At 42.5% G+C, this 72,089-nt stretch overlaps 1 long non-coding RNA gene and 1 pseudogene across 2 annotated transcripts; both read left to right on the forward strand.

Annotated features, from left to right (window-relative positions):
- The first annotated feature begins 4,861 nt into the window (after positions 1-4,861).
- On the forward strand, positions 4,862-27,720 carry LOC135319030 (trafficking protein particle complex subunit 9-like; annotated as a pseudogene).
- Positions 27,721-30,299: 2,579 nt separating this feature from the next.
- Positions 30,300-39,886, forward strand: LOC135319031 (uncharacterized). 2 transcript variants are annotated; one of them, XR_010377601.1, is made up of 6 exons: positions 30,300-30,312; positions 33,349-33,520; positions 35,516-35,699; positions 36,455-36,654; positions 36,957-37,080; positions 38,892-39,886. It is a non-coding gene; the product is annotated as an uncharacterized LOC135319031 (long non-coding RNA). The 2 variants fall into 2 exon arrangements; XR_010377600.1 differs by lacking the exon at positions 30,300-30,312 and having other exon boundaries at positions 33,322-33,520.
- The last annotated feature ends 32,203 nt before the right edge of the window (positions 39,887-72,089 follow it).

Consider the following 72,089-nt stretch of genomic DNA (forward strand, 5'->3'; position numbering starts at 1 on the left):
ACAGAATGGTACAGAGGCAGGACTGCTGCCTCCTTCGGGGTGCCCCAGAAGTAAAGCTTTTTCTTTACATCTCCGCTACTCCCCTCCCCTCTCCAGATCCCTACCTACTCTCTGCTCCTCCTGTCCATCTGTCTCCCTCCACTTTTCCCCTCCTCTCCTCCTCCCCCATCTTCACCCTCCCTCGATGCCCCAGCCTCTATCACAGAACCTAGAGGATCTTTGGCCCTCCTGCGCATGCGCAGTCGGTGCCAGCTGGACCGCGGGTTGAAAGCTCCAGCTCCGAGCTGGGAATCGGCCACAAAGTCTTCTCAGCTCTGTCGCTCGGTAGGCCTTTGGCTCCTGCCCGAGGCCGGGGCCTCTGGCTGTGGAAATGCAAGGTGGGGGCTCCCGGGAAAGGGCTCAGGCGGCTGCGGGAAGGCGGTCCTCGTGTCAAAGCCCGCGAGGGAGCGAGTCAGCGTGTGTTCAGCTGAATTGCTCGGGCCAGACCCCTCTGCCCGCGCCACCTACCCCGGCGCCCCGGCCACAGCTGTCCAGGGCCAGGTGTGCATCTGCCGCTTCTCGCCCCAGCCAGGCTCCCCTCAGTCCGCGGCTGGCGACACCTTCCCCTCTCCCGCCCACGAGTCCTATCCTCCCGGGCTTCCTCTCCTTGGCCGCCGGCTTGTCCCTGCCCCTGTGAGGGCTGTGTCCCGGGTGGGCGGGTCCTGCGGACCCGATCTGGGGGGCGGGCGGCTGGGGCTCGGGCTGGCCTCCGAGCAGGGCTGCAGCCCGCGCCCCCCCACGCTTTCCCCGCCCTGTGACCACGGGGCTGCCCTCCTCTCCCTTTCCAGCTCCCTGAGGACAAGCTCAGCGGCATGCGCGCTGCACCCCGGGCTTAGAGCCTCCGGCTGTAAAGCCCAGTTTCTCCTGGTGGAGTCTGGAAAAGGGAGCGCCAGTGCTGAGGGAGTTTCCGTCTCCCCCCTCAGTGTTTCTGCCCCAGGTAAGTACCTTGAAAAATTTCAGGTGTTATGATGGCGGTGCTTGTTGATGTCACGTGTTTTTATAGTGCCAGGAATTACAGTGTTGAAAGCAGGGCTTGGTTCAGTTAAAAATGAGCTGAAGGCATGAGGCTGTGTCATGCTCCTTCCTTCCCTTTCCCAGGGTGAAACGTGTGACAGTCGATTTTAAAAACATAGTTACAGTCCCTAACTAGCCCAGCCCAACTACTGTGTTTTAACAGGAACAGCACCACCAGAGGCGTTGGAGACCCAGGGACATTGCAGTCCTAAAAAGCTCCTGGCACAGTTTAGTTTGTTTTGGTTTTTTGTTTTTATTAAATTGTGGGGTAGACTAGTTGTATAGAGGGAAAAATAATTGTCAAGGTATATTTTTTCATATAACAGCTTTATTGTGATATTGTTCACACACCATGAAGTCCACCCATTTAAATGGTACAATTCAGCAGCTTTTAGCATATTCACAGTGGTGCAACCATTATTATTCCAGAACGTTTTCATCACTTCAGAAAGAACAGTGGAAATGAATGACCTATCCACCCCTCCCCAGTGGTGGTTCTAAAGAAGTTTCTTGGCTGTTCCTGACCATAAATTAACTTGTTACATTCCATGAAAAGCCTGGTAGGAATTCTAATCAGAATTGCATTGAATCTGTCTATCAAAACAGGAAGAATAAATGTCTTTATGGCATAAACTTCTTCTACCTATGAATATATCTGGGACCCTATCTTTTCATCTCTCCAGATCCTGGCCCATGGGAAGTCCTCACTAATTGTTGGGCTTGTGAATGATGAGATTCTATACATCATTAGTTGCCACTGTAGCCTTTCACAGAAGAGAAAAGTAACCTCAGTGAAGCCAAGTGACTGTCTGATGGTCAGAAAGAGTGACAGTCAGTGCTGGAGTGATCCAGTGGACTTGGTGCTTGTAACCAGAATTCTCCACCACCTACAGCTAAGGGGATAAGAGTGTTCTTTTATTTTATCTTAATGGCGTTGATTTTATTTATACTTATTTTTTAAAATTATTTTTATTGAATAGTCAATTTACAATGTTAGTTTCAGGTGTACAGCAGAGATTCAGTTATAAACATATGCATATGTATATACATATGTTTTAGATTGTTTTTAGCACAACTCATTACAAGAAATTGAATATAGTTCCCTGTGCTATATAGTAGGTCCTTGTCATTTATTTTATATTTATTAATGTGTATCTGTTAATCCCCCCTTTCCTGCCTGCTAACCACAGTTGGCTTTCTATGCCCATGAGTCCATTTCTAGCAGCATCGTTTTTCCTAGTAACATACGCTGGTTGACTGCTTTCAGCTTCAGTAATTCCATCTTATCTGTGGGCACTTTTCTTCTGGTGGGGCTTTATGTGGTTTGCACACATGATAATAGAGATTTGTACTTGGGAGAACTCTAGGCCTCGTGTAGTTCCTGGAACAGAGTGCCCACTGAGTTGATGCTTGAACTGGGAAAAAAGCAGAGTAAGTGTTGGAATTTGCACAATGGTTGAGACTTCCAGGTTTCTATAACCTGTTTAGCCCACATTAATATTGGCTGCACCCATACTGGGTAATTTGGTGGAACTTCATGTTATGGTGGTGTAGAGACAGGGCCTTGTATGCTTCTTCTCTTTCCTTTTTCTAACACTCATTCTCCTGGGTCTCCCAGATCCTCCCCCAGCAGTGCCCAGGGCTGGCTTGATGCTGCGCTGAAGCAATAATTGTTAATAAGGCCCTTTCCTCATCTCTTCTGAACTTCCGTTTCTTTCTCTGCACAATGAGGGCTTAGACTAGATAAGTGCTTTTCAGTTTCTTTTAAAGCCATGTTTCCTTTGAGAAACAGAAAATGCAAATCTCTCCTCCCATCCCAACCCTTTAGATTTTGATATGTCCTCCAGGGAGTGACATAGCTCTTTGTGGAAAATTGAAGTTATTGTGATTCCAGGTGGCACAGAAAAGACTCTTCAGAAATTTATTGCAGGGAGAGGGCAGGAAAGGGGCAGCGTGTCACACTTTCTAGTGTGAGCACTGGAACAGGGGCTTGGGTTTAAATACGGTGTCTGACGTGGCCTCTAATCTTGTACAATATGATAAACTTCTCTACCTCAGTTTCTTAATGTGTCAAGTTGGGGTGATAATATTTTAAGGCTTTTGTGAAACATTATACACATAAGCCATCTGTGTCTCGGTAGAAACAAGACCTGCTAGGGAGTCAGGGGTTTCTTTAAGAAAAAATCTTGTCCATAGCACTCTGTCGGTGTGTATTTTGAATTACCTGGAGGGCGAGGGTTGAGTCTAAAGTCCATCGTGGGGCAGGTGGCCGATAGTTCTCTGTGCCCCAGATTACCCCCTCCTCCCCAGTCCTCTTCCTCAGTCCAGGATGAAGTTCCCTAGTAGATTTACACAGAGGTCTTGTGGAAATGGCTTTTCATTATATTGTTTCACGAAGGAGGGCTGCCATCATGATCTCTGTGGTCAGGTTTTGGTGACCTGAAGGCTATGCAATTGGGGGTTTCTATTAAATAAAAATATATTACAAATAGAAAATTAGAACAAGGGTGGTGACAGGGGCTCTTGGAAGTGGGGACCATTAGCTTTGTTAGCTTCAGGTGCAGTGGCCTTTGGCCACGAGGACCCATCCTCGTGCTCTGAAGTTGGAGGGATTAGTGGGTTCAGTGGGAATTTTAACTGAGTGTATCTCATGGGCTAGGCATTGTCGTACTTGTACTGTGTGTTCCTTATTTGAGATAATGAGCTCATTTAACCTCAATAGCCTCTTTAAAATATTAGACTTTTTATTTTGAGATGTAATGTAGGTTCCCCTGTACTTGTAGGAGATAATATGCGGAGGCCCTATGGACACTTTGCCCAATTTTCCTTAATGGTTCCATCTTGCAAAGTTGGGGTACAATTCATTACTGACTTACTAACCCTTTCAGGTTTGTGTTATTGCCCTCATTTCTATCTATGATTAAACTGGGGCTTAGAGAAGCACACAGGCCTGCCCAGGTCACCCACATGTTTAGTGTGTATTCGGGTGTAACGTGGGCTTGGGATTTCCAGGAAGTACCATTATGATGGTCTGTGGCAGGGAGCAGCATTCACTTTGCTTGTTTATTCATTCATTGAACATTTATTGAGTAACCTCTGTGGGTCAGATGCTTTCACAGGCTTATCTGATTCTTCAGCAGTACTGAGAATCAAGTATTGTTTTGTTTTTTTTAATCTGAGAAAATTAGCTCTGAGAGTTTATAACACCCCTCAAAGGAAATATAGCTCATAAAGTAGGGATAGTAAATTTGTACAGTCCCCCCTCTTTATGCAGGTGGTACCCTAGGCATTTTACATTTGCAAACTTCCGTAATCCAGATATATTCTTGTAAGGCAGGGATTTTTTTTTAATTGAAGTATAGTCGTTTACAATGTTGTGTCAATTGCAAGGTGTTTTTTGAATTTTGAATTAAAAAATATTTTTTGAGAAGGGTAATTAGGTTTATTCATTTGTTTCATTTTTTAAAATGAGGTACAGGGGATTGAACCCAGGACCTCGTACATGCTATGTATGTGCTCTACCACTGAACTGTACCCTCTTCCCCAAGGCAAGTTTTCTTATCCATTATTCTGCAGTTTAGGAGTTCAAATAAATTGGTGTTGAAATCCAGATCTTTTGATCCTACTGCGGTTCTTTTCTTTATAATCTGCTGAAGGGGGGTGGGGAAAGCATTTCCTTTGTTCATTTCTTTATTCAGCAGTGTTGAGCACTGACTTTGCATCAGGGTCTTGCTAGGTGCTTGGAAACAGTAAACAAGAGATGACCCTTCTGTGGAGGGGCAGGAAGCCTAGACCAAAAGCTGGGTAATGTGATTCGAGCTACGGTATCCATGTACAGACTCTGAGGACAAACTGTACCCCCGGCTTTGCTTGTGCTTCCCTTTCCTTCTGGCTGGTACACACCAGGTCACCGCAACCCAGAGGCGCCCGCAGCCCACAGCACAGTATTTACCTCGATCTCCTCTCCCCTCTCTGCAGGGCCTGCAACATGAGCATCCCTGACTACGTGCAGTGTGCTGAGGAATACGAGACTCTCCCCGTGGTCTTCCAACCCGTGGGGATCATTTCAGAGGACAATTTCTTTTGCATCTATAAACGAATCTCCTTGGTGAGCCAGATCAGCCCGTGCGGCTCCCAGTGGGCACTCTGTATCCACTACAGGCACCACTATGCGTTCGAGAATGCGTGGAGTGACTTCCAGACCCACCGCACGGTCGTGGGCCTTGTCACCATTACCGACTGCCTCTCGGCCAAGGCCTTCGAGAAGCTCCATGTGCAGAGGAGCTGTATGGCACCACGCTTAATGACTCTCATTCTTTGTCTTTGTGCTGCATGGGGAGGTAGCCGAGCAGCCGCGCACCGACGTGGCCTTCAAACTACGAGGACTGCAGGGTGGTGGAGAAGAGGATCGAGGAATTCACTGAGTCACTCTTCATCTTGCTCAAGTCCAAGTGGCTGGATGGGACCCCAACAAGTCTGGGGAAAGGATCCCCCTCCTCTGCACCTTGTTTGAGAAGGAGGACTTGATGGGACTGGACACAGACAGCAGGTAAGTCTACCTGGAGGCCCGGCCACCCTGGCTGTGTGCCGGGTTCCTTCCCTACATCCAGGAAGGGATCAGCAAGGAAGAGGGCTGTCTTGTACCCAAGGGCGGAGGGAGGTGCAGCCCGACGGTTTACAGACATTTAAAAGTGAATCTGCCTTTGTTTCAGAGAGATCCTTTTAGGGTCAGTGTGGAGACTTCCTCCAGCTTTTCAGCCAGGACCCCTGGTGGGACCCCTGGAGTTGCTGTCCAATAGAGTAGCCACAGCCACTGATGCTATGAGCGCTGGGGAAGAGGCTGGTCTGAGCTGAGATGTGCTGTAGGTCAAATGCACATCAGACGCTGAGACTTGTCTAGTAAAAAGTATGTAAACTATCTTGTTACTTTCATATATTGATTACATGTCAAAATGATACTATTTTACATACAGCAGATTAAGTAAGATCTGTTCTTAAAATCAGTTTCTAGTATCTGTTTTTTGTTTGTTTGATTGGTTCTTTGTTTACCGTTTTAAATGTGGCAACTGAAGCTTTCTTTACATGGCTCTCATTTCAATTTTGTTAGGCAGCCTGTCCTGGGACATTCTCATCCCTTTGCTTATAGATGAGATGCTGAATCCCGAGAGGCCGAACGAGTCACTGGTTGTGCTGGGTCTGGAGCCGGTGTCTCCTGCCTCCCAGGCCCAGCACCTGCTGGGTTCAGGCCCTCTCTTCCTCCCCGACAGCCAGCATGCCAAGTTAGGACATCAGAAACACCTCCAGGGAATTCTGGATGAACTCCTTATGCAGGGAAAGGCGTATCACGGAGTATGAGACAAAGCAGGGAAAGATTCATCCTCACTTTGTCCCTGTGATTAAGTCAACGGCCCCACTTTTGCCTTGGAAGTGCAGAGGAGCTCTCCTGGGCTTACTACCCCCCACCTTCTGCTCTGTTTCCCCGTGTATCTATCATGCTTTCCCTCGGTCAGAAGAGGTGAGATGCCTTTGCCCAGAAGTCGTCCCCCTTTGCTGGGGAGATTGAGGGAAGCTGTGCCCCCACGGCCAACGGCCTCGGGCCTTGAGTCTGGAGGGCACTCATGGCGGTACCACAGGTGACGGTCGGAGGACCTGGCACGAGCTGCCGGGCCCACTGTGGAGGCAGTGCTCTGTGATTCTTGAACTTACCTAAGATCAAATCCTACTTTCTGGTTGTTGGTAAGTTGGAGGAGAAAATGCCAGAGAATTGATAAAAAGAAAGTCCAGACCAGCCCTGTGAGTGAGAGGCACACGGGGCCCGAGTCCCACTTGCGTGTGGTGCCTGGCGGGCTCTGGATGAATTTTCTGTTCCTCCCGGACATACCTCTATGACTTTAGTAAGGGGTGAGACATGTAGTGCCATGATCTGTATTTGTCCTCGCAGGGCCCTGTGATCTACACGCCCGCACCCCCTTCTGCTCCTTGGGGATGAGGTGGCAGGTTTAGGTGCTTGGGCACTGCTATGGGCACAGCTGCCAGCATAGGGCTACACCGAGGCTGGCTCCGTTCACCTCAATGTCACCTCCTGCTGAGCCCCCAGGCGTTAGTCAAGGTAGCTGCATCAGTGCAACGTAAGCAGGGACCATGTTCTCCCCCTGGACAGACTGGTGGGTGAGCAGTGGAAGCCTGGAGTCCTGCCCAAGCCCCATGGCTAGTGCCTCCTCTTTGTCATAGGAGGCACTGGTGACATTTTTGCTCAGCAACTGTTTGGTTCTGAGTCTCCAGACCCACCAGAGAATGCCAGCTTGTTTTTGCCTTTTGAAGTCTGCCCTTGGGATTTGGCGGAGTAGCTGGATGTGTGCTTAGCCCATAGTGTTGACACTGTCACCATTGTTTACCCAGAACCTCGTGTACCAGGCATGGCTCTCGGCATCAAAATACAGCAGCCAATTAAACTCCCTCCTGGTGGATCTGTCTGTTTTGGTACCATAAGGGCTTAGCCAGCATCTGAACGTCAGTGAGATAACGCGGCCAGTGAGCTCGGGTCAAGCACGTTCTCCTCCAGTCACTTTTACTCCATTGTTGCTTTTACTATTCCACAGTCATTAATTTTTAAAACAATGCTTTGGTGCAGGAGCAGAGACTAATTCTCTCCTGCTACTCTCGTTGGGAGTGAGTAAAACTGTCCAGCCTGTAATGCGACCACATTTTGTGGCTTAAAAGCTGCCTAGATGCATGTATGTGGAGTTTTGGTTAGGGGCACTGACGACGTTGGGATCCCCAAGCAGCGTCGCTCCCCTCAGGCCCCTGCCTTCCCTGGAGCAGGAGGTGAGGGTGGGTCTCACCATCCCCGCGTTCCTGGCCTCACACACTCACGTAAATTCGTGTACTTGCTGTCAAAGTCATTCTTGTTCTTGTGTGTTTCTAATTTTCGCTTGTTCCTCTTTTCCTTTTTCTTTATTCCTTTTTCTCTTTTACCGTGCAGTTGCGTCTGAAAAGGTGGCTGTGCATATCCTGCATTGGAAATAGCTAGATCGCCCTCCGTGCTGTCTCCATTGCTTTAAGGAGCAGAAACATTTCAGCTGCATTGATCCATGCATTATCCTAGTCATCTTGTTATTTTCTAATTTTTTGGAATATTGCTTTGTTAGCACATCACCCACTGGTGTTTGATACCTGTTAAAATCTTTGCTTTGAGGAACCTGTTTGGTCCTCCTTATATTTGGTGACAAATGCACCCTTATTCAATTAGTTTGATTGTTTTGAAGAAGTGAGATGCGAATTGATTTAGGCGGCTGTTGAGGGATTCTTTTCATGGAGTATTTAATCTTGTCAAGTCAAAGTCTGCAGCATCTTGCTCGATTCCTGCTTTTACACAAACGTGCTCAGCACGCGGTTCCTGGCTGTCTCTGTGTGACGTGCGTGACGGCGCTTCCTGACCGGCGGTCACTGGTGAGGAAGCGGCAGGCTCGGGGGTGAGCAGCTGCAGGGGACATTGTTGGAGGAATCAGTCACCTTTTGGTTATTTTTTTTTTTTGCATTCAACTTCCCCGTGCCATTTACTTTATTTTTCCTTCATAAAGGGGCAGAAGTGGGTCTAAAATCCATGCCACTCTTTTGTTCCCTTTACGAGGCTGGTTTTTCTGAGTACCAGGACAACATGGCCTTCTTCTAAGTAGCTGGCTCACATGGATCTGGTGGACACAGGGACTATTAAAGGGACCGTAGCTTCCTCTCTGCTCCAGCCAGTGGGCATTCAGAGCCGGGTCTGTGGTTTGCCTCAGCAGCCGTGCAGGCCTCCCTGCACCTGCCTTTACTTTTAACCCATGTTGACATTAAAGAGCTGACTCCATGTTTGTTGCAGCTGACGTCCCCCACTGACGGCCGTGTCGTTAGTTTGCGGTAGTGAGTCTCCAACCCCAAGTCAGCCATGAAGGAAGATGCTTTGGCCAATCTAAGACCTTGGATTCTCACCCCTACCCTTGTTCATCTCACCCAGGGGAAGGGTTTGGCCACCACCATCATGCTGATCATGAGGCCTTGTTTCTCCTTTCATGCTCTAGTCCAAATGTGGACACTTCATCCTTCACTGACTTGGTCTCGCTTGATACAGGCCAGACATTCTGAAAGAGTCCATCACATTCTCGGGGGGAACAGAACAGAAGTAAGTCTCGCAAGTAGAAGGAGTCTAGGCTGTCCGGGTTGGCAAATGCAGGCTGGGATCTGTGATTGGTGGGCTGTGCCCTGGACACAGGCCTTTCCCGTGGCTCACGAGCGCCCAGGGGTCGGAGTGAAGACAGCCTTGCTTGGGCTTCTCCATCCTCATCTGCTCAGTGGCAAGTGTGTCTGCTAATAGGAGCTCCAACAGACCTCGGGACCTTCAAAGCTCAGATCACGGGAGAACTTTGAGTCCCTTCTCCAGGGCCTCCTTTGTGAGAATCAAGTGCCTTCTGAGGTGACCGGTGGCAGGAGATGCCTCCCCCTCCAGGGAGCACCCTTCGGAGGACTGTGACTCAGTGCACCTTGCTGTGAGCTTGTGGGGATCCGGCCGTCGTCCCTGCAGAACCAGTCTTGAGATGGGCTTAGCGACGGAAATGACAGGACTAATATTCCAGGCCAGGGCTGGAGGGAGGGAACAGGGGAAATTGAATGTGACCTCAAACACCTAGGTGAGTGCTGGGTCTGTTACTAAAATGGGGAGCATGGGAGGTACCTTCCATAAATTGAATTCCAGAGTAAATCTTGGACATGAGGCATTTTTAAGATGCCATTTTTCGTCCAAGTTTGGACTTCATAGAGGCACTCGGGTCTATGAGCCTGGGGCTGAGTTGAAGGAGCCGGACTAGAGATACACGTTGGGAGTCGTCATTCTTAGCTGGTGTTCACAGCCGCGCATGTGAATTAGATCATCTTGAGAGCTGCAGACTGAGGCTGAGGGGGGGCAGGGCTGTGCCTGGGTTGGAGGAAAGCCCAGACCATGCAGCTTTCGTGTGTCAGTCAGCGGCGTTTGGGATTTTCAGGGCAATGTCATTTATCCTTAAGGGGCCGGGGGGTGGGCAGGGACAGCCAGGAAGAAATCTGAAGGGAGGGTCGTGGTCACGTGTGTGTCTTGGGAAGTTGCAGAGTCTGCAGGGTCCGGGAGGGTAGACTCCTCAGAAGCTGGAGTTGGATTGGGGCGTGGGTTGAAGGTAGTCACACTAACATATCAGGGAGGGAAGAAGGCCTAGGGAGTCCCTGCTCTTCCTGACTCGCTTTCCAATGAACAGAAGGCAGACAGAGGATCTGAGGTGAGAAGGGATGGCGCTGGGAGAGGAGCCAACCTGGAGAATGGTGCTTGAAAAATTCTGGAATAGTCTCCCTGCAAAATAGAGGTTAAAAAAATCCAGACTCTTAAGAACATTGATAGTGACTGGGGAGGAGGCAGTTGTTTTTCTGGCCTCCTAAGGGTAAGGCATGTATCCAGGGATACACAGAATATTTGGGCAGTCTATTCCGGGCATTTGGTACCGGGTAAACAGCACAAGTTTAAAGGGGGACAAGGGCAGCGGAGGGAAACTAGCCAGGCCCCGTGTCAGGTACCAGTCGGCCGCCCTACTTGCGTGTTGCATTCACATCCATGCCTCCCAGGTGGGCGGTGGCAGCCCCCTTTTGCGGATTGGCAAGCCTTCTCAGAGGGGTTAAGTTATTGGTCCATTTAGAGGGTAGTAAATGCTGTAACAGGATTCAAGCAGGGTCTTGTCAGACTTCAAGGGCGTGTTTTCTCTACTAATTCCGGTACCTCACTGTTGTACGTGAAATGGTGAAGTGGGTCAGTTTTGGGGCCTTTCAGAAAAAGTACGATTTAAATGCCTCAGGACTGATTCACAAAGCTCTGTGTTCTTTGATTGTTCTGAAGCACCGCAGTGCTTTACGCCCCACAGAGGTAAGGTCTTACTCCTTTGACGATGAAGTGGTTGCAAATGATGTACAGGTGCAAAACCAGACTTAGCAGCTTCTGAAGGGAAACTTTCCAATTCTCCCTTGATAGACTTTCTTCTACGGGATGTAGCTGTGCTGCAGCATAGGCCTGAGCTGTCCATATGGATTGTGGGTTTGATATCCAAATTTAGCATAAAACAGTCAGATGAAGAAAATCAACGTTCACAATTTATTTTTGGGTTTCATTAGACAAGATATACTATCAGGTAATGGCCCATATAGCTAATGAAATTGAGTACAGAACATTGAATTTCTTACTTCTTATTTAGAGTTTTCTTACTGCATAAGTTTGCCTGCTTTGGAACATCAGCTCCTCCACAAGGGCGCTTGTCAGTTTGTTGGTGTGATTGCATTTACACAGTGAATGTAATCTGGGCTTCCTCAGCCCAAACTCTCCAGTGCAGAATCACGGGCTGTAGCCATCTCTTAGTCATGCAAAAACTTCTAAAATTATATGATGCCAGAAAAGAAAGAAGAGAGAGAGAGAGAGATTGCCTTTATCAAAATTCCTTTCAATTCTGACTGCAAACTGTTGTTGAGCAGCTCTGGTTTCCTTTGGATATGAATATATACATTTCTTTGCATGTAACCTGGGTTTTGGACTAGAACACCAAGTCCTTGCTTTCCGCAAGCCACAAAAATAGTAGCCAAATTGCACACATGTGAAATATTTTATTCTTTTTCTGAGAAAGAATCCTTGAATTTGGGACTTCAGGTGTTATTTTTGCTTTTTGCTTCTCCCACCCCTCTTGTAATATCTCACTCCTTCCCAAGTGGCCCCCAATAGGTCGTGGTCCCAAAGGAGCAAGCAAACACCCAGTTGGTCCCCATGCAGTGCTGCTATAGAGGGAGCCCTGCCAAGACCTAAAGGATATTATCAGAGAGGGCTTCCTGGAAGAAATGGGCTCTACATTCAGTTGTGAAGACAGAGTAAGGGTCAGCCAGTAGAAAGCATGAAGACTGTGGCTCATGTGGCAGAGCAGCCCGGGTAGAGGCCTGGAGGCTTGTGCGGTGGGGACTCGGGGAGAGTGCCATGTGTGGTCCAGGGTTGTGGGTGCCCCTGCTGGGGAGGACACTGGTGAGGGCCTGGGGTGGAGGGCTTTCGAAGAGCTTGGGTTTTACTAGAACTTTGGTTTTACTAGACAGAGGAGGCAGTGAAGGGTGTCAGCAGGAAGTGACCCTCAGGAAAGGTACTTCTGGATTTGCTTCTGATATTCTACAGTAAGAAAGTTCGGGGCAGACGAGAGCAGGTCTGGCTGTCCCTTTGAGACCCACCCCATCATTCATTTATTCATAACATGCACACTTCTGAGTGTCTAGGGGAGAGAGGTTGGACCCACATTAGTAAGCAAAATATTCCTTGGGAGCTTAGCAGTGTCAGAGGTTGACTTAGCCTAGAATGTTCTAGGAACAGAGGAACAAATTGCAGAGTTTGGAGGGAGGGAAGGCTTCCTTGAGAAACAGTCAAAATGAGCCTGGAGGCAAGTGGGAAGTAGGAGCAGATCAGGGGGCCACTGAGGTCACTGGGGACCTGGGTACTGAGGTGAGCATGGGCGAGCAGGTTCGGGGGTGGGGCTAGAACTCTACCAGGGAGCCGCTGAAGGGTTTGAAGTGGGGTGATGTAATCAAATTTATGCTTTGGGAAGGCTGCCTTGGCTCCGCGTGTGTGTGTGTGTGTGTGTGTGTGTGTGTGTGTGTGTGTGTGTAGCGGGGAAGGGGGGGTTGCCACCAACTGGGGAGTGACATTAGAAGACCATTCACAGGCTGGGAGGCCACAAGTGGGAGAGGGTCGTTGGGGCTGCTTGGGGACGGCAGGGGCCGTGTGGATGCCGGATTTCCTTATGGGGAGGGCTTGTTAGCTGGGCCGCCCTTGCGGCGCCTTTTGGCTTGAAGAAAACAGATGGAGGCCGCCAGGTGGACTTTCCTCTTCTCTCCTTCCTTGCCTTGTGTGATGATCTTAGCTCAGCCAACATTTGGAAGAGAAGAGCTAAGTTCCAGGGTAGCCCAGGACTTTGTTGAGCTCGTCCGAGTGAGATCTGATAGGATTTATGTTTGTGTTCAGATCTGCATGTTCACTTAGCTAGAAACGTCCTATCTTTTGAATTTCCATAGGGGTTTTTACTCTTGATAAAGATTGCTTTCTTGGTGAGAGGAAATTTAATACAGCTGTTGTCTTTCTCAAAAAAATCATATCTTTTAAGAAATTTAATATTCAAAAAATAGGAATATTTAAAAATGATAAAGTAAGGCTTTGGTGTAGTTTCTTTGGTTTCCTAGTTAATGTGGACTTAGAGCCTTTGCATTACTTAATAGCACATCCTTGTCAGTATTTAAAGGGCTGTTAGCGCCCCAGGCCCCACCTCTCAAAACATCATTAAAGTTTGCTCTGAAATAGTGAGGTCATAAAAGTTTTGTTTGCAGAAGCCAAACACTTGGTTTATAATATGAAGCATAGCTCCATTTTTAAAATAATAATAGGTTCAAAATTAAGAAAGTGGAAGATAATTGAGTTTTTTAAAAGCTGAAACATAATCTTTCTTGTGCTAATGTTGAACTGGAAATTTCGAAAATAAAAATCCTACTGTAATAACATCTACGTGGAATACATATAAGCTTTCCCGTTTGAAAAATAAGTGCGCAGTGGTTTTTGAAGTCAGGAGCATTCCAGCTCAGATACTGGCATTGATGGTTGCTGGTTTTCAATGGCAGAGCCTAAATTTGCCTTCTTAGCTTTTTTTTTTTTTTTTTGTAGTGAGAGGGTTGAGTAGTGCTTTGCCAGCATGATTTTGGGGCAATTTGGGGGCAGATGTTGTGAACCAGCAGTGAGATATTTCCATGCATTTTATTTTCTGGACATCACCAAGGCACATGTGGGGTTTGTGCCTGCAGGCTGGGATGCTGTAGGACTCCCTGGTCCATCACAGTTTTGTCCTGGAGCTGCTCCGGTCAGTGAATGATTTTCTGTGGCTTCGAGGTAAGGTGGTCTGATGCACATGGTCAGATGTGTAGTTAAAGTGCTATTACATGAAATAAGAGAAACCTAGAAACATGAGGGAGGAGAATTGGCTGAGCTGATATCGGTGGGGAGTCTTCTTAGGTTACTCCCTCCCCGTGATTCCTGCCAATATCCTCCCCAGCCCTGCACGGTAGTCCTGCCGAAGCAAGCATGCACTTTGCTCAGAAACGGACTGAATTTCCTTGTGCCTCTGTTTGTTGGCTTTTTTTTTTAAAGCACATCTTGCCCTTTGCTTAAATGCCACCCCTGCTAGTCACATCTTACACTCATTCTTCTGGATGTCGTCCATATATAGCTGCTGAATGGATGAACTGAATGTAGTATCTCCATGTAGTGGAACATTATTCATACGTAAGGGTGAATAAAAAGGAAAAAAAAATAAAGGGGAAGATGAAAAAGGCCACCTGTCCTGGGAAGTCCACCCTGACTGCTCAACCCACCCATTTCCCTTTGAATCCCCACCCTTTATGCTCCACTCTAGTCTTTTTGATAGTACTTACCACCTTCTAATAAACTTTAACGTTTTCAAAAAAAAAAAAAGAGAGAGATGCTGATACCTCTTCAACATGGAAAAGCCTTGATAATAGCACGTTAAGTGAAAGGAACCAGACATAAACGGCCACATATTGTTGACTTCAGTGATCTGAAATGCGCAGAATAAGCAAATGCAGAGGCAGAGAGCAGGTGATGGTTGCAAGGGGCTGGGTGGAGGGGGATTAGGGAATGACTGATAGTGACAGGGGGTTTCATCTGGGATGGTGGAGTGTTCTGGAAATAGATGGTGGTGAGGGCTGCACAACCATGAGTGTGCAGAAGACTGCTGAGCGCTGTCTCTGGGAGTGCCTGTGGTTGGGGCGGCTTTATTTTGTTCTCACCCTGCAATGTGAACTGTCATCTTGTGCTGAGGCAGTTCTTCTCCTGTGAGTGGTGAGGCTCACTTTGCAGAGTCATGTTTCTTTTCTCCCCCTTGCTGAGTGTAGGCAAAAAAGGTTTAAGCCTGAGAAAGTGCTCCATCTGCAGAAATATCTTTCAGTTTTGCATGGTGTAAAAATCTTGAGAGCTTTTTAATCGTTGATGACAGTCTGTGAGGGGAAACAGCCCTTGAAGCCTGGGTGTGACCTGGAATAGCCGCGCTTCCCTCCCTGACCTGGGTGGGGATTTCACCGCCGTTCAGGCAGTGAAGGGCCCAGACCCGAGAGCGGAGTTAACAATCGTGAATATTTACTTGTATTCGCTGCTTCATCTTGGATATTAATTTCAAGCTGAGTCAGTTTGTGGCTGCAGCCTCATCCTACATCAGGAATTTATAGTATCTGCTCTTTGAAGTGGAGACCAGACAGACTTTTATTATTTAACAGTCTCCCTTAAATTGATATCTCAGATTCCTTTGTAAAAAGTAAAACAGCAGAAATACACAAGTCCTTTAATGCCAGTCTGACCTGGATCGGGTTTAGTCTCTGTGCCTTAGTGGCCTTAACTGCGGGTGGGGAAGATGATAACAGTGCTTCCCTCAGAGGGCCTGGTGAGGGGGGAGTGAGAGGCACAAATTGAGGACTTACACGAGATGTTCATGAATGTCCGAAGTTAGTGCTCTCAGCCTGGTGAGGCCTCAGGAGCAGAGATGTCAGAACAGAGCATTCCTAGCCGGAGCTCGATCCGTGTTGGCAGCTGTTATGATCACTATCACCACTGTGGGTTATCAGGTAGTTTTAAGACTTGGTAATATGAATTCTTGAATAATGTTAAAAGACTAGACATCTCAGATCCAGTTTACATAGTTTTCAAGATTTCCTCTGAGAAATGGATGTTTTATTCCCCATCAGAAGTCTGAGTTGAGTCTCTAAAAAAATTCTGTATTCCTCCATCTTTTTGCTTTAATTCTCCATTTCTTAAAAAAAAAAGTTTTTAAATGGAGTTACTGGGGACTGAACTTAGGGCCGCATACATGCTAAGCACATACTCTCCCAAATGAGGTATAATCTCCCCCATAATTCTTTCTAAACTTTACTTTCTTAGTATTCAGAAGTTAGAGGCCTCTAATTCTTTTTCTGGAGACTTGTCCATGAACCTGTAAATCTATTATTAATGGACAAATCTTGGTTTATTAAAAAAATCAATAAAATATTCTGCAATCCATCCAAAAGAAAATGCTCATTGATTTAATTGTTTCTCCTTTATGGTGATTTCTACTTTCTGGTCTAGCTTAATTTATTAACAACCATCCTTATCATCATAATGACCAACCTCGCTCTGAGTGGACACCTGCCTAAGGCTAAAATGCTTTCCTCATGTTTTACTTCATAGCAGATGTTTGAGGGTAGGTATCAGTGTCTCATTTTTTGCAGCTGAGGGATTGAGAGATAGAGCAGCTTGTCCCAAATTACACACAGCTGGCAGTGGCTAGTTCAGTGCTGGAACCCTGGCTGCACAGGATGCATTTTTAATTGCTCCTGTAATCAGCCTCCCGTTGAGTGTTTTCCCGAACTCCTGTGACTCCATAAATGGCCAATTTTAGTGATCTCAGCCTGATGAGGACTTCAAAGGAGAGACACCAGTGAGAATGTGAGACAGAGTGGCATAAATTAAAATTGTACATTTTTACAAAAGTTTTATTCTCAGGTAATGACTTAAAAGTTAATTTTTTTTTAATTTTAGTGCTCTGTGAGCACTAAAAACAAAACATTAAAAATAATTATAGTGCAAAAGAGAAGTGGGCTTTGAAAGTCCAATCATTGCTAGTGATGTTACTTGCTTTTCTCTAGTGGCCCTTATTGACAGAAATACTTAGAAAGACTGAATTGGTTTTATGTAGTCTTAGTATGGAAGAAAAGATTGTCAGTGAATATTGTAAGTAAAATCATTACTCTTTCTTTCCTGATGATGAATAGGTAAGTTGTTTTTATGGCTTAAGTACATTTCCTCATTTGTGAAATTTGAGTAATATCGTTTTCCTTGTCTAACTGTGAGAGTTAGACGCCTTGTACACAAAGCACCCAAGGGGTGCTTAATAAAAATGTGCTGTCACAATGACAGGTATTTTAGAAGGATCAACTCTGAATACTAAAGGGGGTGGCTTATTTCTGATGCATATTCAATATGTATATATATGATATATATGAATATGGCTTAAAGTAACAAGGATTCATTTATTTTTTTTAGTGCACTATGAAGTTTTAATGAAATCTTTATCATTCTATTGAGACAGGGACTAGTTAAATTGCCTTAAGCAGACGACCTTGAAGATTATTTACACAGTATGTGTATTGTTACAACTCAGAATTCATGTTGCCGTGTAACATCCACTCAGACAATTAAATTCGTGGATTCTGACCAGATCCATTAAGTTTAGAAAAATCCACATTTATCATTTTCAGGGAATAATCTTCTGTCTTTTGTGATTAAAGAAAATTTTGATTTTTTTTCTGCACTTTTAACAGGTTTAAAATATCAAAACATTGATTTGACATGTAACTTTTTTAATAGAATAAATCTCATGCTGTTTTAATATGTAAATAAATGTTTTTGTATTTCAACAAACTTTTACAATTTCCTGGCTCTTTGAGAAGTATTTTGCAAGATACTTAGATTGCCTACTGTTGGAAAAATGCAGACGTTATTTTATGATTATAGGCCTAGTAAAGATCTGTTGGTTTTTGCTACAGTGCAAGACATGAGGCCTAGGAGAGCTTTGCTGCCGATTGCCAGGAGGACAGATCCCAGGTCTCAGTCTCCCCTTCTGTAAACTGAAGAGGCTGGACTGGTTTCTTTCCTCCTCTAAGATGAGTTTCCATAAGCCTATGTATTTTGTTTATATTCAGGAGTATTAGCAATATCAGATTAAATACTGAATACCCTTCCCTTACCCCAAAACAAAGTGCAGTATGTGCTACAGAAGCTTTTAGTTATCTGATTCTCGTTTCTGATCCTACAGGCAATTTTGTGTTGCATGTTTCCCGGTAACCTGGAAGGTCTTTTTAGCCATAGGTGGCTCTGTTGCACCTTCTTACCTTCTTAATTTTCCTGTTTGTTAAAGAAAGCTTAAACAACGTTATTTTATTTTGATTTCTTTGCTTAATGCTTCAGAATAGCACAGTCTCCATTATGTCTGTCTACCTGGAAAAATTATTCTCCTTATATCTTAGTTTTATTCTGTCATCTCGCTGTGAACATCTAAGACTTGCTGTGCAAACAATGGCAAATTCGGACTTTTCTTCCAGTGCTAGAAACCAGTGAGCCGGGAATTTATAAAACAGCTAGAAGTGGCCTCTGGAGCACCTTAAAGCTGAAAAGTGTACTGGGTTCCCTGAGTATTGACCCCGCCGCTGTGTGTTAATTGGTGGTAGGAGATTTGGTACATATATGAAGGGGTGTAGTTTTTTGACTTGGCTTTGCGTGCACGCGCTGCCACTGAGCCACGTGAGCCTAAGTCAGTTCGTTCTGAGATTTCCCTCGTCTGTGAGATGGGGATGCTCATATCTGCTTTGTAGAATTGTGAGAATTAGTAATTATGTAAACTGTTTACCACAGTGGGTATGTCAAGAGGGCTCGTAAACTTTAGCTACTGTTTTGTGAGAAGCCATCATTTGATAGTCTTTGGCAATTACTAAGAAACAGGAAAATAAGGAAAGCTGGTTTTATGATGAAAGATATTTGAGGAGGTTCCATAGTTCCTATACCCATAATTTAGCATCAGCAAAGTCAGAACTGTTACACAGTCGCCCTGAACCAACGTTAAGCCACAGAATTTTTTGTTACTTCAAATATGTTGGGGCTTAAGGGGATCCAATACTTATACACATGTTGTCTCCAGCAGCCAACTGAGAGATGACAGAAAAGAGTAAGCAGGCGATATATGTCTTCTTTTTTACTGATGAAGCCACGTACTCCATGAACTTCAGGGCTGTGGGAAAATGCGTGTCATTATACTGTGTCCCAGAAGTAGAGACTCACCCTGTCCCAGGTAACTCTGGGCCACAGCGAGCCTTCCCTTGAGAGGACCTGCCCCATCATGCACAGGGCTGTCCTGCCATGGAGCTGAGCATCCCGTGTGCTTCCCAAGTGTGGCCAGCACTGGAAGGAAAGGAACGGTTTCACATACCCTGCTTGTCTCTCCGGACTCACACCTCACCCTGTTAGTGTGACGAGGGCTAGCTGTGAGCCATGGGTCTGTGGTGTGGAGAAGCACTCTCCGTGGCCAAGAGGAGTGGGGAGGAGGTGTCCCCTCCCTCAGTTTAAACAGGTGGTGGTATGGAACAGAAGGGTGCTCCCCAAGAGTTTATAAAAGGAGAAATAAGGATTTTCTTTGGGACTTAGTCTAGCCAGGAAACACAGAAGATGATTAGAAAGGAGACTTGTAAATCACTTTAATATTAAGTTGACATTTGTTGAGCACCAATAATGTGCTACATTCTTTTCTGAGAGTTTTACAGAAATGAATCCTTCAATCTTCTCAACAATGGAGTAAGGAATGTTTGATTTTTATCCCAGGTTTACAGTGTGGAAACTGAGGCACACAGAGGGTAAGTTGGCCAAGGTCACAGAGCTAGTAAGTGGCAGAGCTGGTATTTAAACTCTGGCTGTCTGGTTTTGAGGCTCCCAGGGATGGGCTTTGGGTGTTTAGAGGTATCTGCATCCCTGGATCTCTGTACATCTGTGCATCAGTAAGCCCAGAAAGGACAGAGAAAGGAGATTCACACAGTTGCTCACAGTCGTGTCTCGGCCACTGTCCATGAAGAGTGCACCATGATTAGCGTTGTTTTCCAGGCAGTAGATCTGTTGGTATAACAGAAATTTAGTCCATTGAGTTAATCTAGAAATCCTTACTGCTCTGCTTCTGTCCATGTTTGCCATGTTACTGCCTGCCCGTGGTTAGGCCGTGGAGGAGAAACTGTACTCATGGTTGAACTCTGATATTTCAGTCTGGTTCATAGTTTCACATATTCTGTTACATTAATAAGTTAAATTTCTGGTTTTCTTGCATCAGTGTCTCGTGTGTTTGGTTAATGTGAAACCAGTCCATGGGAGCCCAGGGGTGCTGACAGTATAATTTCTGAGCATGTTGTGGCACTTCTACACGTGCAGTCCTGACTGGAGGATGTCCGCCTTCCTCACTGATTTCTCCCAAGAGCAGGGTCCTATCCCATCCCTGGATGTGACGCTGGGAGCTCTGTGAGTAGGCCAGTCAGCGGCCAATTCCACCAATCAGAAAATAATGAAGTACCCAGAAGTGGGTTTAATAGAAGAAAAGGGCTTCCAGGAAGTCCAATGGGCTGTTCGAGTCCATTTGGTGAAAAGCTGTTCACTGTCTGTGGTTGAACTGATTCTTTGCTGTTGAAAAGTCTGGATTAGATAAAGGGATTTTAAAAAGCAGAAAGGAGTGATTTCAGGTGGTACGTCCACACCGGTGAGAAGTGATGGATGACCGCCTGTGTGAGGCATAGACAGAGTCTTACAAACTTCATAAAACAGCTTTAAAAGCTCTGCCATCTGAGTGCACTTCATAAGGGGTCCAGGCCATCACTGGTAACGCTGAGAGGGCAAATAACTGATGATGGCATAAAGGACACGGAGGCATCAAAAAGGTCTCAGTCATGTTCCCTTTTTAAAGAATGTGGCACAGTGTAATATATTTGAGCTGGTTTTTCACTGAACAATTTTTCGTGTTTTCTAGGTCTCCCAGCTCCTGAAGTTTCCACGCAGCTGCATGTCCCCTCGCTGCAGCTCTGTCAGCACTTGTCCTGGGCTGACGTGTTGTCACGGGGAGCAGGACGGTCAGCGTCCCCGGCTCCTCCGAGCTCCGTCTCCTCATCCCCAGTGCTGGGCTTCTCATCCATGTCTACTTAGAAGGGTTGCTGAGAACCACACGTGATGGTTGTCAGGGGTGATTTGTGGTTGTCCCTGTGTTTGACATATAGTCAGTATTTGATAGAAACACATGTTTTTTATTATAGTTCTGGGTTCTACATTGCAGTGGTTTTTAGTCTGCATTTTTTATAACTTTTTTCTTATTTTTAAATAAGCACTTTTTTGGGGGGGGGAATTACTGGGGATTGAAGCCAGCACATTGTGCATGCTAAGCAGGTGCTCTACAACTGAGTAATACCCACCCTCCTTGTCTGCACTTAAAAATAAATATTGCAATACACAAAATAGCTCTTAAACACCATCATGGGACCTATTTTCTGTATAGACAATTGAATACATATGCTATTTCAATAAGAATAAATGTTGGGACTTACCTTTCTCAATCTGTTTACTTGTTTAAAAACGATCATAGCTAGTGATAAACACGAGTCTTGGATACAGCACTTCTTATGATCTGTTTTGACATCATGGGAAATTACATTCTACAGAGAAGGCAAATTGGGTCTCATTGATATTTGGATGATTTAGCAGATGATCAAGTCTTTCAAACTTGACAGTTTTGTATTTTAAATTAACTGCAAAGTTATTTTCTAGAAGTTGGAATTCCTAAGTTTGTGAAGTGCTCAGTAATTCAGTGTGTATGTGTTTGTGTCTGTGTGAACGTGTTTGTGTGTGATTTCAGGAAGGTAGAAATAAGTTCCATGTAGCCCTCTGATACCTTCCTCCTCCAGTTCAAGATGTAGGCATATATTTACACAAGTAAATTAATATTCTTTAGTCATTTGATATATTGGTGGGAATATGAGGTTCTCACACTTGTTTCAGAAGGGTTGGGGAGCATCAGGTTTGAAAACAGGAGGGGAAAGAGGCAGGGTGGCCCTTCACACTTTGTGCAGGATTTGAGGAACAGTAGCTTTCTTTTTTCTTTTATTCTAAAACAAACTGGCGCTGAATTGTAACATACTATGACTCAGAATTGCTTTTCTGATAAGATACAACTGCCTCAGAGTTTTCAAGGCAACATGAATGATGAAATCCGTTTTAGGAGTTATCTTTAAAGTAGTGTTAATTTTCAAGTAAAAGGCTATAGCCTGTTCTTTCTTCGAAGGGTAAAAGACGTTCTCATTGATCCAAGTGCATGATCAATGTGCTTAGTTTCTTTGGGGTTTTTTTCTTTTTTTTTAAGTGCTTGTTTCATTGTGGTTTGAATGAATGTTTAAAATTTCTGAATTTTGTTCTTTAGAACATGCTGATTTATCAGAACTGTTAAAAACCTGATTGATCTTTCGTCTTTGTTTGGAGGGGCACCCTTTTGATTACTGTTGTCTGTTAAAGAGGGAAATTCTTCCTCTAGCCTGCAGATCATTAAGTGAATGGTTTGCAGTGTGCCTTTAAAATTCTTTGAATGCTTTGAGCATGCTTGTCTGGTGAATTTTGAATTGACTCATAGTAATGACTTTGCTTTGATTCTGTGGCTTTTGCTCCTCTCCACAAGAATTTGAATTCTCTGTTGCATTTTGTATACGTGTTCTTAACAGGGGAATAAATTTTACATTTTTTACAAAGGTGGGTTTTCCTATCCCCTCTGAATGCCTTCTATAATTGATACAACAAAAATCTGTTATTGCAGTGCTTAATTATTTCATAAACTAATTTTTGGCTTAATCAGAAGCAATGAGAAAGAGTGATAATAAAAAATATGAAAACCTTCCTTCCTTTGAAGAATAGAAATCAGGTGGTCAGGCTCACGCATGTTTTGTGCTTGACACACTTACTTTCATTTCATTGTGTATCATGATTCGGAGATGGAGTTGCTTCAGGTTTTATAGATTTTTGTTTTAACATTTTTGTTGAATTCTTTCTCCAGGCTGATATTTCCTGTTGGGTTTGTGGAAAGCGTAGAAGGGAAACAAATTCTTTCTTTTAATTTCAGGAGGCCTGAGTTGCTGATGAGAAAAGAGTTGAGGGTGGGCTGAGGAACAGAGTGACACTCCCTCTCCTCCCGGCTGAAACTGATGAACAATGAAATCAATTAAGTGTATCAGTATTTGACCAATAGAATTCAGCGAGCCCAAACTGGCAAGTTATGCCCAATGGAAAGTACTGAATTCACCTGCAGAATTAGGTACTTTGCCAATTAGAAGCAGCTTAGAGCAATCAGAAAAATTAGTTCATAGGATGAGATATAAAAGAATGTAATATCTTCTATTTCTGAAACTTTTCTTTGTTAAGTTGTGTAGAGCTAAAATTAAGTTTCAAGCGCCAGGAGTTAAGAGTCTGGGTGGTTCTGTGGGATCGTTATTCAGGGATGTGTCTAGATCCTGCTAGAGTGACTGAAGCTGACAGGAAAAGACCCAGAGCTAGGATTTGTTATCCTAGGGTGTCCTCCATAATGGTTCCATAATGGTTACATGTGGGAGCCCAAGATTAGGTTAACAAATTGTAACAGACCCCAGCGGCCTGTCAATGTTCAGAAGAAAAATGTGTGCTTAGTAACTGCTTTGCAAGCAGGAGCATGTGCATCCTCACACTTGTCTCCTTGCCTTTAAAAGCAGAGACAATGCTTTGCTTGCATAGTTGATGCTTTAGATAGCACTCTGCTCATTTCAAAGCAAGGACCCAGGCCCTCAGCTATAAAAGGTGGGCTTGTGTGCTTTTAGATAGTCTATTATCCCCAAAACAAGGACCTGGCTGGTCTCGTGGTCTGCTTTGTAATTCACATATCTAAAGAATTTATCTTATTCCCCTCACCCCATGACTTCCCTAAAGATACACTAAGCCTTTGTACTCGTGGATTCTACAATCTCTGTCTCCTCCCGTTTTTCCTCAAGTTCCTACTTACTATCACACAACTGTTAATGACTTTTTCCTTTCGTTATACACAGTAAATTTAGGAGCATTTGAGAGGCTCGTGGAGTTGGCTCCCTACATCTTCTCTTTTTCTGGACTTTTCCCACAGAGTCTTGAATAATCATTCCGTGTCGGTACGACTTCTGCCAGCCATAACCCACAGTTCCAGGTGAGAATGATGCAGGCTTTATCTCTCCTACCCAAGGTAGAGAGAGAAGAGAATTGAGATCTGCTCCCTTTTGGTCCCTTCCTTCCCCAGGGACACTCCAGTTCACCTGCAGCCTTCTGGCCTCTGCTGTCAGGGCCTCTGTCCCAGGACTGACTGCAGCCATTTTTTCCCTTGCCAACATTTCCTGTGCCTTTTAGAAGTTGGTCTCTTCTCTGCAATTCAACCCTGGCAGATGTGATGGTGGTCAGCGTGCTGGTGGGCAGTCACCTGGGGACTCCCAGGAGCCATGCTGATTCTCCTGAGTCTCTCATTCGGGGTTACAGAACTGTCGAGCACCGGAGGAAGCCCATTCACGTGAGGGCAGCACAGCATTGCATCACTTTCATTTTATTTTTGAAATTTCAGTGGAGAAATTATTTGTAGCAAACTGTTCCAGTTTTTTGGCTGACTGCTTTCCTCACCACCATTTCCTTGTTGGATGTGGTGCTTGTTTTAAGAACCAGGTTTCTTCTCTGGTTATTTCTAGCAGGTGGGCTTGCCGAATCCTTGATCTGCATTTGAAGCAGAATGCTTCATCTTGATGTCAAACTGATTTTCTTCATTCTGAATATTTCGTATACACTCAGCAACTGTTTCAAGTGAACTGCTCTTGTCCAATTTCGGTTAACTCACATTTGCTGATCTCCTGCTTTCATGCTGAGGGCAGTTTCTTCTTCCTGTAATAAAAGTTAGCAATTTGCATCTACTATGGGAAGGTACTGGCCCGAGGTGCTTTTGTTCTTAACAGTTTTAATACAATTCACCCATTAAAATTTACACCGGTTTTTACTCTATGCCAAGAAATGTGCATCCCAGTCAATCTTAGAATATTTTCATCCTCCTAACAGGAAACCCTGTATGTATAAGCACTCATTCCCATCTTCCCCATCCACCCCCACCCCCAGGGAGCCACTCTTCTCTCTCTGTGGATTTGCCTGTGCTGGACATTTCATTTAAATCGAGTCAATTCATGTAAATGGAACCGTCTATTGTGACTGACTTCTTTCACACTGAGTAACGTTTTCAATGTTTGTCCACGTTGTTGCCTGGGTCAGTACTCCATGCTTTGCTATTGCTGAATAATATTCCACTGTATGGCTGGGCCCCTCTGTTTACCCATTCATCAGGTGATAGGCATTTTGGTTGTTTCTTCTTTTTGGCTGTGATGAATAATGGCACCTTGATCATTCCTGTAGGAGTTTTTATGTGGACATTTGTTTTCAGTTCTCTTACGTGTGTGCCCACAGAGCAGAATTGCTGGGTCATTCAGAAACCAACTGTTCAACTCTCTGAGGTCCTGCCAGGCTGTTTTCCAAAGTAGCCACGCTGTGTTACATCTCACCAGCAAGGGCTGCTATCTCTGATTCCTGTGTGTCCTCATTAGTTCTTGTTATTCTTTTTTTAAATATAACCTTGTAGTGAGTGTGAAGCGGTTTCTCCTAGCGGTTTTGACATGATTTCCCTTACAGCTAATGATTTTGAACATCGTTTCATTGTGCTTATTGGCCATTTGTATATTTTCCTTGAAAAATACCGTTTCGGATCCTTTATTCATTTTTTAATTTAGTTGTCTTTTTTGTTGAATTGTAGGAGCTCTGTTTTATTTGGAGATACAAATTCCTAATCAGATAAATTATTTGAAAATATTTTCTCCTGAGTGTTGTTTTTTCACTTTCTGGATGGTGTCTTTTGAAGCGAAGTTTTAAATTTGATGAACTCAAATTTATCTCTGTTTTCTTTTTTCCTTGTTCTTTTGGGGCAATATTTAAAATCTGAGGTATTTGATTTAAAATTTACATATAAAATATCTTAATTCTTAGGACCGTCCTAGAAGACGGGTGCTGTTGTTGTCCCCAGTCTATGGATAGGAGGCTGAGATGCAGAAAATTTCACTGACTTATGAGTGTCAAAGCTACCCAGTGCTGTGGGAGTTCAGAGCATCATGATTGTCCCCAGCATCTATGCTCCTCACCACCATGCTCCACTACTGCCTGGAATCGTTAATGAAAAAGTCATTCCTTTTTCGGTTTCTTGTTTGTTTGTTTTCTCATTGGGAACCTCATCTCCTCATTTTCCTTTCGGATATCAGTGTAGGTTTATTTTAGGTCTCATGTAGGCAGAAGCATTGCTATCAGTTAACTTCTTTATTACTCACTCTCCGGTGATCATTGTTGCTATTTGACCTAATCAAGTCATGCTTAACTCTTTCCTGCTCATGACACTGAAAAGAGTCATGACTTACAGAATGCTCAGAGAAGAAAATAATTGATTGATTTTATTTTGCTACCCAATCAAACCAATCAAATAAAAACCCCGGTGTTGACACAGTCGGTAAGCCCTCCAGAATAGGGTCACTGTCTTCCTTGTGTTTCATTTGTTTGGTCACAGTGTCTGGATAGTGACTTGCTGTCCAGCAGTTTTGTGAGGATATGGTGCTCGTGAATCATTGTATGGACAGAATTTTGACAACAGACTGTATTGGTCATTTCACGAGGGAAAAGATAATATAGAAATACTGCTCAGATCTATTTTAAAATTAAGATTGGAATGTTGAGAAGAGTTCAAGAAACCATACAAAGATCTTTTTCACTTATTTTAGATCTATCTTAGGCACATTATGATTACATAGCAGAGTAACTTATCAACTAGATTTGACAAGAGGGGTGTATTATTGATTATTTGTTTTAGTTGAAATATTCTACCTGGGAAAAAGTAATCAGTGCCCATAAATGAACAAATATGTTTGTATTTCTATGTAACATGGGAGCAGACTTCATATGTTTCTATATAATATATATGACTATGTGTTTTAATCTGTCTGTCAGTGTATTTATAGTTTTTCAGCAATGTTCTAACTTTAGAATTCTTCTAAGAAAATCACCCCCGATTCTAGTGCAGTTTGTACTGTGTATCCTGTCTTATGCATGGGATTCCACTGTCTCCTCAGTGAGGAATTTCCTCCCCTACTGAGGTAGTAGCAGAGTTAAAGGAACTGTGATTTCTAGGCCTTTGCTCTCCATGTGTTTGCATTTGGCTGTCAATCGCGATTTTCCCTTTCTTGAATTTTCATTGTTCAATTAGAATTTTTGAAAATAAGTGTTAATATGTTGTATTTGTCTCCCTAGAAACTTGATGTGTTTGTGCTTTTCAGTTTTCAATTTCTTAAAAATGTAAATGCACTCTTGTTTTTAAGTAGTCCTTTTTCACTAGATATTTGTTTACCTCTTTATAGTTAAAATACATTATTTCCAATGAATGAATCGGTGTGCATGTTTTAAAAGATACCTTACTTTTTATTTTCCTTATTATAACAATTATATTCATTCTAGAGAATTTAGAAAATAAGGATAAACACAGTAATAACTTAAAAATGGCCTCTAATCTCACCTAGAGATACAGTTGTAAAGTTTCAAATTGAGAATTACAAGTCCTCTCATGTTGTTCTTCTTTTTCAAGATCGTTTTGGTTACTGAGACCCTCGAATTCCCATATGAATTATAACAGCAGCTAATCAGTTTTTGCAGAGGAGCCCACTGGGATTGTGATCGAGACCACGTAGAATATACGGATCACTCTGGGGAGCACTGCCATTCCAAGAGCACTGTCTTCTGATCCAGGAATGTACGTGGCATGTCTGTCCAGGTATTTAGGCCTTCTTTAATTTTTTTTCAGCAATGCTTTGAGTTTACAGAATATTATTTTACTTTTTTCTTTGCCTTTATACTGAGGACAAGTGTGCAAGGTACCGGGATCAGAAGTGTAGTTTAGCCCCGCCCCTTGCTGCCGACATGGTCGCTGCGCTCTTGCTTTGCATTGTGTACAATCTTGCATAAAATAGGAGCTCAGTAACTCTCTCTTGAATGAATGATTATATGATTGAAGGATGATGCTTGAGAGTCCTTGTGATGATTTTTTCCTCCAGCCTTTCCCCAATTCTTAACTATGCCCTTTCTCTTCCTAAACTCCAGCCTGGTTTTCAACCTGCCTGTGACATTGATTTTCCCTGTCTGTAGACTCTTCCTTTCACTGGTTCACGATAATGTTACATGTGGGCTGTGGAAACTTGCTAGATGTCAAGAAAGAGCAAATCCATTGCATGCTAGTATTTTTACAGTGTGGTATTTTTTATCAATTGAAATTAAATCAGGCTGACCCCCTGAGCCCTCCCGTGAGCTCTTTTCACTTTCCTACATCTGATACTGCTCTGGTTGCTACATGTGCCCTTCCCCCAGCCTTGGTTTTTGGGTTGAGTAAGTCATCATCAGTGGACCCCTCTCTTTAAAAGATGAAGAGAACATTGTCTCCTTCTCCCTGGTTGGGGACTTGGATGAGATGAGATACCAGATAAAGAATGGAGCTCCACCTCATTCTGACCCCCCCTCTTTCCGTTCCGTTCTCCAGAGGAAAAGAGTACAATTCAACAGTATAAAGATTGATTGTGAGCTAATGAGATAGACAAGACAACCGAAAATTTATTAAATATCCTTTCATGCCAGAAACAAATGTATTATACACACAAAAAGCACATAAAGCACGGTAGTACTGTGGTTACAAACATGGGTCTGAGATCGAGTCCTGCTCTGGAGTGACCAGTCCTGTGAGATGGAGAACTGGTAGGTCGGCTTAGGCTCTCCAGGACTGGTTTTCTGTCCTGCAGAGATGGGGCTCGCTAGGCTTCCCTCCCCCTTAGAGGTGCTGTGGGTTGTAACTGTCACGCGTGCACAACTGCTTGTTCCTCGTAAGTGCAGGATAGCATAGATTTTGCGGTGATGGCTTTATGACCGCCCCGTGTAGACTCTCAGTGCTCCAAAGGGATGCCTTGTGGTTTGGAGATGGGATTCTCATTTCTGTAAATACCCAAGGATTGTGGTATTGGGCCCTGCTGATTTGAATCTATTCTTTAGAAAGTACATATTGTAGATATATTTTTCAAGCATGTGTGCTTTATTTCTTTTATTATTTATAGTTCTACCCTCTCATCTCTTGGTGTGACTTTTCATGGAATCCAGGAAACAGTCCTAAGCTACCTGCCTCTTCACTCTTCTCCGTGGTGGTTTTCTTCCCTGACTAGAAGAGGGTTTTGCACAGGAAATTTTATTTGTTCCCCTTTTCCTGGAGTCTCTCTTTCGGTCTGCCCATCTCTCACCTGTTCGTCTGTCCATTTATCTACCCACTCATTCTTCTGACTTGTTCCAAAAAGCATTTCAGGCAGCTTACAGAAGAACAGATACCAAATAAACAGGTTAGAAAATTGGGCCAAGTTCAAACTGTGAGGCTAGGAGGCGAGCCTGTGTGATGGTTGCAGCCATGAGACACACGCCTCTGCCCTGTGACTTATAAGATCGACAGCATGAGTGTACCTGATGCTCCCAGCAGACACAGGGTAACAGGGTTTGTGGGAGATGCTCACTGGCTGTGAAATAAATAAGTGGCTCAGGAGAAGCCCAACCTTTCCAGCTACAAAGGCTTAGGAGAATATTTTGAGTGTCTTCCAAAATCAGGGTATTGCATTGTTTCTTTTGTCAGAGTTCTATGTATAGTTGGTTACATTCTATACCTGGAAATTTCTCCAGAACTTCTTACCAAGTGAGTGCCATTGCTCGGGAATGGGGTGGTTCTGCTCATTGACGGGGGTTGGCCAGAAACCGAAAATGACAGCTTCAAAGGAGCCTGGGATTTGTCAGTTATGTTTTGTCAGTGCTGTAGATTTCAGGAAATGCTTTCACACTTTCTCTCCATCTGAGGCGGCAGCGTGCTCTCTTAGCAGCATCAGGAGCTCAGAGCCACGGGATGTTGGGAGCGGACTGCACTGCCGTCAAGACAGCCAAGCTAGTCACTGCAGGCGTGGTCCTTTCACATAGTGCATTTCATGTTCTATAGTAGAAGGTTTCAACAGGGAGTTAATTAACTGAGTTAATTAACATTTAATAAATATGAAGCTTTGATGAAAAGTCTGTTATAGGCAGAATATAAGTTGTGAACACTTTGAAAACGGTTTCATTACAGAAATTTCAGTAGGGAAGATAAACAGTTTATCTTATTTATGCCTCTCTTTTAAAGTAACACAGAAACAAGGCAGAAAAGGCAGAGGATGATTTCTGTTATTCCTCTCGGCTTGCAGGTGCCCTCACATCCAGTGGCATCCATCCAGACACCAACACTGACACTGGCCTTGCTCAGAACTACCTCAGCCCTGAAGACACAAGTGACAAATAGAAGGGGGCCGCGCCCTGTTACAGCAGGTGCTCTCACTTTGTGGGTCCTTATGTAACTGCGCGGTGTTAATCAGGATCGCCCGTTCTACATTGTGTGGCGCTGCTGCGGTGTCTCCTCGTTATTTGTTTCTGTAAGTACTCGTGTATTATTCTCCAATGTGTGTTACTACACATCTAAAACTGGTTTTTACAGATGAAAAATAATGTATATTTAATATAATAAGTCTGAAAAAAGGGACAAAAGAGGCTATCTAGGTCCCACTACTCAGAAATAATAATGAACACTTTAACATCTACTTTCTGTTCTTTTCATCAGTGTGTATCAGCTCTGTCATAAAAACCAGTGAGCACTCTGTGCCTGTTTACTGTGTGGAGACCTCCATTTTCCATTCGGCTTATTACATGTTTTTCTACAATATTCTATCTCCCCTGGCATGATTTTTAATGACCAGTATAGCATTATGTCTTGTGGAGGCATTGTCCATTTTACTTCGGACTTAAATAAACTTTTAAATTCCAAGTGTACTTAACTGAAATACTGAAAAGAGAACTGTGGTGGTACCAAAAGAGCCCTACCTCCCTTCCCCTTATTTCCTGAGTGTAAAAGCTGTTGCCAATATGGTGTATATATTTCATGACCTTTATGCTTATGACATATATATATACCCATACATAGATACATACATACATATGAGAAATCTATGTATATGTGTGTATATATGCTTTTTTGAAAAATAAGGACATACTATATGTTTTCTGCAGCTCGCTTTATTCACTCAGGGGTATATCATAGACGTCCTCCCACTCCAGACTCACCCGGTCCTTTCAGATAGACTGGAGGGGTCTCCTGATGTGCAGGTGTGGTCTCTTGTGCAAGGACACCATTGGTGGGAGAGTGCTGTGGACAAGGCCCTGGGCCACCGGGGAAACGCCGGCCCCCTCAGTGCCCACAACTCGCCGTGATTTACCGCATCATTGTCTTGATGGTGGACACTTAAGTTTTCTCCATTTTCCACTGTCAGAAAGGATGTTTGACTGGCATCTTTCTTTAACAGACATTCCTGTGATCTTGTATGAGCATGCCTTTAGTTAAGTCTTCTGGAAATTTAGTCCCTGGATGTGACATTTATGTTCATCACAGGCTACTTTCAAGTGACTAGAAATTCCTTCTCCAGTGTGGAATGAAAAATGTAGAATTACTTATGTAACCAATTCTCTATTGCTGGATATGATTTCACTTCAGCTTTTCTTCCCACCAGTGTAACCACTACATCTATTTGAACTGATTTTTTTTCTAAACGAAACGATTCCTAGAAGTGGGGTTGAATCAGTGTGTACACACGTTTTCAGAGTTTACATATCCATTGACATGTCATCCTCCAAAAAGGTCGCTCACAGTTTTTTCTCCCACAGATGGACACTAGCTACAATATCTTTTAAAAATATTTACCAATAAGATGAGCAAAAGTGCTTTTTCATTGTTTTAGTTTGCATTTGATGACCAGTGAGGTATTGAGCATTTTTCACTGATTAGCCATCTGACTTTTGAAAAGTGAATGATCCATTTTGTCCTTTGCACAAATTTAAGTGAGGAAGCTTCTTTTTGCTTTGTGACAGCTCTTTGTATGTTATGAACATTAATCCCTTGTCTTCATCAACATCTATCACAGAGTTTTTCCTTGTCATTTCTTTCGTTTCATTTTGTTCAGTAGGTTTATTTTTGTTGTGGCTCAAAATATTCTTAAGATAGTAAATGTCTTCCTTTTGTGTTTTATCTTTGTTATTATTCTTAGAAATACTTTCTTTTAATGGTATAAATCTCTTATGTAGGTTTATTTAATGTCTAAGATGGAGATGATAATAGTACTTGTTATAGTGAGGAGAAGTTGAATTAATGTGAGCAAAGAGTTGTAATTGCTGTTATTAGTATTTTAATATTTAAACCACTATCTGTAATTTTTTTTGTGGTCATTATGACAGGAATAGAATTTGTTCTTTCCAGGTGATTCTCTGATTGTCCCAGGACAATTATTGAATTCACAATTTGCTCTTTGATTTGAAATCCCACATGCACAAAATACTTATGTACACTAGAGTCTCTTTTTGAGCTCATGCTATATTTCTGTCAATCATACTTCCTTACTCCAGCACCATATCTTACATATTGTAAAAATTAATTATTATCTGACAGTGCGATTTTTTTTTGTTCTTTTCTTCCATCCCAAACTTTCTTGGCTATTAATATGACTTTATTATTCCTAAAGAATTCTAAAATATTTTGTTCAAGTTAAAAAAAAAGTCAGATAAGAGTATTCATGGGATTTTTATTAAGTTTTGAATTATTTTTAGGAGAACTTCCATATTTACAAAACTGTTTTCCTCCATGCAATATGTTGATGTCTCTACATTCACACCTCTTATTTACCCCTCAGTACAGTCCTGTAGTTTTCTCCATGTACAACATGGGCATTAATTGTGAGTTTATTCCAGATTATTGTTGATGTTTTTCTTAATTTTGTAAGTGAGAATTTTTTGCTATTATATTTTTTAACTGTTTAAACTGACACCTAGGAAGGCAGATTCGGTTTGTAAATACTCACTTTGTAACAAATCATTTAAAATTGTAAGTATTAAGTAATTGTTCCAGGATCCTTTCTTTTGTGTTTTTAAATATTTGTTTCCAATATTATCAAAATGGTCATAGCTAAGAAGTATAGGTGTGGAGACTGATGGAGAGAGGTAGTGTGGCTCATGTACAAACTGTGAGCACTTTCATGGCTGCCTTTAGGCTGGAGAAGCCCCAGAAGAGCCCAGGTTAGACCAAGGGTGGTTTTGTATGCACTTGAAAGCCAGCTTTCCTACCTGTATGGTGAAGCCTGGTGGGCGTGGCAGGTAGATGATCAAGGTCTGATCAAGGTCATTGGCTGCACAGAGCTCTGTGTCTGTGAGAACTGGAGTCCATCGCCATGGGAAATGCTTGGTGCCAGGAACACTGCAGGGGAGCTGGGGAGCCTGTGTGTTAAGGATTTTCCAGTCCTGGGAGTGGGAAGAGCAGACTCTGCATTCATATCTGAGTTTGAATTCATCCTCTCTTGTTTACTGGTCCTCTGACTTTTGTCAAGTTATCTACCCTTTTTGAACTCCTATTTTCTTATCTCTCAAAATAGGAGAATTACGGCCTGCTGCTAGAGTGTTTGATCAGGATAAATGATTTGTTTCTATAAGATGCCACGTACAGTCACAAGCTCAGTGAGAAATGGGCTGTCACCTCTTCATCTGCAACTCAGTGCTCGACAGGACATCGGGGCAAAGCCAGTCCGTAATTTGTTTGTGATGCAAGTAGGAACAAAATTAATGTCTTGCCTTTCCCTTGCAGTATTATTACTCCTTTGCTTCATTTACTTCTTTCCTCCTTTCCTTTCCCCTCCTCCACCAAAAGATCCTGAGACTCTCTCAGAACACTAGATTCAAATTACTTTAAAGGGTGTCTCATCCTCATGAAATGACAGTAACTTAAAAAAAATCTGTACAGATCCCAGACGTCATTGTATTTGATTTACACACACACACACGCACACCCACCCACACACACAATCAGCCTACCTCCCACTTGCTGAGGGAGAAGGACCAATTTTTCTGAGTTTTCATTCACTGAGCGTGAGAGCAAAGTCTCTTACGCAGACTTTCACCTTGCTTAGTGCATGGTGTTTTTAATTGGATTTCTGCTTTGTGGCCATAGAACTATTCTTATAGAAGAGAGGATGTGGAGACATAGACATTCTGCTGAGATATTGGTGTCAAAATATTTGAGTTGGAAAGGACTTAGGACAGCATAGAGTCGTAACATTTTATGGGTGAGAATCCATGATTGTGTAACTTGGACAAGAACCCGGGTCTTCTGTCTTCGTGTCCACGTGGATGAAGAGGCAACAGGGAGGGAGATGGCAGGGATCCTTCTTGCTTGAGTTCCAGGGTCTTGCTAGTTTTCATTGCTCAGCTGTCTTTAGTTTAGGTCCGTGTGGCCTCTCATGGGAAGGTCAATCTGTCCTGAAAGACTGAGTTTCTAATCAGCAAAAAGCCCTGGACCCACTCATATTTCCCAGAGTTTTTCTGCTGTCCTGCTGACAGTTTATATAAATGATACCTAAGAAACTACTGGATATAAAATCCTTATTGTTATCATTTGCCCTCAAGTTCCATAGGAATGGGGTGCTGTCTCAGGCTGTCTAAGGCTAGATCTGAACAAAGATAGGGTGATAGGCTGTGCTGCTGGACCCTCCCCAGTCGAAAGGGATTTCCACCTTAGTTTTTAGAATCAGACAGATGAGTTCAAATCTTTCCTTTACCAGTTATTAGCTTTGTGAACTTGGGGAAGAAACTGTACTTGTTTGTGTCCAATTTTCTTTATCTGTAAATAAGTTCAGTATTTATTTTAGGGTTTTTGTTTTAGAATTGAATGAGCTAATTTCCTCATTTATACCTAAAATACTGATCGCGTGGTTCTATGCTGGTGCCTTGGTAGAAGATTACTAAGGGACTCAGCAGTGAGAATGCAGGTGGGGGACCCCTGGATCATAGAGCTTATATTCCAGGATATGCTTGTAAAAAACTGGATGTGCAGTGGATTTTTAGTAAATGTCCATTCCTTTCCTTATCCACATTGATTGTGTATATATCTTTGTACAATATATGAACAATTTTTTATTGCAATTTAAATATCTTTGTAGTATTTAAATTATGTAGCTATAACAAAATACGTGAAATAAAATGATTTGTCTTTTATTTTCTTTTCAATATGCAAAACAAAATAAAATAGAAAAGAAAAAAAGGTTTTGAAGGAGTAGAAATAATTTTATTTCTGTGGAATCAATTCCCTATGTTAGGTTTTTTAGTTGTGTTGTTAAACAGCATATAAAATTGATAGGTTGTGACTTCAGTGTTGATAGCTAGGTGAGTGTAGTTTCTTTTTGTGGTTGTCTTTGATGAATTATTTGAACTAGATCATAAATGATGTGCATGTTACATATTGGAAACGAGGAAAGAGTGGAGACATACTACCTCCAATGCAGTCATCTTGTTACCAAGTCGAAACTCGTACTGCTTGCTGTATGACAGGCCAATAAATCGGGAGATTGAGGTGTTGGAGCAAGGAATAGTGACTTTATTTGAAAAGCTGGCAGACCCAGAAGATGGCTGAATGACATGCTGGAGAACCGTCTCCCCCAAGTCAGAAATCAGTCCGCTTTTATACTAAAAAGGGGCGGGAATGTGGTTGGTTGTTGCAAACTTCTTGCGGTACGAATTGTTTCTCCTTGGAATTCTTTGTTCTTGCAGCTGTCCACGTGGGTCAAATCATGGTGCCCCTCTTAAACCTCCAAAAAAAACCAAAGTTGATTTTCTATTTTGCAACTTGCCATCTCAACATAAGTGCAGAAGAGTTAACATCGTGAAAGATCAGAGCCCGGAGAATAGGCTCTCCTGGATATTTCAGGCTAAAGGCAACTTTCTTTTACAAAAGGTACAGAGCTACCAAGTCTGAGCCTAGAAAACAGCAAAGGTTTAAAGCCAAATGAACAGATCTAACATGCAGTCAAATTTATTCTTTTCTATTACAATTTCTTTTTCCACCACATAAATAATTTTAGTAAGAAACATGAGCAATTTTTTTACTTTTGCTTCTTAGTAACGGATAAGTGGGCCAAATACATTTATGAGAGCAGGGATGCTGTGTGGGCATTGGGGTCACAGCAAATTCTTGTTGAGGGTGGTCGACTCTGCAACATGTCTGATGCCCCGTGGGTGTTGGTGAGGGACCCCATAACCAGGGGCTCTCTTCAGGAACCAGCATATGGGCATTGACCTCTGGAGACCTTTTTCAGCTGCCGGAAATTTTTTCAGATAATGTGACTGAAAAACCACTTCAGCTGGTGATAATTAGGGAATAAAGGAAGAGGAAAAGGGCTTGGATTAGATTAGAAGAGAAGGACAGAATATCAGGGAACCTGGGGGCTTGGCAGTGGGTCCTTGGGAGAGAGGGGAGCAGAGGTGGGGAGGGGCACGGCTCTGGAACCAGCTCCTGCACCTGTCCCAGGGCCCAAGTCACACAGCTTTAAATTGGCCTAGGACGCTTTCCTGTCTGGATGTCACCCTGGGCAGAACCTTGAGAATCGAAGGTAAGGGGTGGGCAGCACTCACCTAGGGGATCACTGAGGACTTCGTTCAAGTCCACGGTGCCTTTTCTGGTCATGTGTCTTCACTTGCCCTTTATCTTAGGATCTGAGGAGCAGGAGCAAGGAACGCAGGGAGAGATTCAGGAAGACATCTGACTGTGTTAAGGGACGACAGTCACAGCCACACGGGGAGCGAGGACACTTGCAGCAAAGTAAAACGACTTCACAACTATTGCATCAGAGCTGCAGGTGTGAGAGAGCCTAAGCCTGTCTCAGAGTGCAGGGGACAAGTGGAAAGGAATGGTAAATTTCCACTGACAGTTGAAATTTTGTTAAATAGCCTGCTACTGTTGCTTGTATCACTTGAATGAATGCAGGCATATTTCTATGGGCATTTATATGTTCACTCAAAACCACCAGCCACTCTTGCCCCCATCGGGGATGGGCTTTCTCAAGCACAGTGTACCTCCTGCTTGGGTGGGCCATGCTGCGGGTCCTCGCCTGGGGCCGGGCTGCTACAGGGCACTGAGTCCCCGAGGCACGGCCTGCGAGACACGACAGGAACACCTCTGCTCTTGACTGAGGGCCTCCGTTTCCCCCTGCAGTGTAAGAATGCTGGTGACTGAGTTAGAAGCATGCTTCGAAGCTGTCCATGTCCTTGCCATCCAGAAGCGGAGCCTGGGAGCTACCGAATTTCTCCAGAATGCGGTTTACATTCATCTTCGACAGGTGAGTTTATGTCCTTTTACAAGTGGAGGAATTACTGCAGTTTTCCTGGAACTTACTCACCACTAGTCCATCTGATTTTTCTGTGCTTGGATTCAATATGGCATGCTAAAAATTCTGGAGTCAGATCTTGAAACCCTGATGAAGAGGATTATTTTATTTCTTTATATGATAGTATTTTACTTACAAAATTCAGAGTTTTCGGTTCTTTCAAAAATTTTTTGGGGGGTTGGAGAAACAACTTTGCTCTTACCATCTTTGTGACCTGTTGCTTTGTGCCTCTCACCTGTTTCTGTCACTTCTGAGGCGGTTCCATTTGTGACCCTGTCCGGGTTGTTCATGGTATAAAACATAAAGTCTGTAAAACTACAGTCCCATTTACTCTGAAGACATTCCACAAATACTACTTAAATCTGGGTGTGGTTTTAAGAAGACAGAATCATTAGAACATGTACTTGCAGGTTGCTAGTGCAAAATCCCCAAATCAATAGTCTAGCACAACATCTAATATCTTTCTAATCTACCTTGGATTTGTATGGATAAGTGAAGCAGTTTGCTAAGAACTCAAGACCAGGGTTAGAATACAGGCTGGTGTAGCTCAGCAGGTCCTCCCAAGCTGATGCTCTGCCAGAGGGCGGGTCCTAGGGGAGAGGGCGTGTCCTCCCCTCCATGAGCTGACAATTTGATGGGCAAGACCTTCATCAGGTGAAGAACTTGACTTTCTTCTAAGAACAGTGGGTTTGAAATCAGTCCTAAAAGCGTGGGAGTGACACAATCCCATTTGTCTCAAGTAGGGGAGAGTGGCTTTGGGGCCACTTGGGAGACTCGTGAGTCCAGGTGGGCAGTGTTGGTGGCTTCCACTTGACCGGTGGGATGGTCAGTGGGTAAAAGCGAACAGATTGAAGGCATGTTTAGATGATAAAAAGGAAAGGATGAATGCTGTCTGTGAAGGTAGGATGGAGGAAGGAACAGGTTTCTGGGTGGATTAATGAGGTAAGTGATGGTCCTGCTGTGCTCTGAGGAGGGAAAGCTGTAGAGGGAGTTCTGGGGGATAACTGATGAGTACAGCTGTGGGTAAAGTGAAAGGCTGTTAGATGTGTGGTTTGGGAGCTCAGGTGAGAGCCAGTAGTGAGTAGGGGGAGGGGAGAGAGACTTTCAAATCAGTTTGTCTTGTGAACATACAAATAAGGATGAGTAATGACACACTTAAAACCTCTATATTCTGTATTTAAAGCCCAGTAACATTTTGCTATATTGACTGCAGAGGTTCTTAATTTTTTTTTAAGAGAAATAAAATAAATAGAAACAAAATAGTGGAGATAATGAACATCTTAGAGTTGATGTGTGTCCTTGTATGTATTTTCATACCTCATCTGTTTATAACCATAATCTACAAATAGATCGCTTGCTTAGCATAAGAGTTAAACAGAGGGACGTGACACACAGTGTTGGGGCTTGAAGCTGATCTTCTCGGGCAAATTAAGTCACCTCTCTGTGCCTTAGTTGCATCATCTGTGACTTCCCCCGGGCCCCTCATCACAGCTGATTTCCTAGACTAGATGTTGGGAGGGAGGCTGCTGAAGGGAATAAGAAGTGGCAACTTCTAGGGATATTGAAGAGAGAGACAAAAACAGATTAAAGCCGATAAACTGAGTAAAAATACCCTCAAAAGAGAAAGAATCCCGCAGTGTTTTGAGCCCCTTAGCGTAAGGGAAACAAAATCAGGTAGACCCAAAGCTCTTGAGCATGTGAGTATTGTGGGTGGGTGGGTGTCATCAGAAAAGTGTTGAGAAAAGGCCTTTTCATTTCCCTAGACGTTTCCAGTAAGGATGGGGAGCAGAAGAGAAAACCCCCTGCTTCACAGTGGAAGCTGCTGTTTTGTGCAAAACTGACCAAAGTTTGGAGACCAGTCATCAGCGGTGCTGGCAAATGAAGAGACTTCGGGATTGGGTGGGGCACTTGCTGCGACTTCCAGGTGACCTGCTGGCTGGGGGCTGTGAGGCGGGCAGTAGGTTTGCAGGGTGACCCGGGCATAATCCCTGGCTCTGAGGCTGCTGGTCTGACTAGCAAACCTAGGCACCCGCAGTCCTAATGGGGCATCTCGGGATGTGGCCTGGGACACCTGCTGAGCTGAGGGTGAGAAGAGGGCTTCCCTGAGGGGGTGTCATGCGGAGAGTGGGAACGTGTTCCTGCAGGGGAGGAAGAGCCTCTGAGCAGGGTGCTGGATGCACAGGCAAGACCAGCCTGAGCACGGAGGCTTCTGGGAGCCAGAAGTCATACAATGGCCCGAACCGCCTTGTTCCTGCGAGACTGCAGGGAAAAGATGCTGAAAAAGTAGGCAAGGGTCAGACCCTGTGGTGTTTTATGAGTGCCAGTAAAGGACTGGTCAGGCAGGCACGAGAGAACCCTGTGGGCGTCCCAGCTGGGGCGTCACGCCGGAGGGAGGAGCAGAGTTATAGACTTTGCCACTTATTAGCTGTGTGACTTTGAGCAAGATCACCCCACCTCTCTATATATATATCTTCGTCTGTAAAGTGACAGAGTGACAAGCTCGTGTAATCAGAAGGCTTAGTTTAGCTCTGATCCTCTGTGTCCAGTCCTGTCAGTGCTGCCCTGTGAGGTTCTGCAGCGGCTGCTCTTACCCTGAGAAGGGAGGGCGTAGAGGGACATTGTAGTGCCCGAGGGCAGGAAGGGGTTGCTTTAAAAGCAGACATGTTGCCGCCTGCAGCTGCAGGCCTGCAGGCAGTTTGGTTGAAGGTCCTGCAGGGGACTTTGGAGGCCTTAGGTCGTGGAGAGTACTTTGGACGCCTTAGCTTCGTCTTAAGTCTTGTTTTCCCTTGTGGACCGGATTTGCCTTTGCAGATTGATGCTGAAGATTTGGGCTTCTAGCAAATCTGTTTTCAGAGATGGGTATATACGTAAAATATCGTATAAAATAAAATGATTTATTTAACGTGTGGGACTTCGCAGCTGTTGGGAACAGCTCTGTTTTCCTGGTTGTCATGGAGGACACCAAGGGTCAGCAGAGCGTGCGGGAAGTCAGGTAGCCTGCAGTGCTGCTGCGGGGTGTTCTCCCGAGTAGAGCACTCTGCTGAGTTGACTCCTCTGAGTTTGGTTGCCAGATGAGCAGACAGCAAAATTAATGAGTTCTGGTGGGATTGTATAATGACAGGAAGATAGAGGAAACCGTAGTTTTTCCAGACTAAAACAAGCTTTTGTTTCCTGATCCAGTGTGTTCCATTACAGAATTGATGAGTTGTGTCTATTCTGGGACTTCATTGAAATAAACGTTCAGCCTAAATGATAAGAGTTATGTTTTATTTGGCTGGAGGACTCGAGCCGTTATGGCAACCTCTCAGATCACTCTGAGGGACTGCTCCCAAGAGGTAGGGGAGGAGCTAGGATATATAGAAGTTTTACAAGAAAGACCAGGTAGTTGGAACAATAAAATATTGCTTGTTATCTAAAGAAAACCAGATATCTCAAGATCAAGTATTTAGTGCTTTTCTATGTATGGGAGGAAGCTAACATTTGTGTCATTGAATTCATCCCTTTGGCAAGTACCTAGCTATCTAGGGCCAGTATCCTGTCCTTTCTTACTCTGAGTCCGCTCAGAGGGCACCACTGTGAGTGGCTGAGAGGCTGGGCTGCAGGCATGCACTCGTTGGGGGTGGCAGCAGCCGCTGATGACTTGGTTTCAGCATTCTTTGTTTACTGACATGGTTGCAGTATTTTCATTCACAGTGCTCCCCCTTGGTCCTAAATTCTGCCAATGTTTTGAGAGACATTTCATGACCAATTTTGTCCCATGGTGCTAGGATGGCTCAATCCTAGTTCAGGTGAAGAATCTTCTGAGTTGCCATTCAAGGTGTTAGTTTTTTATCAGGCCCTGTTGATACTAAAAATTCTCTGGATCACCTGTCTTACTTGTTTGTTATGATCCAGGAAGTGTTTTCCCTTCATTGCTCATTCCCATACCTAGAATCACACTATTACAATTACTTTATTCAGGGTTATAAATTTTATCTATTTCTTCAAGATGTTTAGTCATCATCAATTTTGTAGGCCTAGTTACACTTTGGGAAATGTAACAGACAATTTTATAAAATAGATAGGATATAAGTAATACAGCTAGTAACGTTAATAAAGTCACGATTAAGAATTTAATAGTCGGGAAGTTGTATTTTGGGGTTAAAATTTTGCTTGTGTTTCTGATTGAGTTTGAGTGATCTTATGAGAAAGTTCATATTTATGGTCATTCTCAGAGCAGGTATTAATTGGTCAGGTGAGGTCTCCCACCTTGTAAGATCAACAGAGGCCTAAACAGAACTATAATTTCTTTTTAGAATAACGTTTCTGAGGGCTATCTAGTTAGAGCCTTGGAGTAGGGAAACTCACAAAGGTAACACAGAAGAACTAGACATAGGTAATTTACCATAAACTTAACAATTGGAGTAGTTCATAATCAAAGGTAGGAGAAATTATCACAGTAATTTTTATGCAGGCCTGGTACGGTGTCTTGGGTCAGCTGTCTACCTCAGATATCATCTTCTTCTCATCCTGGCCTGGTAGCTTTTTCTCCATTTGGGCATTGTTTTAAGGTGAGCAGTGCTCTATAGGCCAGTGCATTGCAGGGGCTATTTCTGATAGGAAATGAACCCGAAAGTCCGTTTCCTTCAACTTTGGTTTGTATGGTCTATTTAAGAGTACCTGATAAAGGGTCCTTCCATTCAGGTTGGAGACAGTTCTTTAAGTCATGCCTGTTCCAGTTTGTATAATCCCCTGCCTGCAGGTCATGGAGCATTGGAACTTTACCCAAGGATAGATTAGTGAGCTTCAGAAACAAAGCTAGAGTATCCTATTAATAATTCAGTTAAACTGTACAGCAATGTGACATAACAGCAAGGAATGATTGGGAAGTGTGTTAGTAAATACGGAAGTCAATTAACAAAGATAGAATTTAATATCCACTAAAATATAATCTTTTTTCTCTCTAAAGTTACCCTCATTTTTCTCAAATAAAGCCATGTCAAGATTAATTGCTTTACAAGTTGTCTGATTATTTGATCATATAGGCTTTTTTAAATTGGCTGTGTTGGAACTTTTAATTAGGAGTCTCAGTGTAGAATGTTAATAAGGTTTGCTAAGGCCAGGAAAGCCCCGTCAAGGGCTTGTCATGGATTTCTGCCTTACAGATTTAGGTAAATTCTTTTCTCTTTAAAATCCTTAAAATACCTTGAGATTCTTATATCTTTTAGGAGATGATCTTCCTCATTTGTCTGATAGAGCCACTGGGGACCTAAGAGTTTTTAGTCTATTGAGGGATCAGATAGAGAGAAAATATAACTGTTCCAAGTCTGATTACATAGGTATAATTTATCAGATTGCTTTGAATCATAGCTAGCTTAAAGAGAAGAGATTCTTTATGTCTGGGAAACAGGTTAAAAGCCAGTAGTATTTTAAACAAAATCAAAAATTATAACCATATTCACCAGTTTACTCAGTCCCATGTAACTAATTCTTTTAATCACAGTTTTCATTGGAAATTTAAAATTTCTTACCCAGTTTAGTTCACTGCTATAGTTTGAAATTTATTAGAAATCAGTAAATCTCCTTGAAGAGCAAGCATTTTGCAAAACCATCAGAAGACAACCATTAACTGTCTATAAATGACAAAACATTTAAAATCATGGTTAAACACCGTTACACTATAATCGATAAAGAAACCTGGTCACTATACCCAGAATTATCACTGGTAACATTTCAGATATACCAGAATTTTAGGGAGTCCATATAATTTCTACAATATCTATATTAATAATATTTTCTCATACAATATAACCTTAGAAGATTTATTATTCATTTGACAATACCGTGTTATTTAACATGCCAAATGAAATTTACTAGATTAAAATCTCTCTTTGGGATGTTTCAGGGGCCCTCTGTAGCATCCCAAACTTAACTGGAGATTAAAAGAACTTTAATTAGAAATTGATATTTGGGAAGCTTGTTAAAAGATTTCAGAACACTTGGTCAGATAAACATATAGATCACTGTAACGTAGTACTAATTCATTAACAAGAAAATGCGTCAAAGGTAATGGCAGAACAGATCAGTTAAGTGGTATAAGAAGTTTTACAATCTGTTACTGAAGGTGGATTAACATTTTAAGAAAATTTTTTCCTCTTAACAGCGAGAAAACCAAATCTAGTCTTGTACCTGCTTACTTCTAAGATTCATTTACTTTGCCCAAGTTGATTCTAAACTTAGCCAATTCTGACCACGTATGAAACTCTTTCCTCAGGGTTCCTCTTCCACAAGCCTTCCATAGCTTTCTATACTCATATTAGTGTGTCCCTCATTTTCTCTTCCATTCAGAAGTAACCAGCTTCAGGAGAAATTCACTATTTTTCATTAACAAAATATAATTCCATTCTTATAATTTCCTTTACACATTTAACTTACTTTCCTAGGATACTGAGATCATTCCCTTAATAATAGAGACTATTTCAGTGTGGCATCATCCATTTATTAGTATTTCTAAACACCTTTATTTTCTCTGTAAGAGGAAGTTACATGTTAAGTAATTCATATTTCAATCTTATTTTATCTGAAAATGGCATAGCTATTTAATAAAATCCTATCATTTGACTTAATTTAGCACAACTCTAGAATTTAAAGATACCAAACATTTAGAGATTATCTTAAGCATACATTTTAAAAATATATTTTAAAAATTTACCCAAACCTCTCATCTCATTTGCATTTAATTTACTTAAAATTTTACCACACCACATTACTGTTTTTTTTCTTGACAATTCTGCAACAGATATAACAGGATCTTATTTGACTTTCATTAAACCTAGGTACAGTAAAAGCATTATACTTAATATTGATGACTTTAAAGATGTCTATATTAATTAGAACATTCTTAAATTAAACAATATCAAATATTATCTTAATATTGAATATTTTCCAGTTCATATGAAGCTGAAGGTCAATTTGGTCAGTTTTTATTTTAAAAATACTTAATTTTCAAGCTCTTATGTTTTACGTCAATTAAGCAGATCTATTTGACTTTGATTTTTTTTAGCTGTAGAAATATCTCACATCAATAATGTGTACACAGTCTTATAAACAGACAAAAGCTAGAGATCTCATAGCTTCACTTTAAAACTTACTTATAAGATAGGTATAATAATAGTTGGAGTAAAGTGAATTTGCTTGCTCAAATCACTAAGGCTTGCTATTTATGAAACAGACATTTAAGATTTCTTGACAAAGTCTGAAGGACACGTCAGAGTTCTGAGTTCTAAAATGCCAAAAATTTCTTGGCCTTAAGTTTTATTTCGTTGAGCTAATTAGGCTCAGTCCTAGGTCACTGTTTGCTGTATTTCCATTTCTGATCTGCAAGACAAAGACACAATCTTCCAATTCCCCAGAGAACTGCTCTGTCACCCAGACCCAATTTTCTCTCCTTAATTGGCATTTTTTTTTTTATCAGTGAGAAGAGCTGTAAACATAGAATTCCATCTTTTAAAACCTTAAGGTTTAATTTATCATGTTTTCCAAAGCTTGCATAAGGCATTTAGTAAGGTCTCTTTTCCTTGAGTTACAAGTTAAACCCAGGGTAAACCTCTTATTATATTTTTTTATTAGCCACTGAATATTAGTTTTTAGTTTTACGTTATACTGGACGGCTCATGTAACTCTGTTGGTTTCTTTTACTTTGTTCAATTAATATTTTCTGAGGGACAGATTTGTGCCCAGACTTATAAAACCAAGAAGGGGAAGCGTTTTTCCATTGAAACATATCTATCCCACAACATAATTAAGCAAAACTTTTATATAAAGACCATTTAAATATACCAATTTTACAAACTTTTATCTCAATTTTATTAAATCTTATACCTTTAATTTTTATATTTATGTTTTAATCAATAATTCTTATTTATAGAAGGAGTGCCAGAAGCCATTTTTTTTTGTGTGTGCATTGTATCTAATTTTATAGAAAAGTCTCTAGGATGCCCAAGTTTTAGCCAAAGAGCTTAGACCCTTCTCAATTTTTAATTTGATTAATTGGTCTGTTGTCCCAATCATTGATCAAGTATTTCAGTCTATATATACATATATTTTAAACTGCGGCAAATAAAACGGACTTGTTTGAACTTTAATGTTGGGGGGCAGTAGGTGATCTCTTTGGCCCTTTATTTTTACTTTATGTAGTGTAGTATCAAAACCTTGTACCTAAATCCAAAAATGTCCATTTTATTTATCTCATTCAAAATAACCATATAAAAATATTTATCCACTTGGGTTAAGCCCCTTATCTTTTTTTTTTCGACATTTTAACAATCCTTTTTCCAGTTATTCAACCTAATTAACATAATTATTCTAAGTTTTTATTAGCATCCCTAGAACCATTTATCGGAAAGGAAAAACACAAATGTAGCTTTTCAAACCAGTTTTATTTTTTTCACTAAGTTCTTAGCTTAAACATTAGATATATTTTTCTACCTTTAAAATTGATCTTAATAGATACCAATAAAACAGCTGTTTATAATGAGATCTCTTTCAACTCTCACCAATTTAAAAGTTTTTCCAAATTAAAGGATCCATCATATGGCCATCATTTTATATATATATATATATAATAATATATATATTATTATTATATAATATATATATAATATATATATAGTGATTTTAAACCAATAAGATGAAGAGGCTCTTCCACATGAGAGTGGGGGTGTTGCCTAAATAAAATTCAAAGGTTTACTCTTCAAAAGCTAAAGGCCTTTGTGGTCCAGGCTGATGAATCAAAGTTTAAGATGGCAAAATATCTGACAATTGGTACAAAGAATTGCTTAGAATCCCAATTTATTTGCGTGGCCACCATATGTACACAATACTTGAACCTTTTGTATGGCAGAGTCCAAGGTTTCCTTTAAAAAAAAAGTAAACTTATATATACATACATACACACACTTAAAACACCCAGAGAAAGATAAAACGTTTACATTTCAAGGACACAGGAAGAGAAATCCAAGTTCCCCCTAACGGGAATTTTGTTTGTATAAGTTCAGAATTCCAAAAAATGTTTTTATCAGGCCTGGTTAGTTACTTTCATAGTGAGGTTTTTTTTTTTTTCTAATTCCCAATTAATGCTGTAAGTTTTGTATGTACATAAACCTGGCTGGGGTAATAGTTGGAGGCTGGCAATCTGTCATTTTTTCTTTTCTTTTCTGTTTTTTATTTTTTTTGAAAGTTCTATTCCACATTGTAAGGTCGGGTTCTCACAATAAATTTGCTAGTAAGATTTCCCTCAGGGACAACTCTATGGCATGAAGTCTTTGCCTCTACCCCTCCTGCAAGATTCTCTGTCACCAGAGAAAGCTGTTACCAGCCAGGAGGAGGGTCCCATTTTTGGAGTTGAAAGATTACTCATAAGAGTTTTACTTTTATCCTGAAAAATTCAAAGGAGGTAACCAAATTGAGGAAAACATTAGACCAACCACTTACCTAACCACTCAGCCCTGAACCCAGTGTCCTTCAACTTGGACACACTCGGGACGTCTCCACTGGGTGAGTATTTTCCTGGTATGTTTCCACCAGCCCCACATCGGACGTCTCCGCAAGGTGGGTATTTCCCGTTATCTTTCAACCAGGCCCCACCCAGTATGTCTCCACTGGGTGGGTAATTCACCACAGTATCTTTCAACTGGAGGGCCAGTTACCTGGAAACACCGCCAAATAAAACTCAGGATCATCAAACAATATGTGATTTCCGAGAACCAAGAGAGACTCACCCAAATTCATCTGGACTCCCCGAGGAGGCAGATGGGCACAAAGGGCCACTTATGGTACCAAGGCTCCAGATACTCGGAGAGTTCAGGTGGAGAAAGTCTGCTCTGGGTCCCTTCATGGTGTCCAAAACTGTTGACTGAAATACATGTGCAGCCTAAAGGTTAAGAGTTATGTTTTACTTGGCGGGACGACTCGAGCCGTGATGACAGCCTCTCAGATCTCTCTGAGGGACTGCTCCCAAGAGGTTGAGGAGGAGCTAGGATATATAGGAGCTTTACAACAAAGACCAGGTTGTTGGAACAGTAAAAGATTGCTTGTTATCTAAAGAAAGCCAGGTATCTCAAGTTCAAGAATTTAGTGCTTTTCTATGTATGGGAGGAAGCAAATATTTTGGACTCCCTGAATTCATTCTTTAAACAAGCACCTAGCTACCTAGGGCCAGTATCCTGTCCTTTCTTATTCTGTGTCTGCCCAGAGGGCACCATTGTGAGTTGCTGCAGCTGCTGGGCTGCAGGCCTGTCCTCGCTGGGAGTTGGCGGCAGCCGCTAATGACTTGGTTTCAGCACTCTTTGTTTACTGACATGGTTGCAGTATTTTCATTCACATTGTAGTATTTTCATTCACGGACTGATTATGGATAATCTGCAAACTTGGAAAGCAACCGAGATGGAATTACTGCAGGTACATTCTTCTTTAATAAGCCGTGTGCAAACATAAACATGGAGGAAGCATACATTTGGATTTGGTGGTGTAGGGAAGGGTTTCTGCACAATACAGGAGAAGGCAATGCAGAATTCCTTAAGTCCACCTTTCTTTTCTGTAGTGGTTTCTGAGAACAGTTTATGGTAATTAACCAACATTGACAAATGGTGGCACACATTGCATTTAAGAGCTGGCCGGCTGCAAACTTGTGTATTGGACAGGTGGAATTCATAGGCAAATGGTCAGGTGGATGGGAGAGAGATGGAGCCTAGGCCTGGGCCCAGATTCCGGTTTAAATCGGCATTTCCTCACCATACGGCCTTGGACTAGAATGCAACCTCTCTTAACCTGTTGGTGAATCTGTGAAATGGGCATGATAATATTCGTTTCTTCCTGGGATTGTTGTAAGTTCTAAAGAGTATTGTAGCACACATGAAGCACTTAACACACTGGCACTTAGCAGTGTTCACTGTGTGCGGCCGCCCCGCTTGGCATGTGTCAGAGCCGTAAAGGCAGCATGTGTCTGTTGAGGATGCACTGGTAGCCCCTTGAATAGGTTGTGAATATGGTGATTCCCTTTAATCTTGGTAACTCTGTGTGCCATGGGAAGTTATTTTCATGGACAGATGAGGAATCTCAGGGTAAAGAAGACTGTGTAATTTGCCCAAAGTCAGACCATAATTTTGGGTGCAGGGGCCTCTGTTCAGCATGGGCCCCAGGGCCTTCTGCCCTCTCCATTCAGCACCAGAACCAGATGTGGGGTCGGCTGTTTCCCAGCCCAGAATATCGGGCAGGCCGCAAGACACACCTGGCTCTGCACTGCTTGAGCAAAAACTCCGGAGGAGAGGAAGTTACAAAAGGGATAATCATAAAAACAGATGACAGCAAACTGTGACCAGCACTGAGAAGGAAAGGAACACGCCTCGCAATGCAGAGCTGCGAGCTTTCCCGTTGGGGCTGCTCTGGGGGCGTTCATCTCAGCTAAACAAACTCTGCTGCTGCACCAAGGCAGGAAGGCAGGGAGCGTGTGGCCAGGTAGACAGGGCCTTGTTAATCATACTCATTCCCCATTAAGCTGCAGCTGTCACGGGCACTTACCTAGTAAACAGATGTCTTCCATAATCATCACGCACTTTTCTTGGTAGTTTTATTGCCCCACCTTTGAGATGAGGTCATTGAAGCTGAGCAGTTTGCTGCATGCCCGTGATCACCATGGAAATACCCCCACTGGTCTTTCAACCTAGACTGGTGTGGCTGTCATGTCCCAGCCCTGTGAATGGCATCGTGTTGCTTCTCCCAAGTGTCCCAAATGACTGACATTGATATTCTTAATTCGTAGGAAATGGTATGTGACAATAGGAGAAAAAGGTAGTAAGAATTTGTTTGGAAAACTAGAACAAAATCCAATTCTTCCCCAGCTGGGGGAGCGTACCCTGTGTCACTCACCCCACTCACTGCGTGTCACCTCCTCCCTGCCGTCTCCGCATTCAGAAGCCACTCTGAGCCTTTGAAGAACATTTTGCCTCATGACACTGTTGACTAGGACCTGCGACCTCTCTGTCCCTGGTTAACTCTCTCTTCAAAGCAATTTAAATTTTTTGCAGGCTCCTCCGCTCAGATGTAAGAATATTCTCTTTCAACTTCTTGATGCAGCTCCTTAATGAAGATCTCGTGAAGGAAACTTAGTCAAAACCTGGGAGGTATGCACACAGTGACTGCAACCTCAGCACTTTATGAAGTTCAAAATCAGATTTGTGGGTGACTCAGGAAAGGCTTTTTTATGGTAACAAGGGGAAAGTGAAAGGATGCAGGCTGTGTGAGACTGAAACATCTCGGTCCCAGCCAGCAAGGCACCTGCGTTCAGGATGGTGTGTGGGGAGTGCAGAGTTCTCACAAAGAAAGAAGTGTTGGGATGGGAGGCAGGACAGTTAGGTACTTTACTGTGGAGGGAAAAAGTGGGTTAAGCATTTCCTGGTTGAACAAGAGGACTGTGACATGATGTGCTTGTATTTTGGAGAGAAGGGTTTTGTGGGGACAGGCCTAGGGAGAACGCTCTGTGGCTGTGGAGTCAGCACAACAGAGAAACACAGAACCGTGCAGACCTCAAGGCCCCTGCTGGGGAAGAGGCTGCCCGCCAATTCGAGCCCTGGGGGCAGCTTCTGTCCCTTAGCTGGGGCCTCAGAGCTCCCTTCACAACCCAGTCCTGTTGATACAAGGAATAAAATGTGAGGCATGAGAAGGGCTGTGTCCCAGGCTTTGGTTGAGCCCCCTGGGATGTGTCCCACCACATTTCGTTCCTTGGCTTTGTGCAGTAAAGTATTCAAGAGCAAGCCAGTGTTGAGGAAAGGTAGATTTATTCACAGAGACACATTGAAAGGCAAGAGAAAGGCCACGAGGTGTGGGGTTTGGGTGCTCAGATTAAAAGTAGGTACACACTCCACAGAGTGTGGGCTTTCTCCGAAGAGGGAGAGAGAGGGGTGACCGCGAGGTGGCGCTGTGTTGCTCGTTTTCTTGGGCTTGGTGGTTTCATTTGCTAATATATAGAAGGACCAGCCTAAGGGCAAGGGGCTGGGATTCCCAGGGAGTTGGCCATTTCCCACCCTTTGACCTTTTGTGGCTAGCCTTGGGACTGCCATGGTGCCTTAGGGCATGTTATTCACCATGTTACTATTACAATGGGTGTATAATGAAGCTCAAGCTCTGCTAGAAGTTAAATCTCTTCATCCTGAGCCTCAAGGCCTACTGGGGGTTGAATCCTTCACCATTTTGTTGTTAATTGCTGTGGCCTTCCTTGAATGGCTGTGCTCTGCCCCTTCCATCCTGTCTCACTGTGATGACACAGAGAGAGCAAAGGCTGGGCCCTGCCTGTGCTCCTGCATTTAACAGCAGGATGTGTGGAGTGGGCTTATGATGACTCTGAGTGGTGAGAAAGATGTTTCAGATTTTGCCACGTGAGACATGGGGCCTGCCAGCAGCCATCACAGATTTATCTCAAGGACATTATCGCTTGTGTTGTTACAGAAACAACAGGCCAGCCAAGAAACATGCACTGAGATTTATTACGCTGGCGGGCTCAGAGGGGCTTCTGTTCCGAAGCTCTGAGCACCTCCAAGACCTGCACATGAGGTTCTATAGGGTTAATTACAAGTAAGGGGCTATTAGCCAATAAGGCTCAAACAACAAAAAGCAAGGAATCAGTACACTGAAGCTTATGAATTTGGAACAGATCACTTTACTGACAATTGTTGACCTTGGATTTACGAGTTAGCTTATTAGCCCATTCAACTGACACTAAACTTCAGATTTACGAGTTAGCCCAGCAATACTTAGATCAGTAAACCGACACTTATCACACTTAGTTTTGTGACTTAGCTCGTTAGCCCAGCTGGGCTTTTCCTTCACAGTGTCATTCATCTTTTCTATATTTCTTTTTTTTTTTTAAAGTATTTAATCCAAATTTAATATCAGGTTTTTTTGGAAAGAAATTTCTCTTTTTCTTTTCTTTGGGACTCTTTTGCGGGGGTAGGTAATTAGGTGTATTTATCTGTTAGTGGAAGCCCTGGGGCTTGAACCCGGGACCCCGTGCACGCTAAGCACACCCTCTACCACCCCCCCATGATCTTTTCTTTTTGCTTTAGCTGCCAAGAATCTTACAGCTGAATTTCTAGTCGGCCTTTAACACTTGCCCTGACTCCAGGGAATCCATTTTTATGACTTTACCTCCCCCAGGTTTCATTTAAGTATTGAATCTCCAATTTCTCTTCACTTTCAGTTTTGCCTTTTTGTTGTTATGGTTGTTAAGGTGTGTTTAAAAAAATTGTTTAATTTCTCTTTTAGCAGGAGGCTGAAAGTAAATAAATATGTAAACAAACAGCACACTTAAATGCTTTTATACATTCTAAGCTGTTTAGTAGTTACTTAAATACCGAATTGAATATTAAAGTGATAACATTTTTAAATTATTTTTTAATTTTTTACAAAGATATAGATGATTTGAAATATGATATGTTTCAGGTGTACAATAGATGCTCCATTTATAGTTACTGTAAACATTGGCTGTATTCCCTGTGTTGTAAGATACATCCCTGTAGCCTTACATTACATGTTGCAGTTTGTATAAGAAAGTTGGGTAACGCAGAGTCTGGGGCATGGCTGTGTCTGACCCAGGGTCACGCTCACCCTGCCTGTCAGAGCCCAGGCCCTCACTCCTGTCTGCAGGGCAGCGAGTGGAGGCAGCCCTCATCAGCGCTGGCACCACTCTCTGAGCGGCAGTGACAGCAGTGTCTGTGTGTGGACGTGCATAGTGTTTTTCCAGGAGCTTTACATGCATTTCTGCATTTAATAATTAAAGCCCTCCTGTGAGGAAGCGTTTTATGATTTTAATGAATAATACATTTTATTTTGATATTGATAGACTTCAAACCTCCGGAAAATTTACAGAAGTAGTACAGTAAACGCTTAGATACAGTTCACCTTAAAGGGCACTATTTGTCCTTTTGTCTCTGGCTTATTTTAGCATAAAGTTTCAAGGTTCATCCATAATGTAGCCTGAGTCAGTACTTTATTCTTTTGGTTTCATAATATCCTTTTTCTTTTTTTTCGTTTTTGGTCTATTTAAAAATACTTTCATTGAATTCTAGTCAGTTTATAATGTTGTGTCAGTTTCTTGTGTACAGCACAACAATTCAGTTAAATAGGAACATACCTGTATTCATTTTCATATTCTTTTAAACATAAGTTACTATAAGATATTAAATATATTCTCCTGTGCTATACAGTATAAACTTGCGGTTTATTCTATACATACTCAGTATCTGCAAATCTTGAACTATCAATATATTCCTTCCCACACCCTCTCCCCTCTGGTAACCATAGTTTGGTTTCTATGTCTCTGTGTCTGTTTCTGTTTTGTAGATAAGTTTATCTTTTTGTGTCTTTGTTTTTTGATTTTTTTTTTTAAGATTCCACATGTGAGCGATCTCATATGGTATTTTTCTTTCTCTTTCTGGCTTACTTTCCTTTGAATGACATTCTCCAGGTCCATTCATGTTGCTGCAAATGGCATTACTTTATTATTATTTTATGGCTGAATAGTAGTCTATTGGAGAAATATACTACAGTCTCTTTATCCAGTCATCTTTCAGTGGACATTTAGGTTGTTTCCATGTCTTGCTATTGTAAATAGTGCTGCTGTGAACATTGGGGTAAAAGTGTCTTTTTGAGTTAGGGTTCCTTCTGGATATATGTCCAGGAGTGGGATTGCTGGGTCATATGGGAGGTCAATTTTTTGTCTTTTGAGGAACCTCTATACAGTTTTCCACAATGGCTCCACCAAACTGCATTCCCAACACAGTGCAGGAGGGTTCCCAATTCTCCGTAGCCTCTCCAGCATTTACTGTCTGTGAACTTCTGAATGATGGCTATTCGGACTGGTGAGAGTTGAGTCTTGATTGCAGTTTTGATTTGCATTTCTCTGATAATGATATTGAGCATTTTTTTCATGTGCCTATTGGCCATTTGTATGTCTTCATTGGAGAAAAGTTTCTTTAGGACTTCTGCCCATTTTTGAATTGAATTGTTTGTTTTTCTTTCTTATTAAGTGTAAAAGCTGTTTACATATTCTGGGAATTAAGCCCTTGTCCGTTTCATTTATTGCAACTATTTTCTCTCATTCCATAGATTGTCTTTTTGTTTTGCTTTTTGTTTCCTTTTCTGTGCAAAAGCTTGTAAGTTTAATTAGATCCTACTTGTATTATTTTGCTTGAATTTCTATTGCTTGAGTAGACTGCTCTAGGAAAACATTGTTGAGATGTATGTCAGATGTTTTGCCTATGTTTTCTTCTAAGAGTTTATAGTGTCTTGTCTACATGTTTAAGTCTTTAAGCCATTTTAATTTATTTTTGTGTATGCTGTGAGGGAGTGGCCTAACTTCATTGATTTACATTCAGCTGTCCACTTTTCCCTACACCATTTTCTGAAGAGGCTGTCTACTCCATTGTATGTTCTCACCTCCTTTGTCAAAGATTTAATGACCAAAAGTTTGTGGGACTATTCTTGGTAATTTTGTTTATCCGTTCATTGATGGATGGATATTGTTTGTAACCTTTGGCTACTCTGAATGATACTGCCATGAATATTGATGTGCAAGTTTTTGTGAGAATATATTTTCATTCTGTTGGCTGTACAGTTGGCCCGCCATTTCTGTAGTTTCCACTTCATGGATCCAGATGGCTGATTGTAAAGGGACTCGAACATCCTTGGATTATGGTATCCAGGGTGGGGGGTTCCTGAAACAAACCCCCCGAGGATACTGAGGGATGACTCTATATGTAGGAGTGGAATTGCTGTGCCATATAATTCTAACCTTTTGAGGAAACACCAGGCTTTTCCAAAGAAGCTGCACCATTGACCCCTTTCCAATGGCTGCGTATTGAGGGTTCCCATTTCTCTGCCTCCTGACCGACACTTGTTATTGTCCATGTTTTGATTATAACCATCCTAGTGAGTGTAAAATCAGATATCATTTTGATGTTGATTTCGCTAGTGATGCTGAGCATCTTTTCATATGCTTATTGGCCAATTGTGTATCTATTTAAATACTTGGCATATTTAAAAATTGGGTCGATTTTCTTTGTATTGGTCAGTTGTAAGCATTTGTTTTATATCCTGGATACTAGTCTCTTATTAGATATATGCTTTGCAAAATTTTTCTCCTATTCTGCAGATTGTCGTTTCACTTTAGTTTTTTTAAACATTAAAACAATTTCTTTCTAGGGGAGGTAATTAGATTTATTCATTTTATTTTTCTTGCTAAGCACGCACTCTATCACTTGAGCTACACCCTTCCCCTTCATTTCACTTTTTGATGATGTCCTTTGTAACAAATGGTTTTAATTTTGATGAAGTCCATTTTATCTTTCTTGTTTTTCACTTGTGCTCTTGGTATTGTATCTAGGAAGCCATAGCATATCCTTGAACCACAAATATTTAAACTATGTTTTCTTTTAGAATGTTTATACATTTAGTTTTTAAGTTTCCGTCTGTGATCCATTTTGAATTAATATTTTATTTGTTATATAAAATACGGGGGTCCAGATTCCAGATTCATTCTTTTGCCTTCAGATACCCAGGTGTCTCTGCACCATTTGTTGAATAGACTATTCTTTCAATGGAGTTTTGTTGGCACATTTCTGGAAAAATGACTGTAAATGTAAGTTTCCCCCCTGGATTTTTTATTGTTTCTCATAGATTTATGCATTCAAACTTATGCCAGTACCATAATGACTTGAGTACTATAGATTTGTAGTAACCATTGAGTGAGTCCTCCAACTTTGCTCTTCTTTTTCAAGATTGTTTTGGCTGACCTGGGTCCCTTGCACTTCCATATGAATTTTGGCATCAGTTCTTCAATTTTTGCAAAGAAGTCAGCTGGAATTTTGATAGGGATTCCATTAAATTTGTAGATCACTTTCGGGAGTCTTAACATTTTTAACAATATTGTCTACCATTCCATGAACATGGGATGCCTTCCATATATGTAGATGTTTTAAATTTTTTTTGGTGATACTTCAAAATGTTCAATGTGCAAATCTTGTAAAATTTTGTTAAATGTATCTCTCATTTTATTTTTAATGCTGTTGTAATTGGAAAGGCTGAGCTTCCTAAGGGTGGGACTATATATCAATTTATTTATTTCTAGGATTCCTACACAGCAAATACCCTAGATTTATATTTGCTACATAAATCTATCCACAATTCTTCCCACCCCCGTGTCATAAGAAACCAAGACCCAGGTTAAGCTACCTGAACACTTATGTGGAAGTGAGAAGTGAGACCCTTGGGTGGGGCTTTGTGCAGATTATACTGAAAGCTTATTCATTATGGCTTCATCTTAATTTCTTTTAAACAATCCTTTCAGTGTATATAGTCAGATACATTAAGAAAATGCCCTTTCGATGTGTGGAGGAGCTAAGACTATAATTTTCAAATAATTTCTAGTGAGAGTGTTGTACTTGAAACTAATTTGCATCAATCTTTGAAGATTTATGTTTCAGGAGCTTTGACTATATAATACCTTTCTTTATTCAATAACTACAACTAAATGCTCAAACAACATGTAAGAGTTTGAGCAAACTGCCCCCGCCCCGTAGTGCTGGTTGGCTGCAGCTGTAACTGGAGTCAAGTCTTACCTATCCCAGTACGCTTGGGTGGATCTGCTCAAAGGGGTTCGTCCAATAGTTAGTCGGTAGTCTTTTGGACAAAGCCATAAAGCATTGATTTAAGGTTGCTGGAATGGGATCTATTTTATTAATATTAAGTAAGCACATATTGAGTGCTTACTGTATGTTGGGAATTGTCCCTCAGCCTCACATGAATATTATTCCGCTTAAAACCTCTCATATTTCCTTGTTATTCACACTTTACAGATAAGGAGTCTGAGTATTAGGTTTTCTCTCTTTTGGGGGGAGCTCATTATCAATGATGGGAAGTTGTAAGGAAAAAGATACTGATTCATCCAGAGAAAACATTTTTCTGAGAGTCAGCACTGAAGAGGTTGATCATTGTTTGAGTAAGACGAGCCCCGGGTTGTACGGAGTCAGCATCCCTGTCCTGGACACGGCACGTGTAGCACTGCGTGGTGGGTGAGGCGGCGCGGCCGCGCAGGGAACGCGGATGCCGGGCCGTTGGGCTGTGCTCAGGCCCGGTGGGGCTTTCTCCTAAGGGAAGTGGAACGTCATTGTCAGAATTTAAGTAGGGGAGAGGGGTGCTCTCGTAGATCACTTTTGTCTTGTAGAATGCTTAGATACATTTAGAAGGCTCGGCAGGAGGTGATGGGATAAGTCAGAGTAGGGTGGCTATGAGGTGTAGCAGTGTTCAATTTTCAAATGGTTTTCAGTCCCAGGTTTGTGGCTCAGTAGCCGTGTCACTTTGGATGACGCACTCAAGGAAGTGAAACAATTTATCTTATTACTTGAAGCAGTGATATACCGACTTCCCAGGACTTCTGTGGAGATCCAGTGAGATAACGTGTGCACAATGTGCAGCGTGGTCCCCAGCACACAGTCAGTGCTGAGGGAGTGCCAGTGAGAACTTTGTAGGTGAGGTGTGGGTGGTGTGACTCGTTGACTGAGGAAATTGGGCCCTGAAGGAGGGGTCCAGTCACATCTGTGAGTGATGGGACTGAGCTGGGAGAGGCAGAGGGTGGAGTTGGTGGTGCCCTTGAAACATCTAAGTGCAGTGCCACAATCACAGAGGAGGTCTAGGCCCGGGCTGTGCATTTTCCTATAATCTCAATCCCTGAGGACGCCAAGGTATTGATCATTGAACGTGAAGACATACTTACAGAACAAGTGAATAGTAGTATCATCTCTGACATCAAAGCTCACGTCTCTTTATTCATCACTCACTTTGCTAATTGGGTACTTACAGAGCTCAATTCACCATCCTCACCTGGGATCAGGCTCCACAGAAAAGATCTTGTGAGTCTCCCTCTTTTCCAGAAGAAAACACATTTAGCTGGTAGACTTCTCTACTTCGCCAGACTTAGAATTTTAGTTTGTTGATTTAATTCTGTTTTCTGTTGGCCGTCTCCTGACAGGAGAGACATTTTACCTCATGGTCAGGTTTCAATTAGCTGTTACTGAGAACTGCTGATCTGATCCATAGTGTATTTTTTCTATTAACTTTGTAGAGTACTTATCATTTTTCTGTCTTTCCCCTTTAATTTTGTTTCCTCTTCAATGTTCTATCCTATTTGGGGCCTTATTTTATTTTTTAATTCAAAAATGTCTGTTAGCATTTAAGAAAACAGAAGCAAATAAAAAATGCACATGATAGCTAGATTTAGAATATATCTAGTGTGTTTTCTGTCTCGGCAATGGAGGGTTCTAGAAACTCTTGAAAACCTTCATTACATAAGTTCCTTAAAATGCTGATTAAGAAATAAGACCTTCCTTCCTCATCTTTCAAGCTGCACAGCTAATTGTCAAGAAAGTGAGGGGAAATCCTCAGAAGCCAAGTCAACCAGAAAGCAGGGATTCTGGGAGATACACGAGCCTTAGAAGCCCTGGGGGCCAGTTGGCTCCTGAACTGAGTTTCAGTTGCCTTGACAGGAGGGCAGGAGGTGAGCCCCAGGCCTCTCACACTGGGAGTTGGATGGCTGTTCTTATGTAAGACCAAGCACATCCTGAGAATCCTGCTTTATAAAAGGGTGAATTAGAAAGAAAAGTAAAAAAGCATTCCTCAAGGCAAGGAAGTAAGGAAAGTCAATTTTTTTGGAAGCGGGGAAAAATAACATATCCAATGTAAGTATTTAGTTTAAATCTGTTCTGGCATGAGACTGACAACAAACTCCTGGCAGAAAATCACAGCTCCTCCCGGAAAGAGAAGTTGTGTTTTGAATGAATCAGTGGGCAGCCATTCCGAAAAAGGTCTCCAGAGTCTTCTGGATCAAGATACTGGACCCAAACACCTCCCTTCCATGGTCTCATTTAAATAACCAGAAAGGTTTTAAAGGAAAGAAGCCATAATCATAGTTCTATTTATTGACATTAATATATGCTAGGAATTCAGAGGTGACTATGGAGTTGTCACCTCTTTTATGGACCTTACTTTCTATTTGACATAGTTGGGGAACTTGGTGGAGGGTGGTGTTAGACTGTTGCAATTAGCCAGGACAGGAGATTAAGAAAGCAGTGAAGGGCGGGTGACATTTTTAGCTGAGGACAGTCCTGTTCAGTTGGTTTGTAATTGCAGGCTCGTTGAGTTGTCACTGGAGGGAATTGATCTTATGGAGTTTGGACTTAACTCAGGCCTCTTCAGAATGGACAAGTGAACCTGGAGAAAGACAGTCAAATCTGTGCAGACATTAAAGTCCACGTGAACGTGCTGTATCCCTGAGCCAAATATAGGACAAGTAGGCAGCACTTCTTGAGGACAGAGGAGTGGTTTTTAAGGTTCTCCAAGAATGAAGCCCAGGGAACCGGGATGGCCAGTTGTCAAACTGTGACGTTGCTCTTTGGACGGTGTACCCACCGAGGTTATTGGCCGTTAATAGGTTTCCATTTCTCTTTAATGCATGACAGGTGATGAGGACGTGGGCATACACTTTTGACACCTTGTCAAAGTGACTGGGTACCTGCCTAGAAGGGCGGGCACAGCTACGGCTGCGCCATACATCTTGCCGCCCATCCCGTTCCCCGGCTCCGTGATCACGGCAGAGTGGTTCCTTGTTGAGCTGTCCGTCTCCTCTGTGACATCGTAACCCAACAAATTACCGGAGCGTATTAGCTTGGCTTTGTTCTTTTCCATCCTTCCCTTCAAATGATGATGACTGATAATGGACCCAGTTACGTTTGCAGATGATTTACACGTAGTGCTGTCAATACAAACCTTGTAATCCCCACTGTGTGATCTAGAGAAGAAAGTTACATTCTTTCCAAATTGTTTTGATGCACTTATGTGGGAAAATGATGTACGTTTGAATATGTATTTCCTCTCTGAATCATCATGGCTACAGATGAATATTTGTAGACATGGAATGAGTTTACTGTATTTGAACTGTATGGTCCCCTAAATTCTCCCCAGCTTTTTAAAGTCATCACTGGAGTGCTACCTCCACAGTGTCCCAAAGCATCCACCACTGCCTGTTCTTCGGACACTGTGAGTTTCCAAGTTGGAGAAGGCTGCTGGCTGTTGAGGCATTCTCTGGCACATCTCTGGCTGGCTGATGTGAGCTTAGCACACAAGACTTGGCAGACAGTATCTAACCATAGTCACGTCCATTTCTGGAACACTCATGGAGGATTTTACACCTATGCTAGTGGCATACGTTATTTCTTTTAGTTTTCAAAACAATCATAATTAGATTTTATCACCTGTATTAATAAGGAAACTGTCAAAGCGAGTGATGTGCAGACTTTGGACTGGAACACGGGTCTTTCTGATCCCTATCTCTGTTCCCTCCCCAGCCTATCCTTCCAAATGTCCAGGAGACTCTTCCTCAGTCTTGAGTTTCCCGCTGATGTTACCACTGTCTTTGTTTCTGGAGAGGAAAACAAGTCTAAACTTACTTTCCAGTTGGAAATGGAATGGAGAGTTAACGTTGGAAGCCGGGAGAGTCTGTCCTGTGATGAAGCGGTCTCTGAGCCACTTCCATGGGGACGTCACATCACTGTCTGGGCCCCTTGCACAGCCTGTGCACAGGTGATAAGCCAGATGTGCTGAGCAGTCCTACCGGACAGGGAAGTGCGTTGGAAATGAGTTTGGGTATTTGGTTTCATTACATATGTTCCTGAGGGCCTTGGCCTGGCACTTCAAGTGGGACCACTCCCTGTCCCACAGACTCGTGCTCTGGGCCGGTGCAGACCTAACGTGGCCTCAGCCTGAGGCTCAGGGCCCGTGGTGATGAGGAGCATTTTAGTCCAGGGTCTGCCGGAGGCTCTGACACTTCTGGGCCATGGGAATTTGTCCAGGATGATAATAAATCCTCCCCGAGATTCAGATTTCCTTGCCTGTGAGCTGGGGTAATAATAGTTTCTGAAATGATTGTAATGATTCAGTAACGGGCACAGCGTGTGCTGGCAGGTAACTGGTGTTTAAGGAGCAGAAGTCGCAGTCACTCTGTCAGCCTCTCACTGTGTGCTCTGTGCTTTGAGAGGTTGTGTGTTTGGTGAAAGTCCCGCCCAAACCCTAGGGTGTAGATGAACTGTTGTTCCTTTACTTTCCCTTCCTTTTCCTCTTTCCCTTCTCTGTGTCCCATGTTTAGGTAGCAGATTCCTCTGTTTCAGGGAATACGGACCTTTCTAGTAAAAGGAGAGGTGGAACGCGGAAAGGTGGGGCCCAGAGAGGGTCTGGAGCATCCGCACAGCGCTGCTTCCCTGCATTTCTGCATCCGGTCCCATCAGTGCATGAAGTCAGCCTTCCTCTTCCTTCCTGTGTCGTTCGGTCTCTGTTTTAAGGGAAAATTTTTTACGGGTCTTTTTTCCATTACATATTTCGTTCAGATGCTTGTTGCTTTTCTCCCTGTGCTTCAGCATTCCTAGGAGAGAATTCAGCAGTGCAGCATCCTCTCCGAGCTCTATGAGTTGATCGGCTTCCACCGCAAGTCCGCCTTCTTCAAGCGGGTGGCCCCCGTGCAGCGCCCGGCCCCCGGCATTACGGAGCCTGCCGGGAAGGCCTGCTACCGACTCCTTCTGCAGAAGCTTCCTGGCTACAGTCTGTCGCTGGATCTGCAGGACTTCAGCAAAGGTGTTGGAACTAAAACATTGCTTCAGTCCCATTAACCATGCCTGGTTTGGGCCCTGCTGTCCTGTCTCATCAGGGTGAATTCTGATTCGTTTAGAACAGGGCTCAGCAGACTTTTTCTGTCAAGGGCTTGGGAGTAAATATTTCAGGGTCTGCAAACCTCCTGATCTCTGGTGCAGCTGCTCAGCTCTGCTGTTCAGACGCCAGAGCATCCGGACATTCCACACACCCACAGAGCTTTATTAACAGCGGTGGCTGCGGCTGGATTCAGTGTATGAACTGCAGTTTGTCCCCACAGCCTCCTCACTATTGACGCCTGCACCAGAGCATGCATTTGCGACAATGGGTGAACCTGCACTGACACGTCATCATCACCCAGAGCCCAGACTTGACACTAGGATTTACACTTGGTGGTGTGCACTCTGTGGGTTTGGACAGATGTAAAATGACATGTATCCACCGTCACAGCATCATACAGAGTAGTCTGTCTTAGTGACCTTAAAATGCTCCGTGCTGCACCTCATTCATTGCTCCTTCCCCTCTAGCCTCTGACAGCCACTGATCTTTTAGTCTCTGTGGTTTTCCCTTTCCCAGAACACCATACAGTTGGAATCAGACAGTTGCGGAACCTTCCCAGATTGGCTTCTTTCCCTTAGTAATATGCATTTAAGGTTCCTCCATGTCTTTCCATGCCTTGATAACTCATTTCATTTTAGCACCAAATAATAGTCCATTTTCTGGCTGGACCACAGTTAATCCATTCACCTACTGAAGAACAGCTTAGTTGCTTCTGAGTTCTGGTGATTATGAATAAAGCTGCTATTAACATCTGTATGCAGTTTTGTGTGTGGACATAAGTTTCCATTTCGTCGAGTAAACACCAAGGAGCACAGTTGCTGGATCATGTGTTAGGAGTACGTTTAGTTCTGTAACAACTTGCCAGACCATCTTCCAAAGTATCTGGGCCATTTTACATTCCCACCAGCAATGCATGAGAATTCCTTATGCTCCACATCCTCACCAGCATTTGGTGCTGTCAGTGTTCTGAGTTTTGGCAGTTCTGACAGGTGTGCAGTGGTACCTCGCTGTTTCAGTCTGCATCCCCTTGATGACAGATGCTGTGGAGCATCTTTCCATAGACTTCTTTGGCATCTAGATTTTTTCTTTGATGAGATCTGTGTCAGGAAGTTTGCTCATTTTTTAATCAGGTTTTTCATCCTTCTTGTTGAGTTTAAAGAGATTTTGGTATATTCTGGATATCAGCCCATTATCAATGTGTCCCTGCCCTTCACCTGCAGCACTGGAGTTGTCCTTTGGGTCTCAGTGGAGTGTCAGCTCTTCAAAGAGGTTCCCTGTCTTCCCTCAGCCTAAATACTGTCCTTGTATTTTTCACTTTCATTGACTCATTTTGTTCTTTTTAAATAGCATTTCCCATAATTTGTAAGTATATTAAAAAAAAGGGCAATGATTGAACACCACCTCCCCCACCAGGCTGTGTGCCCTGTGAGAGCAGAGGCCCTGTCCCCACTCACCATTTCCCATGACAGCACATGGCACATGTCCATGTAAAAGTGTGTAACGTGGGGCCAAACCTGATGAGCAGCTATGATGACATGTGTTGGCTACCATTTATTGAGTAGACTTTGTTTCTGATGTACATTATTAAATCACATGAATGAAACTTGTTTGTTTTGAAAAATAAAACAACAAATCCCACCTCCATTTGATTGGTATTTTCTACTTAGCCTTCTGACACAGGAGGGGATGTTCACAATCATTTTCTGGAGGAGGTTGGGGAGGTAAAGTAAGAGAGTGAGATCAAATAAAGTAAAAATGATAACTATCAGTTGGCTTTATTTTCACTAAGACATAAAAGTTACTTTAAACCCTATCTCAGTTGTTGTTCTGTTGTTTTAAACATTTCTCATAGAATTAAATGGAAGCCCACTAAACCCTGAAAGGGAAATTGTGTGCTCAGGTCCTGAAAATTGTTTATGTCTATTTCTTGAAATGCACATTTTCCCTGCTGGTTAAAGAAATTCGAGGCGGGAACACAGCCGTGCGCTGTGTGTCTGCCGGCTTCACGGGCTGCTCACTGTCATTTTCATTTTCTTGTGTTGCAGTTTATGAAGGTTTTCCCATGAGATATATTGCTCAGCCTTTTCCTGAATGAAGGATTGAATTTTCCACAGGAAATCTTATGAAAGAGAGTGACAAGGCACATGGGTTTCCCAAAAAGGAATACTTGATGTAATAAACTCTCACTATGGTGAACCTTTTTTAATACAAGCCAGTTGAAAATTTTATCACTAGGTCATAGGCCACAAATCTGTCTTAAGAATAAAAAGATTCAAATTTTATAGAAGAAGCAGTTTGAATCAAGTAGAAATTATGATTTGTACACTAGTTGGTGTTAGAAATTATACTCAGTCTTATCATAATTGCCTGTGGTAGGAACTGGATTATTATTTATTTATTAAAAAAAAATCCACTAGTTGCTATTTGCCCCATTCTTGATGCAGCAGTGCTGAGGTTAGTTAAGTTGGGCCATTTAGGATTGTTAGCTAGGTTTTCCGGACATTGATTTCAGCCTCTTTATCTTTTTTACAATCTCTTCTTTTGTATCGGCCTTTGGTCTTTTGACAACGTGGAAATACTGCACGGATCTGCCTTTCCCTTTTTTCCTGTCTTTGTGGGAAAAGATTTCTGAAAGACAAACTACTAGGATATTAAGGATTTTGTGTGGGGTAAGTTTGTTCAGTTCTAAGGATTTCAATTAATACGCATTAATACTTGCTATTCAGCTAATGACAGTAAAATTATAAACTAACAAGTATACATGAGTAAGTATAGTACAATAAGCCAATCACCCAGATTAAGGAATTCACAAACTTTTCCATATTTCCTTTATTCAGACCTTTGTTCTTTTATTTGTCCTTTGTTGAAGTATTTGACAGCAAATCCAAGAAGACATGTCATTTTACCCTATGTGCTCAAGTAGGCATGTCTGAAAAATGAGGGCCTTTTTTTGATCAGGTTTTTCCATTTGACCCATGTGCTCATTAAGTACCAGCTTTATCATGCATCTCACTAGGCATTAGGGATCCTTGGGGCAATGAGACAGTCCTGGCTCCCAAGGAAGTAAGGGCTGATGGAAGAAACCAACACAGGAGCTTGGGTGCCTCACTTAAGGTCCATACTGGATGACACCAATTGGACAAAATTTGTGCACAATACAGTAGGATTCACAGAAGGGACTGGTCAGACTTGTAGGGCAGGCCGTGAGAGAGGCGGTCAGCAGGGCTACAAGAGGAGGACTCATTTGATCAGAATCTGAAATCCTTTCTGCCAACCTTTCTACCAAGCCCCCAAGGCCATCACAAACAACCCTGTGCTGTAACTGTTTTTGATTCCAGTTACCACATCTCCTTCAGGAAGGATTTTAAGGTGGAAAATATTTAAAATCCGTAATTGTTGCCAGAAGGGACATAGAACAAGGAACATGTAAACAACACAAATGTCCATCAGCACATGACTGGATAAAGATGAGGTGATACATATATACAATGGAATACTACTCAGCCATAAAAGATGCCATTTGCAGCAACATGGATGGACCTGAAGACTGTCATTCTAAGTGAAGTGGGGTGGAAAGAGAAAGAAAAATGCCATATGACTTCATTTATGGGGAATCTAAAATTAATAGCAATAATAATAAGACCACAAATGAACTAAATATTGTTTTGATTTCTTGAATATATGCAAGCACATCTGACCATCCTTTGTGATTGGATTACCATATTCTGTTTATTCTTTTGTAGATGTCCTTATTCCTCTGGTAACTAATTTTAAAAATCTAAAGCTCTAATCTGTTCTTATGAAACAATAATTAGTACATATATGTAAACTAAAAAATGCAGTATGCTCTATACATGTATTTACATGCAATATGTGTATGTGAAGTTGAACTGTAAAAATTCTACCTGATAAAACTGAAAAAGGAAAAAAATAAAAAATTAATTTTAAAAAAGCACCCCTCTTTAGATATTAAAACGTTCATTTCTGAGATTCTGTGAAAGAAAGCATGGAAGTAGGTTTTAAGATTTTCTCCTTGTTCCTCGGTGAGCAGCCTGGGCTGCACAGCTTGGCCGCCACAGGCACCCAGGACTTGCCGGCTTGCTCCTCACTTGTTGGGAGGAAGATTAGCTGCTTCAGGAATATTTATGTTCTTAGAAGTTGCTGAAAACCCCACAGAGCTTCTGTTTACATGGAGTGTATCTGTCAATATACCCCATTATAGAAATTAGAACAGAAAATTTAAACCCAAGAACTGACAAGCACACGCTGCCCCAGCACGTGTTCAAAGTAGTGCTGCCACGGTGGCGTGTGTTGGTTCTAGAAAAAATGCACCATACAGTCAAGAATGAGGGTGAACCCACAGATCTCATCTCAGCAATGCTATGAAGAGGTGGGACCCAAAGCCCCTAAAACAGTGCTGAAGTCCCCAGAAGTCCCAGAACACACAGAGCCATGGGACCAAGAATCCAGTGTCTCATGGATCATCAGCTGTGGAGACCGCGTCCTGGGTCAGGAGGAGCAGAATTAGGGATAGAAGGCACACAGTCCTATTGACAGCAAAGCTTTAAAGGTTTTGAATTGACTGAAAGTTTGGCAAAGATTTGCATTTAGACTACTACATTTCCTCTCCTGGAGACGTTAGAAGGAAAACACTGATTAATAGAGGATGATTGTAATGGATTAATTATGATACTGATGACATGGGCTGTGAACACTAACCCTGCACTCAGTGTAGACTAAGCCTTTTATGTACACAATTCATTAGGTCTCCACACCCCTGCAACGTGGCATTAAGCACTCATACAACCATGAAACCAGTGGCTATAAAACAGTCACAAGCCTTCCTCTCCAGCATGAGGTTGCAAAACCAGTAAGGGTTTTCAATGACAAAAGCCAAAATCACATATTTTTGGGAAAGAAAGCAAATGAAACACTGAAGAAAAATAAACCAAAAGAGCAGATGGAATGGAAAATTTTATTGAAGAAAGCAATGATTGATTCAATTAAAACAGCTAATGTCCCTGGTATAATTGAACCATCAATCCAAATTTTTGGAAAAGTGGGTTGTGAAATTACTGTTTCATTTAATATTGGAATTCTTATTTGGACCAATTTGATATGCACCACTGGTGTGAGGTTAGATATTTAGGTAAATAACAATATTCCTATTTTTTAAGTTAACAGGAAACATAACACAGGACTCCAGATTTAGGGAGAGAATGCAAAAAACTACTATCATACTCCATCCAGTAAGGACAAGTGTCCCTGCGTCACCAAAGCAATGAGAATTTGCACAAAGAAAACACAGTTCTCCAATTGTGACAAATACGAGACCGTGAGCCATGAGTTACGAGAACAAGCAACTGTTTAAATGCCATGGGCAAATTTTTTTTATCATCTTGAAAACATCACTGATGTTCTAGGTAAGAAAAATAATTGTTTTACTAGCAAATCCAACTGACACGGGAGTTTTTCCAAGTGAGAAGGTGATTCCAAAAAGTGCAGTAAAATGAGTAAAGATGATCTGCGCAGTGACGGAGATGGTCTTAGACTAACCAGCACCACGATTCCCGGTTTTACACTTGCTCTCTGCTCATCACCTCTGACACAAGAACTCATCAAATGATTGTTTTTTCTTTAGGGAAAAAAAGATAAATAAAATCTAAATACAAGATGTGGTATGTAAAGCGGTAATGAAGTTTTCTAACTTTATAATGCAGCCAGTGTAATGTAGCACTTATTCGGGCACTAGAATTTTTTAATTTATTTCTTTTATACCCTATTTCTATCCTAAAGGAGACACTTAAAGTTTTCTACTTTATTCAACGTATCTTGTGAGGGTTGTGATATACACTGGTATGGCAGTTTTGAGAGATTCAAAATCGCCCCTTTGGTTGTGGTCAGGAAAGACAAGGCTCCCTCACAGCTGCGACGGAGAAGGAATCCCCGGAGTCAGCCTCCGGGCAGCTTCCAAACCGCATCTGCTTGCACTTGGCACAGGACACCATAAGCAAGTGTAACTCTGACAAGGAGATTTCCCCAGGGACTTGGGAGGTGCTCTAACATTCTGAAGCCACTTGTTTCCCAGTTAGGTAAGGGTTGGAAAAATAGTTTATTAGAAGTGACTCCCTTTGTATGTGCCTTTTGTCCTGAGTGGTCACTAATTAGCATAGAATATAAAATACCCCATAATATAAGAATTTAGGCAAAACATCTTTCCATCTACCTGTCTATTTGTTTATCATATTTATAGTTAGGTTACATTTTCTATGACGTTCACTTCCGGGCACCAGAAAAGAAAGGTTAAAAAATATTTATTGTCAATAGGGGGGACTGGGTCTAAGTATTAAAAACCACTCCTGCTAACAATAAAAACCATATAATAATTTTAATCTCAGTTGCATCAGACCTTCCAGAATTACTCCTTCAATTTCACTGTTAAAACAGTAATGGAATCTCTGTTCTTCCAAGACTTGGGCCTGATCGCCACCCATCCAGACATCTGTCTGTGGGTCCCTACTTGTCCTCGAGGCCCCCGAACACACCTTATGGGGTGAACTTTCTTCAGTGTCCCTACTGTAGGGGAAACCAGGAAGTCCCAGGCACTATCCAGGATTCACACCTACCTGCAAAAATCAAAGTCATGTGACTGAAACGGGACAACACAGGTGGAGTTATAGGACTGAAAGCTCACCAAAAAACAGGATTGGGGGCCTAACCCAAGCCCTCCAGCTCCTAAAATGAAGAAGGACAGGGAGTCCCAATTAGCCACGAGACTGGGGGGCTTCATTACTCCATGAATAATTGATTTGTTCCAGTGCCACCTTTAGACAGGGAACCCCAGAACCCAAACTTGGAAGCACCCCGTCCCCTCCCCTCTGAATAAATATTCTCTCAAGACACGTAGTGAGAGATGGGAGCCCCGATGAGCTCTGGAATAAGATGCAATCTGAAAGACTGCTGGTAACAAATGGTGTGGAGCTCGGGCAGCCCCCAGGGCCACCAGCCCTTCTGGTACCCACACTTCCATCCACAACAGTTTCTTCAGGACCCTTATGCACACATAACCATCAAACAAAAATGATTGCTTAGACATATTTTAAGAGAAATAACATGAGAATGCCAAATTCAAGACAAGTCAGAATCAAGACCCCAGAGTATTTACTGAATGAGATCTCACGTGTGCTCCACAGTGAGCTTTAAACCCTTAGGACACAGTCATGGAACAGTAGGCATTTTCTTTCTTTCCTCCAAGTTGGCTTTACTGCAAAACTCAAACACAGGAAGACTCTGGATCCCACCTCTACTACTTACACAAAGGGCTCATCTCACCATTTGGAGTGGGATCAGCGATGGTGCGGCCGGCTTCAATGTGCGCACTGCCGTGCCCAGCTCCCCGAGGAGCAGAGCTCCCCCCACGGGCACTGCAGTGCCTGCAAGAATCAGGTGTCTGACGAGTGAGCCTGGGGCGGGCAAGACAGGAAGCAAGCACCGCTTCCTCACACTCTGCAGGTGATCTCTGTGTCATCTTGAATAAATACAGTCAGCATTAAAGATGTTTGGCAAGAGGGTAAAAGTTAAGGCCTCCCCAAATCTCCTCGCATTCCTTTAGTGGGAGTCCTGTTAGAACACATGGTGACAAGAGACGCTGGCTTTACATGCGCACGTTGCCCTCAGGGCTGCAGGGGAGGCCACGGTGCTGCCTCCGCCCCACCTCCTGCCCTCGTCCCCCAGACCTCACAGGGGCCGCTGACTCATTTCTCTGCCTTTCTCTCCTTGGTATTGCTGCTCTTCCAGCTTTTAAGAGCTCATAAGAACCTCACCAGAAAATCTTTAACAATGAAAGCAAATCAAATGAAATCAACCACAGAAACACACTGCCTTCATCATTACTTTACATTTTAGGAAGAAATTCTTGAAGACGACTCCCTGACCTGAAGGGATGAATGGAGGAGAAAAGAAAAGAAGACAAGCATTTTTGGCCCACAAAAAATGAAAGGTAACCAGATGGTGGCTAGTTTTCATTGCACCTCTCTGCCCGCCCCAATTTCACATGCCCCTCCCAACTCAATTCATCAGAAATCGACTGAAGGAGACGGCTTTGCAAATTTATTGGAAGCCAAAGAAATCGCTCCAGAAACAGTCTCCCAAACCCAGCGAGAACACTGTAAACTGACCAGTGCCAGGATCTGAATACTAAAACACACAGATTCAAACTCCGACACCCTCCCTGGTGGGTGTACTTACCGTGAAGGTGTTGCCGTGAAATTTGTCAGCATCCAACATATAAAAATGAATGGGACACCAGTTTTCAACATCACAGTCCCTCTGAAACAACTGGTAGTCAATTAGCGTTTGTCGGCAGCAAAAGTCGATTTTCTCCCCTGCACGTGGAGATCAACACACAAAAGAGACTGATGATCCCCGCTGCGAGTGTAGCTAAGTGTGTCTAAGCAAACTGGCTCCATCAGCCTCCTGATGAGCAGGGGAGTGTGTGAGCCGCGGGGCTCTGCAGACTAATGGCCAGGCATTGAGGGCGCTTCCTTACTTTGGGGAGAAAAACGCGGAAGCAGCACTCGCTGTAAATAAATTCTAATTAAAATTTCAGGTGCAGTTACTGCAGCATAACCCAGGCCAACAGATGAGGCTCCCTCCGTGCTGTCCAGTCATGTGAGCCAGGCTTATTATTGTACCTGTGTGTTTGGTTTAGCAAGTGAATCATGTCTGTTTTCTGGAAATTACATTAGGGTGGAAAACCTTCCAAACATGTTCATTTATTTGCTGTGGAATTTGTTTAATACTCTTAAGAACATTTACAATGACAACCTTCTTAAATAAGCATCTTTGCCCGACAGACATTTCCAGGCACATGTGCCAAAACCTAGGACAACCCAGAAGCAAAATCAAATCCGTTTCAGCTGCACAGCACCACAGAATGCGTCCAGTTTGCGAGTCAACGATTTTTTTCTCCACACCCTTTTACACTTCTGCCCAAATTAATCAGCCTCTGCTTCTCTTGTATAGTGAGTATCGTATGACTCATCTTCTCTGCCTGTAAAATGGAAATGGGAGATAGTTCTACCCAATAAAATGTCATAGAACTAACCACCAAAATTATATATATTAAAAAAAAAAAGCCAGTGCTTTATGCTGTCCAGGGATATGAATCATTTATTTAATGTGTCAATTGTTACGAGAATAAACTTTTCTAAATGTAAAACCTCCTCAGAAATCTTCAAGTACTTTTCAAGAAAAATATCACAGAAAATTTCTGAAAAGTATTTAAAGGAAAACCATTTTTAACTGAATCATATTCTAGGCACACTGAATAAATTCTCTTTAGAGAACTCCTACTTTTTTTTTAAATAAATGACCTATAAAAATACACCCAGCATTAATCAGTAAATCTTCATTCCTTATTTTTAAAATTCTTAAGGCATGCTATTTTTCTTAAATCAAATGAGGAGGTATTCTCAAGCCAATGGACAACGGAATTACCTAAGAGGACATTATAAACCAGCAAGAGCAACTAGCACTTTGCCAAGCATTCTGCCTGAGAGTCACTCGTACCATCTCATTTTGACCTGACCACTTGGAGGTGAGCTCCATCAGCCCATTTAACACATGAAGAAACTGAGGCTGTAGGTGGTCATGTTTCCAGTACTTGATGGAACCAGGATCCAAACCCGGATCTTTGTCTATAGAGCCTGCGCCTTTACCAGATCACACTTAACATTTCTCACCCTTCAAATGCACTCAGTCCCCGAGGTAACACACCTTCCTTGCGTTTCTGAGAATTTTAGGAAGTACTGAATTACAAGGACTAAGAAGTCATTTGTGTGGGCTAATTTTTTATTTTCTGATTTTCCTGAATCAGCTCAGGCTGAATTCATACTACTTACGAGGAGAAGTCCTGAGGCGGAGGAGAGAGGGGAAGATAAGACAGACATAAACAATTTCAAGAGATCCAATTCATCAAGGAAGCAAAGTATTAAATAAACCACTTCAGCTACACGCTTGTCAATAAACCTTGGTGTCTCTGTCTCAGCCTGAAGGAGGGTAAGCCCTCCAACCCATCTGCCTTCCAGCCACTTACCCTGGATGATCTTGGTTCCCTCACCTGTGACACGTGTGTTCTCCAGGGAATCTTTGTAGAGATTAAATGATAAAAATATATGCAAAGGGGATACTTATTTGTTAGACAGTAGGCACTAAACAAATAATAAAATTATTTTATTTCATGAAAATGGGAGGTAGGTCTCCCAATTAAACATTCCTGATAGAATCCCAACAAGGACTTTAATTTATCTGCCAGAAATTGTAAAATAACTTTTCTTTTTTAAAGGCTGTATCCATTCTCCCTACTTTTTACCAATCCTGGCTGTTATCCTGAAAATCTATTCCCAGAACTTGGCATCCATCTCCCATATTTAAATCCTTAAAGTTTGAAATTATGATGAAGCTTGGGCACATAAAGATTCACACCATAATTCACAGAATAAACAAAGACCACAGGAACAGGGCCACTTCCAGACCCCATGTGCTCAGGACAGTCTCCAAACTTCATAAAATCAGATGCATGCTGTTTGAACAGAAAGAAAATTGAATGTGATCAAGGAGGCTGACATAGAGCACTGGCCGGCTCACGAGATGACTCCTTCACCCCTCATCTGACTTAAGTCATCTAACAGTTATCAGTTGACCTCTAACTAAAAGTAAAACGGGGTAGGGTTGGAAAGTAACATTTTTTCCTACAATATATACATATTGTCAACTAAAAATTGGCACTTGTCATCTGCCTCTGATTTGATTAAGTCATGACCCGCTGCAGCTGCTGACCTTGAACACCCTCTGAAAGTAGTTCAGGGTGGAGATCAGGAATGGGGCACTCTGTGCTCTGGGAAAATGAGCAGAAAATCTTTCAGATAGTTAGACATTTTCAGGAAATTTTATGAGCCCAAATTCTTGCATCTCCTCCTATCTAGAAAAGCACTAAAATCATTAACAGAGACACCTGTTCCTCGAATAGCAGCAGCCTCTGACTTAACGTATACTTGACTGCACGTCAGCATTCAATGAAATCTCATATAATGCTGAACTCCCCCTCAAATTCAGAGCAGTTCCTCCGAGCTCTCTGAGACGCTGACACCTGGGCTCTGGTCCTCATTTTGCCCCAGATA

This window comes from Camelus dromedarius, chromosome 23 (genome assembly GCF_036321535.1).
Source record: "Camelus dromedarius isolate mCamDro1 chromosome 23, mCamDro1.pat, whole genome shotgun sequence".
NCBI classification, from domain to species: domain Eukaryota; kingdom Metazoa; phylum Chordata; class Mammalia; order Artiodactyla; family Camelidae; genus Camelus; species Camelus dromedarius.